A 72,089-nucleotide genomic window follows, 5' to 3' on the forward strand; every position below is an offset into this window, starting at 1 on the left:
CAGAGGTACTAGCTAGTATTATTTATCACCAATTGACAGAATTGCTTTCTAATTATTGATAGTTTTCAGCTGGTGTCATGACTTTCTGAGGTTTTTTGAACCTCCCCCTTTTTATGTGTTCAATGTTTTTTTTCTGTATCATTTCTCATTATTACACATAATTAATTTATGGAGACCTCTCATTAGATTTGCCAGTGTGGATTGAAAGGGTTGTTACTGACATCTGCAGAGAATTTGTTTAATTTGCTGTTGTCAATAGCACCTTAAGAAATGTATTTACTAAGAATGGAGTCACTATTCAATTTTAGAAAATTGGTTCAGTGTTCAACATACAGTATGAAATCACATTGTTAGTTAACCACATTTTTTCCTTTTTGTCATGTGTTCGTTTACATAAGGAAAATATTTCTATTATAGGTTAAGAAATGTCCTATTGTCAGCATTTTTTTTAGGATGCAATTAAAGTCCTCTCTTAGCAGTTGAAAAGTGGCCTTCCTACAGTTTAGTGTATTTAGTTTGCAATTCGTAGACAGTGCACATAAAGCTGCTGAATACACCAAGTATAGTTTAACCTTTTTAAATGATTGGAGAATTGAAAGAAACACGACCATAAGTCAAAATGCTGTATCCTTCAGATTTCACACAAGAGCTATATTGAACAATTTATATTTTCTAAGGTTCAACTAAATCTACAATCAAATGTACAGTTATTTCATTTGGGGAAAAAGTATGAAATTTATAGTGCTGATGGTGAAAGTGGAAAGACTTGGTAGAGAGACAGTATGATTGGACTCTACCACGGTTGGTCATCCTGTTAACTTGCATGAAGTGCTATATATAGAGAAGCTCTCAGTCCAAAGGTTAATTCCAAATAATGAAACAGAGATACAGACAGGAAAGTGTAACCCTAAGCTCATTAGTGAGTAACAAGCTGATGATGCATGACAGACATACGGCTACTACATAGAATTTCTCTTAATAACTGAAAAAGTTGTATAAAAGCCAAAAGTAAATTATTTCTTTTTAAAAACCGTGAAATGAGACCTCATAAAAAGATAACTGCAGGGTCTATGTCTTCCAAAGCACAATGATCTTCCAGTCATTAGATTTGATTGGACTCATTGATCTAGTAGGACTGGCCAATCCAATAAAAAAGTATAAGATTAAGTAGAAATTAAAGGTCCAAGAACCCACCAGGAAACTCAGTCACTAACTTTAGTCTTCACATTTCTATATCTAAGCATCTGAGGAAGTGAAACCAGGCAGGGTAAAATATGACCTTTCAGATTTCTGAATGAAAGAATGGATGTCTGAATTAGGGAAAGGTCAACTGTAGGAAAATGAGAAAGTAGCTCGATTTTGGAGAAAGGAAATCATTACATTTGCTTCATAAACTGCACATATCCAGGAAATATTCTCCGGTCTCTTTCTAAGAAAACTTTACTTGAGTATGCATAAGATTTTTTAGTGGTATAGCTATAGAGTGAGATATAGCACCAGGTGACTAACTCCAGCACAATAATGATGTGATAGATGTTTGATGATCTTGACCATTTATCCTAAGGTTAAGCCTTAACAAGAACCAAAGAAATTATAGAGGAGGGTAAAGTTGGGGGATGTAAGTTAGAAATTGTGTTTGGGAATAGTGAAACCAATTGTAAAAACCAATTTGTAGTCTCAGTAATTATAGAAATAATGAAGAAATGGAACATGGCCACCACTACTGTCATCACGTAGGTGGCATACTTACTATTCCTATAATTTGGTCTTTCTGGGTGGAAAGATGAAAGGTACCTTCAGCTTACCTGCAGAAATCCTTAAAGTATGTAAATAGAGACGAAGCTTTAAAGTTCAAATGGAACGTGTCATCGAATTAACCTACTAGTTTCCTCACGTAGGGCATGATATTTACTTTTATGGGCAATAATAGCTGCCTACCTTATGAGTATTTAAAGTATGAGATAAAAAAGATCTGCAGCTTGCCAATCACCAACATATTCCTCTCCCATCGGGGAAAGGGGTTTCAGTTCAGTGTCCAACATTCAGAGCCCAGGTGCTCATATTCACCATGGACCATGAGCAGATAATGAGTACAAAGCAAGAGTTGTTCACAGCACTTATTGTTTCTTCATAAAAACATTACACAGGTGAATGGTAGCAATACCTACGCATTTTGGGTGCAGCAGACTTAAGCATGCTCTGTCACAAAATTGAACAAAATTTTGTCCTCGAGCAAATTTAAGTCTGATACCAGGACACATAAAATCTAGTGGCAAAACAAGGGTTTTTTTGAATGTGGGTCTTTTAGGTGCAGTACTTGTTCATTTCTAGTGAAGAAAAATAATTTCTCTCCTGTTCAATTTAGTAAAATATATTCTATCAAGCAGTTAATAAACTGTGATACTACCTGCATTGTCTATATAGTTGAATGTAATACATGCAATATCAAATATGTGGGTTGTACCATATAAAAACTAAAAACAAGGACCACTTTAGGGATTGTGGAAAAACGCTGACACTAATGTCGGGTGCATCTAGGCACTTTTCGAAATGTCATGGAGGAGATAACCCTAGTTTCTCCTTCTATGGCAGGGGTCAGGAACCTTTTTGGCTGAGAGAGCCATGAACGCCACATATTTTAAAATGTTATTCCGTAAGAGCCGTACCATATGCACATGCCCCCCCCAGTAGATAGGTTGTCCCAGTGTCACGTGTGCCCCTGCGATCTACGTCTCAGATGGCAGGCACACCCGTGCCCCTCTCTGTGGCGGGGCCCCTTTCCGAGCTCACTCAACTCACCACTTTCCGGCTTGCGCCGGGACTAGCAGATTTAAAGGGTCAGTGCACCGCTGATTGGTGCTGCCCACTTTCCGGGTTCCTATAAAGACCGTCAGCTCCCAGCATTCCCCGTCGGATCTTGGTGCTTCATGTCTATGAGGAAGCTTTCCAAAGTGTTTCCTTCCTAAGTGTTGACCTCCCGTTGTGACCCCGGACCTGTTCCTGATTCTCCTCCTTCGCTGCCAGCCCTGATCTATCCCCGACCTCGTATCATTGCCGCCTGCCTTGACCATCTGCCTATTCCTGACCACCAGACTGCCTAGTGATCCTGTACCTCGACCTTGGCTGCCACCGTGGACAAGTCGAGCCTGTGGAACGACCTGGTGGTACCACACTGCTGCAAGACCATCCTGCTTTGCGGCGGGCTCTGGTGAAGACCGGGTGCCACTTAGATTCCGGTCCCAGGTGTCTGCTTAAATCATTGTCCGCAGTGGTCACGGGGGTTCACTACTCCAAATCCTGACATCCACCATATGCCTCCCAGTAGATAGGTAGTCCCAGCACATACCCCCACTAGATGGGTAGCCACAGCACATACTCCCAGTAGAAAGGTAGCCACAGCACATGCCCCAAGTAGATAGGTAGCCATAGCACATGTCCCCCAGTATATAGGTAGCCACAGAACATGCCTCCCAGTATATAGGTAGCCACAACACATGCCTCCCAGTAGATAGGTAGCCACAGAACATGCCTCCCAGTGGCAGGGATGGCACCTGGGTCGTACAAAGGACGTAGACAGCGGTAAAATCGCTGCCTGTGTCCAGTGATCAGTCTAAGAGACACACAGCAGCCATCACTATTTATTACAGATCTGTCTGAGAGCCAGATGCAGCCAACAAAAGAGCCACATCTGGCTCCCGAGCCATAGGTTCCCTACCCCTGTTCTATGGCATAGAACACATCACGGGAGAAGATTGGCAAATATTACTATTATAACAAGAGGCATTTTAGATATTCCAGCTGGGAACTCGTAGCCAAGCAGGATTAAACCAAAAAATTCGATTTTTTGTGATTATTCCACGTTCCTCGGTTTACATTATTTAGTTTACAGCTTAGGTCTTATGAACTAGTACTTACCCATTGATACGTTACCCTATATGGAAATTTATTTGCCCTCTTGGAAATAATCAGGGCTGGCTGCTGGGGGGGGGCACATAAGGCTGTATAAAAGGAATCCATGGGGATGAGAGGGGCTGTATCCAATAATTCCATAGGGAGTAAGGGGGGCTTTGTATAAAATAACCCTGTTTGGTATAATCTATGGAATACTTTAAAGAACAAGAGATGACCCTAGAAATAATGATCCATGTGGTGCAGATTAGGATTTAAAGAAACAGTTGAGCATTTCAGCATATTGGAGTTTGATACGTTTATTCCTCTCAGACACTGCGGGGTTAAACATGAGATATCCATGGCAGTATTTTATTGGTGGGTTCCTGTATTAAATATTTTAGATGTTATTTTTTTTTGTATGCCAAGAGCTGTTGCGCCCGAAACGCGTAGGTATTGCTACCACTCGCCTGTGCAAATGCTTTTAAGAAGAAACAATAAAGGATTGTGTTTTCAACAAGAGTGTGGAGAACAACCTTAGCTTTGTATAAAATTATGCACAAGTGGAAGACATTTAAACAATTGATTATCTTTCCAGGAGTTAAATATTTGGCAAATTTACCAAGTTGGAGAAAAAAAACAAATACTTAATAAACTTCAATTAGCATGTGAAACATTCAGGCTTATGATGGTACCATGTAAAATGTTCAGCATGAAAGCAGCGTTCTGACTCAAATGACTGCATTCCATTGTTATTGGAGGTAATGGGGCAGATTTACTTACCCTGTCCTGTCGCGATCCCGCGGTGCGTTGTCCGACGTTGAATTCGGGTCTGGCACGATTCATTAAGCCCGTGCGCCTGAGTTCCTGTGTCCGTCGCTTCTGCGCTAAGGTCCGACGGAGTTCACCTGCTTCTTCCTGGTGTATGTGAGTGCATGTCTTGTGACACAATTCCGTTTTTAAATTCCACGGTTTGTCCCAATCCGTCGGGTTGTCCGACGGCCATGCCCCCCAATTTCTGTTGCGTGCAAGGCGGTGCCAATGCGCCACAATCCGATTGCATGCCCCAAAAGCCCAGGGCAATTCGGCGCACAATGGAAATATGCGGGAAACCCGACAGAATTGCGGCCCCGCGGACCCTTAGTAAATGAGCCCTATTAACTGTGAGTTTGGGATCTGCAACATAAGAACGAGGAGACAGAGAAAGTTGAGTGCACATTATTATTTTTTTTTTTAACTCCCTCCATTCCTCCAGGGGACATCTGGTGAAACCGATTGATCTTTTTAATACAGGTACTGTATGTATTTTATATACATAGAAGTAGATAGTGTTTACATACTGGCCCATTGAACATTCTACATTGACTGTTATTTGAAAGCAGTTGGTTAAATGAATTTAGAATTTTTTAAAATCCGTATTCTTAAAATACTTCGACCAAGTGAAAAACATGAAAATTCATACAAACCATTAAGCTAAAAATATAGCAAAATCCAATAGATACTAAGCAAATCTATGTCCTTTGATGTATTTTTTTACTACCTATGCAAAAGATTTGTGAAAGAGACGCTAATGACATGGGAGGACTCAGTGTCACGGCACTTTAATATTACTCAGGAACATTTAACTCATAAGCCCTGTGTCTATGAGCGGATCATATGCTAGAGTATCCTTTCATACAAAAAATTACAATAAACATCCTCTTAATTGAATTTAGAAACGTGTGCACTACAGATTAAAGAAATGCTACAATTTCAAAAAAAAATCAATTTGCCAGATAAAAACTACTGAGCAGCAGTGAAATGACTGCAGGTCCATGGAAATTACACGTGTAATACATGAAATAATCTTGCAGAGATGAGAGCTACAAAATAATTGCTACGGTATATCATAGACAAAAAAAAAAATTCCAGTTATTAGAAGACACAACACTTTATATGTGGACTACTGCCACCTCCTGGTAAAATGGAATATTGCTCCACAATGCTTAAATTTGTCATAGTTATCAATACAGGAAGTCCCCGGGTTACGTACAAGATAGGGTCCGGAGGTTTGTTCTTAAGTTGAATTTGTATGTAAGTCGAAACTGTATATTTTATAATTGTAGATCCAGACAAAAAAAATTTGGCCCCAGTCACAATTGGAGTTTAAACATTTTTTGCTGTAATGGGACCAAGGATGATCTATAAAGCTTCATTACAGACACCTTATAGAGGTCAGAGGGGTCTGTCTGTAACTATGGGTTGTCTGTAAGTCGGGTGTCCTTAAGTAGGGGACTGCCTGTATACTGTGCAGTGTAATTGAGAATGCATAATTTTTACAAACAAATTCTGTAAAGAGGAATCTAGTGTTTAATATGATTTCTTTAAGATTTAAGTACAGATCCACAACTTTGGGCCAAATATTAATTTACAGCATTAGGGAAACTACTTTTATAACTGCACACTAACTCCTTACTGTCTAAGGTGGCGCGCATGCTGCACATACTGAATATAAATATTGTACATATATAGAACAACTGTGGGATCCCCATTACCATTCTGCTCTATGGGGCACATTTACTAAGAACAGTGCAGTGTATACTATGTGCAGTTTGCCTTGTAGTGTGCAGAGGGTGCCAGATTGTGGACTTCTGGCGCACGTTCTTCATGAATCTAGCGCTACCTGCACTGCCCTGACAGAGTGCACCACTATTTTTTGGTGCACCTTTAACATGGGGCATGCAACACAGTTCTGTTGGAAAATGTGGTACACGGTCCAACTGAGCACCGAAACGCCACCTTCAGTGCAGAAATGTGTTACGTGAAGCATAGTGTAGCTGCGAAACAAAATGGTAGCGGTCGACACAAATGTGACACAGACACTTCTTAAATACTCCTTAATGTGCAAAGTCTGGCCGAAAACTGGCGCACGGCCCTTAGTAAGTGTGCCCCTATATCCTAAAAAGCTGCTCCAACACACAACTTTATCTCTGTTATCTGGTTAGTGACTGCTTCTTGTAAAAATGATGCAGTTACTATTTCAAAACTAGCATTCACTTTACTGAAATTGAGGCATACATAGTGACTAGCCCCTGTCCGCCCAATGACTAAAAGGGGTGGATTAAGACTGCCATGGGCCCTGGTTTGTATGAATATTACAGCCCCTTCAAGTCTGGAAGTCTCTTCCTACATATGCTACTAAAATCAAGCCTTCTGGGAAATGGAGGATGAATCCTTTCTGCTGCTTTAGGAGGACCTTCAAAGGTCTTGAAATTGCTCTTGTGTACACGTGTATTGAACTCAAGAACAGATGTAAAAGGATTCCATGGGCTGCAGGTCTTTCTCAGTATAAAAATTTGGTGGGTGGTCTGAGTGGGCTGGTAACGCCCTACAAGGTTTGGGCCCCATTCTACTGCCCGAACAGCCTATGTTACAATCCACTACTGGTGGGAGCTGGTCCTGAGTCTGCAGTGACATCTCTCAATGTTGCTAAAGTTTCTCATGCTCCGATGTTAATCGTGGAAGCAGGTCCAGGTCTCCAGCTGTCAGACACTGCATAGCACTGAAGTAGGTCGATTCAGTGAATAGCAGAGCCGGCTCTATAGATGGTTATGAGATTGCCAGGTCCACAGGGATTAATCAGAGCTGCTTGGTTTGATTTGACCGAGTACAGTACAGATGAAGAAAAAGAAAAAAAACAAAATGTGGAAATATCCCTCAGGGGTCTTTTATTTAAGGGGTCTTATATTTGAGAATAAACATTAATATTTACCAATAAATTTTAAAAAAAAAGAAATTTTAAACTATAAAAAAACATTGCCATAGTCGCCAGACAGCATACACTTTATTATGCACAGTTTGCCTCATTAATATGCAGGGTGCTCTAAATTATTGAATACTGGCCTGTACTGCTCGGGAAGTATTTTTTAGTGCACCTTTAACAATTCTGTTGAGTTGCAGTAGTAAATGTGGCGCAATGTCCGTCTGTGCAGCGGAACGTTCCTTCAGGTGCAGAATTTTGTGCCGCGGGAGATACATTGCAGCCGCAACACAAAACTGGCACAGACACTTTATAAACACATGTGCAAGCAGTCTGCGCATTCTTTTCAGTGCAAATTCAGAAAGAAAACTGGTGCAAACTTTTTAATAAATGTGGGCCATTATATATCAAAATGATCGTCACACACCAGGCAATTATTTTATAATGGTAATTTTGTGTTAGTTTGAAAACAGAAAAAAATATATATACAAAAAAAAATATTCTGGGCTTTTATTACGGCTTTTGTAACGCTTTTAAAGTATTGCACAATAAAAAGAGGTTATAAGGTCTGGTCAGAAATGTGTTAAAGAAGTACTGTACTGTATTGGTTTCCGACATCACCAGGATATAGATGCATGTCACAGGTGCCCCTGTGACCCAAGTCTCAGGTTACAGGCACACTCATGTGCCTCCGTGTGCCCCTCTGCCTCACTTACCTCGCTGAGTTCCAGCGGCATCTCCTGCGGCTTGGCGCGGCTCTGTAACATTTAAAGGGCCAGCTTGCCGCTAATTGGCGCTGGCCAGCTGCCAATTCTGTTAAATAGCACAGAAACACAGTTATTTGTGGTGCACAGTTTTCCCCTTAGCTACTCACGGTATAAGACCGGTCCACACAGTGTTAGAAAAAGTCCACAGAAATAGAGAAAATTATTTCCCTATGACCGGAGCTCCCAATATTACTCTTCTTCCTCGTTATTCCATCTTTAACCACTGATGAACGTCACCAATACTCGGTTTCTCCTGCTGAAAGTATGTCACCATTCATACTAGCACCATCGCACTCTCATTATCCTCCTTTAATTATATTGTAGCTGGAAGAAAATATGCAGGCAGATGGTGTGGTACGTTCCAACAAAGTTAACATTTATTTAAGTTCATCATACTCACAAGAGTCAATTAAAAGTGCACATACTGTATCACAAGTCAAATTGCGGGACGCTAGCTTTCATGTCCGCCCGACCCAGGGTTTCTATATAGATAGATTTATCTATATCGCTTGACAAAGGCTTTTTTTGTATAATTTGTTTTCTGTGTGCTGCCATTTTGTTTATTTTTATACATTAAGGATCTATCAAATTCATCATGTGCACCCAGAGTTTCTGAGTGGTGCAGCTGAATATTTTCCTTCTTTCTATCATTCTTTAAATTATTTTTTAATGAACATTTTTCAGTTAATATTATCTTATTTCCTTATTCCTGTTCAAATCCTCTTCCTATAGTTAGGCCTCATGCATATAAGATTTATGGGGTCGGGATCTGACCACAAAATTTGTGACCAGATCATGGCCCCTATAGAGGTGTATGGCACCTAAAGTTATGCCCAAAAGTTTTGAGAATGATACAAATGTTTGTTTTTTTTTAAGTATTTTTTTAATTTATTTTAACAAAACAATAAAGTTACATACAGTAATTTGTGTTGCAACCTAACAACATACTTGAGTAAGTCTACTGCATCAGGTTTTATAATGGCAATTTGCATATACTCCAGAATGTTATAAAGAGTGATCAGCTTAACAGCAATTAAATGGAAAGTCAATATTTGCCTAGAAAATGAACTTTTTCCCCCAAAACACATTTCAACTTCATTGCAGGCCTGCCTTAAAAGGAGCAGCTAACATTGTTTCAGTGATTGCTCCTGTAACACAGGTATGGGTGTTGATGAGGACAGGGCTGGAGATCAATCTGTCATGATTAAGTAAGAATCACACCACTGGACACTTTAAAAAGAGGCTGGTGCTTGGCATCATTGTTTCTCTTCTGTTAACCATGGTTATCTCTAAAGAAACACGTGCAGTCATCATTGCACTGCACAAAACTGGCCTAACAGGGTATCGCAGCTAGAGATATTGCACCTCAGTCAACAACCTATCGCATCATAAAGGAATTCAAGGAGAGAGGTTCCATTGTTGCCCAAAAAGGCTCCAGGGTGCCCAAGAAGGACCAGCAAGCACCAGGATCTCTTAAAAGTGTTTCAGCTTCCGGTCTGGGCTACCAGCAGTGCAGAACTTGCTCAGGAATGGCAGCAGGCAGGTGTGAGTGCATCTGCACGCACTGTGAGGCGGAGACTCTTGGAGCAAGGCCTGGTGTCAAGGAGGAGAGCAAAGAAGCCACTTCTCTCCAGAAAAAAACATCAGGGACAGACTGATATTCTGCAAAAGGTACAGGGAGTGGACTGCTGAGGACTGGGGTAAAGTCATTTTCTCTGATAAATCCCCTTTCCGATTGTTTGGAACATCTGGAAAACAGCTTGTTTGGAGAAGACAAGGTGAGCGATACCACCAGTCTTGTCTCATGCCAACTGTAAAGCATCTTGCAACCATTCATGTGTGGGGTTGCTTCTCAGACAAGGGAATCGGCATTCTCACAGTCTTTCCTAAAAACAAATGCATGAATACGGAATGGTACCAGAATGTCATCCAAGAGCAACTTCTCCCAACCGTCCAAGAGCAGTTTGATGATCAACCATGCCTTTTCCAGCATGATGGAAATGGCTCAGGGAAAAAAACATAGAGATTTTGGATCCATGGCCTGGAAACTCCTCAGATCTTAATGCCATTGAGAACTTGTGGTCAATCATCAAGAGACGGGTGGACAAACAAAAACCAACAAATTGTGACAAAATGCAAGCATTGATGGACTGCTATCAGTCAGGATTTGGTCCAAAAGTTGATTGAGAGCTGCCAGGGAGAATTGCAGAGGTCCTGAAGAAGAGGGGACAACACTGCAAATATTGACTTGCTGCATTAACTCATTCTAACTGTCAATAAAAGCTTTTGTTACTTATAATATGATTGCACTTGTATTTCTGTATGCGATAAAAACATCTGACAAACACACATAAAAACCAGAGGGCAACAGATCATGTGAAAAAATAATATTTGTGTCATTCTCAAAACTTTTGGCCATGACTGTAGATGACAATCTCTTCCATCAGTAGGACCTTATTCCAGGTTCTTCAATCCATGATATATCAATGCTGAATTCACGCCCAGATGTCTTCAGAGCCGTGCAGCTCATCTCCACCCGGTGTCCCTAAAAATATCACAGTCACTTACAGAATAAAGTCACCTGGATAACAACACTGTGCTCCTAAATAATATATACCCTCAGAGCACAACTGCCCACACGCTCCCACACATATAAAAGATCCCTTCATTAAATACAGGTGGTCCCCTACTTAACATACGACCCCTAGTTAGAAACGGACCTCTGGATGTTGGTAATTTAATGTAATTTTGCCCTAGGCTACAATAAACAGCTATAACAGTTATCACAGGTCTCTGCAATGAAGCTTTATTGTTAATCCTGATTCTTATGACAATGACATTTTTAAAATCCAATTGTCAAAGAGACCAAAAAAATTTGTCTGGGGTTACAATTGTAAAATATACAGTTCCGACTTACATACAAATTTAAGAACAAACATACATAACCTATCTTGTACGTAACCCGGGGACTGCCTGTATGTGTATATATATATTTTAAACATACATATTCTACTGGAATTATAGCATGCAAAACACGCCAATCAATTATATATCCACACAACACACCTAATTTATTAATATAGACCCCCTATAGTAGACAAAGAATCAGGTGTGGAGCAGCACCGTGCAAGGGGTAAAGTTGGGTGCAAAAATCTTCCAAACGGGTTTAGACACAACCCACCACGGTAATGAAAACAGCGATGAAGCAGCACTCCATATAGTGAAAAAAATCTTGAGTTTTTATTCCACCATAGTGACCATGCAACGTTTCACCTTATCAATAAAGGCATTTTCAAGCATTCAGAGAAATTCACGGAAACTCTGTTTTTAAGGAAGTAATTATGATGTCACTTATGCACACATGTTGTGGTGATTAACTCACCCTCTATATAAACCACTCAGTTGTTCACTCTGAATGCTTGAAAATGCCTTTATTGATAAGGTGAAACGTTGCATGGTCACTATGGTGGAATAAAAACTCAAGACCCCCTATAGTATATACAGAATATGGCTACATATTGATATATACAGCCCCCCTCCCAGTATAAACAGGATCAAGACCCATAAAAATATCTGCAGTATCCAGCCCCATATAAATAAAATATAAATTAAATATATGCCCCCCCCCCAGTATAAACGGAATCCAGACCCATATAAATATATGCAGACCTCCCCCAGTGTATACAGTATCCAGCTCCATTGCAATATATATAGAAGTCCCCCCCCCCCCCAGTATCAAAGAATCCAGCCCTATATAAATGTATATAGACCCCCAACTGTAAAAAAAAAAAAAGAGAGACAGGTGCGATTTATCTGGTGGGCGATTCGGGCGTCAATGGGCGCCGACTCGTCCACATTACAGCGGCAAATTTCAATGCTCTTTAAAGGGCTCTGCCTTCTGCTGCCTGAGGCGAGATTTTCATCTTGCCTCATGGCAGATGCAGCCCTGAACAGTAGCTATAGGCAGTGAGTGTCTGTGGGCTAGCAGTAGCTATAGGCAGTGAGTGTCTGTGGGCTAGCAGTAGCTATAGGCAGTGTGGGTCCAGGTGTTCTTTACGGCATCTAGAAAATTGTGCATCTGGGTGTGTGTGTGTGTTCCTGGTGTGGGCTTCTTGTAAGCCATAATTACAAGTGGTGGCAGCTGTGACAAGGTGTGAACAGGTGACTTTATCGGGGTGCAGAGTGGCTCTGTGCATTAATGTTCCATAGGCACATAAGTGGTAGGGGGGTACATAGTGTGGTTGTGCATAGACTGTGCTGTGTGAGCTTGGGGTATAGTGTCTGGGATTCAGATGTGTTTGGTTTCCCTGATAATTGAGTTGACTGGGTGTGCTGTGTTCTAGAAGAGTAGGAATTAGCATCAGGACGCATCAGAAGTGCATCCCGTGTTTGGACTCCGGTGAGTGGGGTTTGTGACAGTCCTCTTTATTCTATAGCATATAGTACAGCAACCTTTCGGCTCTACATGAGTCTTTTTCAAGCCAAGTGATTAGGGTAGGAAGTGGACATATGTGTAATGTGTATATTGACAAAGAAATCAGTCATATCAGCCCTCATTAATATGTTATTTTGGTATTATACAAATATGATAATATATATGTAAAAAACATTTAATGCATAGTGCTAGTATACAGAAATATGCTGTGATAAAGTGCATCGTGTATCATCCATTTTCTAAGAACATTACAGATTATAATTCAATTAGTGTTCAAGACATAATATATATTTAAAAAGCTTGTGGATAGCTCACCATCCCTAACGCTTTGTTAAAGATTATGTACTTGCCAAATTCAGTTGGAAAGTTCGTCATTTTGCCAGATGGTTAAAACGGGTAAAATGTTATGGTCAGCCCTACAAAGGGTGAAGTGAAAAAATGTCAAAATGATGTGTGATGTAATGACGACTTTGGAGTAAAGAAGCTTATTCATAGTATCATATTTTATACGGTTGAAAAAAGACACTTGTCCATCAAGTTCAACCAAGGAAGGGAAGGGATTCCATGAGGAAGGGATTTAGGGGAAACAATTCTATATAACATAACCATCAATGTTATTTAGGTGTAAAAAAACATCCAGACCCTTCTTGAAGCTCTATGCCAGTGGTGGCGAACCTATGGCACGGGTGCCAGAGGCGGCACTCAGAGCCCTTTCTGTGGGCACCCGGGCCATCACCCCAGCGCACCAGACAGGACTCAAAAAATCTTCCTGCAGTTCCAAGCAACTTAAAAGATACTGCTTTCAGTCACATATTTAAGTGATACTTACTTTGCTACTTGGGTATGTAGAAAGAGGGGGAATGAGTAGACAGGGCTGAATTATCTTTTGGAAGACCTTCTGCTGGGCCCACAATTTTCTGTGTACAGAGCGACACTGGAAAGAAGCTAAAATTATGCAATTTTTCCATCTTGTCCTCAGGAGGCCAATATGATCGAACATTGTTGAAGAACAGGGAGCTTGAATTTTTGGTTGGCACCTTGCAATAAATAAGGGGGGTTTCGGGTTGCAATTTGGACACTTGGCCGCTAAAAGGTTCACCATCACTGCTCTATGCTGTCCCTGCTGTGACCAGCATCTGAGGCAGACTATTCCACAGATTGACAGTTCTCGCAGTAAACAAGCCCTGTCGCCTCTGGTGATTAAACCTTGATTTCTCCAAACGGAGACAGTGCCCCCCTCATATTTTGATCTGATTTAATCTGAAACAACTTACTACGATATTTAAATAAATTAATCATGTCCCCTCGTAGCCGTCTCTTTTCCAGACTAAATAAATCTAGTTGCTTTAATCTTTCCTCATAACTGAGACCCTCCATACCCCTTATCATTTTTGTGGCTCTTTGTTGTACCCTCTCCATCTCCAGGGCATCCTTTTTATGGAACGGTGCCCAAAACTGGACAGCATATTCCAGGTGAGGCCAAACCAATGTCTTGTACAGTGGTAATATTATATCCCTATCACGAGAGTCCATACCACTTTTGATACATGACAAGATCCTACTGGCCTTAGAGGCAGCTGATTGACATCACATGCTGTTATTCAATTTATGATCAACTAGTACCCTCAGGTCCTTCTCAACAAGGGACTCTCCCTGATTTACTCCCGCAAGGACATATTTTGCTTTGGATAATTAGCCCCCAGGTGCATCACCTTACATTTATCTACATTAAACCTAATTTGCCAAGTGGATGACCAAACATTCAGTTTGTCCAAGTCAACCTGCAGCCTATGAACATCTTCCACAGACACATATTACACTACACAGTTTGGTGTCATCTGCAAAAATAGACACAGTGCTATTAATTCCAACCTCTGTAACATTAATAAATATATTAAATAGTAGTGGACCAAGTAGTGGACTGGTGACCATTCCGAGTAGGAATCATTGACCACAACTCTCTTGATAAGATCCTTCAGCCAGTTCTCAATCCAATTGCAAATTATTTCTGCCAAACCAATAGCCCTAATTTTACCCATCAGGCGTCTATGAGGTACAGTGTCAAATGCCAATTCTCATGTATGCTGTGTATATGGTACATGCTGTAACTTGTATCAGCATCCTCAGAATGCCAACACAATTTACAGCTATGCCATTTGGAGCAGGACTATGCAACCCAGGGGAAATTCCTATAGCAATATCTTGTGTTATGTCAAATTAATCAAATTTTTTCTGACCCATATCTAATTCTTGCATAACTTTAGAGTAAACTAGAGAAAAGACTACCTCACTTACCTAACATTGAAACTGCTCAGCCTGAAGGCAATATCCATAACGCACCCCCCACTTACTGCACCATATGCTAATTATAATACCAACACCTATATACTGTATGTGGCAGAATACTGTTATGGCTCCTCAGGCATAAGAACCAGGGATTGACTGATCCCTCTGCACCTTGTATAGCCATCCCTAAAGTGTGAATTATGTACCAAGATTCTTTTCAGCTTCCAAAATAATAATAATTCCTTTCAGATCACTCCCAATTTAATCGGCCTCCTAGTATGTCCTTGGAGTGTGGGAGGAAACCGGAGGAAACCGGAGGAAACCCACACAAACACAGAGAGAACATACAAACTATTTGCAGATGTGGACCTGGATGGGACTTGTACCCAGGACCCCAGCACTGCAAGGCTGTAATGCTAACCACTGAGTCACCTCACTGCCCATAATGTAATCATGCAGGAACTTAGGGGGAGAGACTAGTTCACTAATCAGGCAGGGCCCATGTATTAATAGATCTGCCACCTCAGAGTTGGCTTCCATGTCTATATTTGCAGGTCTTTAAATTACTCAGACTCTTTTCACCTATTGCAATTTTGATAGGACTTAAACCCTTTTTGCAACTAATACCGGTGTATAGTTATATCCATCAGATCTCACTGTGCCTCAATACTATTAGAGCATTTCCATACACTATCATGCTTCTTTATATAACAGACACATTCTTTCTCTCCTCCCTAGGGTACAGCTCACACATTCTTCTAGTTCCCTTCATTTGTTACCAAAACCTTTGAAATCCCTTGCAGCTATTCCTATGAAGAAACGTTCTGGATTCCTAGCTGCCGTTCATTGTTTTCTATGGAATTATGTATTCTATTCTCTCTGTTGTGCTGCATTACTTGTCAGTCCAGAAATGTTTTGTGACACTGGAAATGTTTGATGTTTGGTTGATTAGAAGCAGGTAATGAGGACCGTAAATGAACCTCAGTTACTTATCACATCAGTGAATTTTTTCTTAGTTAATTAATTTAATTAATTTTAATGAATGAAGATTGTCTGGTTACTGATATTTACTGATTATCATTGCAAAGAATGTTGTAAGATTAAAAAAGAGGCACAGATTCAACAGAGTTCATGAATCTTTAAACAAAATCTATCATTCAAATCCATCTTGATAAACCAGGGAAAATTACTCATAGATCCCAGCACTGTGACTGTAGTATATTATATATATATATATATATATATATATATATATATATATATATATATATATATATATTCTTATATTTGTTATCCTTGGCCTCTTTCCTTCTAAAATCAACTTTTCAAATTATGCTAATAATTTTAAATAACTTAATTTATTTTAATAATTAAGTTCTGGGGTTTGGGTGCATCCATATTACTGGATGTGCAGTCAATACACCAAATTGACACCCCCTTGCTACTAGCCAGGTGCCCCCTGACCAACCACAGCTATGGCCGCCAATCCAGCAACATGCATAGGGCGCACCAGCAACTTCCCCACCCCTCCCTATATCCTTTCATGTGCATTTAGCAGGCAGGGAAGGGGATGGTGTGGAGGAGAGGAAGAATGCATGAGGAGATACAGGCACACAAAGGCTGCAGCCATCCCTCCCATCCCCAGGACTCACCACATGCTGCTGGCAGGGAGCCAGGTAATGTGAATTTAACTATTATAAACTACTGAAATTATTCAGAATGCTGACAAAGACATTTTTAAATCAGCACAATATTGACTATTGAAACTTGTCACCAGCTAAAAATGACATTTATTCTTAATATCTGCTCAAATAATGGAAAGTCAGATGGAAGATAGATATTAACGGACACGATTGCAAGTCCATTGATATCGACGGGGGGGGGGACGGACCCCAATGTTTATCTATTTTTCAACAAACTGCAAAATAGAAGCTGAAAATCAGATTGTTATTGTCCTTAACTTCTGTCTGGGCAGAACCATTCACGGTAAATTCTATGGATAACAACAGATACTCAGTGGTCAGTGACATGCCCCCAGATGACTAGTATCACTGGAAGAAGATTTTGCTAGCCAGTCAAATAATCCACCTGGGGTAAACAGTTCTCTTAGGTCACCAGACGAGAAGTATTGTTGAGGGGCTGATGCAGACTGGGACACTGCCCATTATAGTGGTGACCCAGGTTCCCCTACTTCCAGTCCCAGCAGCTGCTGAAGCCTATCATTGCGCCCCAGCAATCACATCTGCAAGGATCTAAGGACTCATAATTCATGGAAAACACATGTAAATCAGCACAAAATACAAAATTTTTATGCACAGTTTAAATGTAGATTTACATGTAGTTTTTAACTGTGGGTCTCTTATAGATTTTCGCAAGCCCATAGACTTAAATGTAAAAAGAAAAAAATGACCCAAAGCAAAGACAGAAAAATGAAATGATTAATTAGTTTATTTTCTGTGTCACACAACAATTTCTGCAAGTGTGTGGGAAATTCATTGTCTGCATTACTTTTCCTTTAAGACCTATTGAGAACATACTGTAAATGTTATAGAACCCCCTGTTGTATCCAACTTCAAGAAACATGTTACCTCTTTCCAAACAAAAAAAAAAAATTAGACCCATTGAGTTCTCCTGTGAGACACGGAATCCCTAACCACTATGTATTAGTATGCTATTCGATGACAGCATCTACATAGAACATTTGGAATAGATGGTTACAGACTCTTATCACGTTTGTTAATATTCCAGACTAATACGACTTAACTTAGAAGGCAAAAACGAAAAATTGTGGAGAATGATTGAAGTTTGAGTTTATTGCCAGTTCGCTGTTGCAGTTGTTGCCACTTGTCGAATAAGTAAAGGACTTGGAAGTTGAATTTGAAGTCTTGAACCACACTACTTCTTAGATTACTCTGAAAAAGAAATGGTTTCACATGTCTGCAGTTATTTTACAGGAGTTTAAATAATTTTTAAAAGAACTTTATGAAGGGAGCCTGTCAGGTACTGGAACTAATAAAAAAAAATCCTGTGTTCTCTTTTAGCTTTAGCAAAGAAAAAAAAAATTTAAATGCAAAAGATGCTGAAAGTGATGTCTGATAATTAGTAAAATATTAGAAAAATATTCTATGGGAAGATCCTGAATACAACGGGTCTGAACAGTTTCTTTAACAAATATCTTCCAAATTGTTTGTAAATTTTCTAATTGTAGCTGAAACCCTAGATCCAAAATCAGTGAAAGGCATTATGGTGGAGATGTATTATAAGTTTGAGTTAGAAAGGTTCTAGTTGCCCATGGAAACCAATCAGAGTTAATCTTTAGTTTTATGAACAGATATGGGAAAATGAAAGTTGAGCTCTTATTGGTTGCTTTGGGAAACTAGAACAGTTCTACTCTAAGAGACTTCTTATAAATCTCCAGGGTAGTTTGGAAGAAAAAAATACAATTCCCACCATTTTCTTAAACTGCCTGCATCTCCTGTAGCTCACCGAACCACAAACCTGATATGATGTGAAAAATGGGGGAAATAATACATTCTGAAAGAGTTTTTATCAAAACTTTGAGAGTCATCCCACATCAGTAATATCATCCCTCTTGGGCAGAACCAGTAGACCAAAGCTTAGATCCTCATTCTCTATAACTTGCTTCCTGCTGATAGGAGACCATGTACAATATGCTCAGCTGATCCTGCTCTATAATATTCTACCTTTCCGAGTAGGACACCATATATAATATGTGCACTGTAACACATTTCATGCAGACTGCTATGAACTTTCAGGCTGATAGGTTCCCTGTATGTGTAAAATTGAAAGAGTCAACTGGGATGTACTGTAAGAATTTAAAATAACCAATATAAAACAGATTAAAGATTAAACCACTTACATTTGTGTATTTTTTACAATCCAGTCTGTTAATTCTGTGACTTTAGTGTAAACTCCTGGCTTGTCAGGACGAGCGCAGCCCTCACCCCAGCTTGTAATTCCAGTTAAATACCACGTCTTGTCAACTATACAAGCCAGAGGACCGCCGGAATCTCCCTTAAGATACAAAAATATGTAAAAATAAGAGCAGTTTTTGAACGGTTTAAATGAAGCAAAGTGTAAGAACAGTTGTAGTGAAAATTAACTTGACATTTGGCTTGTAATTGCTTTTGTTGTGCAGCCCATCTCCATGTTCTTGTTAAAAACTAATAGATCTGTATTTGAGTATACACACTATACTCTACAAATATTATAGAGCATGTTTGTCAGTGGTAAATTCTATAGACTACCCTATAGAGGAGTCTGTCTAGTAGAGGTAAGAGGTAATGTAGTGCTATAGTGTCTATTAAGTGTCTGTTAGGTAGGTTGTATTCTAAAGTCTCAAAGCATAAATGCAACCTAAATGCTAGGCTTTTGGACCCCCACCACACTGGAGAACATTTGTTTTAACCTGAAAAGCCCTTCTATCCTTATAGCCGACATACCTTGCATGAATCAATCTGGCCATGTTTGTACCCTGCGCAAAGGACCTTATTGCTTATTGCCTCGGTAGAATAACTTTTTTGACATTCGGTAGTTGATTGTAGAGGTACCTCAGCTTTCTGAAGAACATCTGATGTAGTTCCTTGAATTACATGGAAACATATGGTCACATATAGGTTTCTGCTCAAAAGCTTGAGAAGGTAATAAAAAGAATTGGGTTTTTGATTACCTATTATATATTTCATACTCTGCACTATACTTTCTGGGTAAACCAGACCTTTTTGTCTAATACAGGTGGTCCCCTACTTAAGAAAACCAAACTCTACTTACGAATATGGAATTTTATGCAACAAACAAAAACTCCAATTCACAGGGTTAACAAAAAAAAACTACTACAGCTTCTTAACCAAGGAAGAACTATTCAAAGGGGGATATAAAACCTATACGGTATGCTGGGGGGGGGGGGGGGGGGTCCTACAAACTACATCATATGACACAGTGGGAACAAGACCTTAATTCGTCGTTTACTGAGGAGCAGTGGATGAAAGCGAACCAGATAGCCAACACACACCTAAGATGCGCAACTCACAGGGAAGCTATTGCAAAATCGCACATGTGCTGGTACTTTTCCCAAACAAGAATACACAAACTATATTCCGACATCCTACCCCATGTGTTGGAGGAATTAAGGCAATAGAGGAACACTCGTACACACACTATGGCTCTGCCCGGTGATAAAAACCCTATGGGAAAATACTTCAGCTGTATTAACAAACCTATCTGGTACACGCATATCCCTCCTGCCAGAGACAGCGATTCTACTTATAAACATGGATGTTCTCCCAGCCAAATTACAACCAAACTGGTAATTACCAGGCATTGGAAGGAGGCAATGTAGTAAAGAGGAGGTCTGTAGACAAATAAACACCAGATATGAAAAAGTGATAGCACACCAAGAATCTAAGATAGCAAACATTCCGGAAAGTATGGGACTCCTGGGTAAACAGTTCCCACTGCCAAGAATAACCCCCACCCACAGCAACAGCAATTCTTTCAGGTCAGTTCATGTTAAGGTGTTCATGTGTTTTTGTCAGGCATGTCATAGAGAACATACTGTTAACCATTGTCAATGCATGTACTACTAACAAAGATCAGTAATAATATCTAGCAACCCATGGACCGAGCAAAAGGGCAGTACTTCAATTCCCCTAGGAAACAAACTTATGGAAATATTCTCCATAGAAGCCCCAGATCCTGAGGCCGGAACCTTTCTACCATCAAACAGTAACTTTAGCCAACAAGAACTCTACCCACTTTACCCATGTGAATTAATAAAAAATTTGCCTGGGGTTACAATGATAAAGTATACAGTTTCGACTTATACAGAACCTATTTATATGTAACCCAGGGACTGCCTGTATAATCTATATTTTGGGTAAAAGGTGTAAATATTTCCTAAAAAAAAAAAAAAAAAAAAGAAGAAAAAAAACACCTTAAATAATGCCATCTTGGAGTAGCTCAAAGAGAAAAAAAAAAAAAAGAAACAAAAATCATATCATTAGGAATGGTCTAAAAAAAAAAAGTTTAGCCAAGACGCCGGTAGATGTTATAGACGCCAAGGACAATAAGGGGATCATGTAAGTAAGAATTTTTTTAAAAAAAAGTTGTCCATCCATAAATTACGGTAATACATTTGTTTAATACATTACTCATTGGTATATTCTACGATTATATTTAACTTTTATCAAGATTTTGATGAATTGAAAAAATGTGCAAATATGCATTATAGTACCGTACTCTATATCCTAATACCATCGAAAGTGATGCCTTATTTTTAGTTAGGGCTGTTAGACACATTCAGTCTTTATTACCAGGACTTATGGTCAGCTTGAGACTTTCCTGTGTGTGCTGATGCCACCACTGCTCGATCACAAGGGTTAAAAAGCTGACACTAATTTCCAATAGTGTGTGATGTCTCCAAATCCCATCTACGTTCTTGTTGACAACTACGGATTGCCATGTGAAAGGGTCAAAATGGGTCTACATGAAAGAACTGCTATATTCATTTACCAGCTTCACCAGTATATCCCCATCCTGTTATCCAGCATGTACGAGGGAGTACAAAAGAATCTTCATTTGGTGGTAAGCAGATGGCTTGTTGGTTATCTGGAATAAACCAATAATAGAAACAGTGACAGGATAATAAGACTGCTTTTATGTGATGATGACTATCGCAAGTGGTTGTCATTAGCTTAAAAGGACATCTACCACCAGGATGAAGATTGTAAATGTGCTTGGAGTACATACTGATGTGTGCCCCCTCTGGCAGGATCTGCTCTTCTAGCTTTTTGTGCCCCGTTTTTTTTTTTTTCTTACAATAAGAATTTTTAAATTATGCAAATGAGTCTGAGGGGCTCTGGACTCCATGGGTGTTAATGAAGCCCAGAGCCCCTTATGCCCTTGTTTGAAGAAAAGGCCTTTCTTTCCAGAGAGGGCACAAACCATTATGTTCTTGGTTTACATCCTGGTGGTCCTTTAAAGCTGAAAATTTAGTAACATTTTTTTTTCTACAATCTCATATTGGAAATGTTGACCTACCACAAGTTGCCCAAATACAATTTTATTTTTGGGTCACAAAGACCTTGGGAAAACTCCTTTAACAAAAAAAAAAAAAAAACCTTACCATTATATGTGATGGGTGTTTTTAGTTTCAGTAAAGCAATGTCCATGCCACCTTCTGCTCCAATATAATCAGGGTGAATTAGGATTTGTTCCACCTCTAATGTTGGTGTAGCTGCAGTTATTTCTGTCTGGTTCACAATGCCAACATAGATGCTCCAAAATCTTGGCAGGGACCATCTAGACAAAGTAAACATTCCATTAAATAGTACTTTATACTGTTAGAAGCCCAGTATTTTCCCTTTCTGAATAATAACATTCTTGTTCAATGCTGGTGAAAAGAAGCAAAGTTAGGTGGTATTGTTGAAAGACACCATTTAAAGAATGGGAAAACCCCTTTAAAGGGGTTGACAAGAAATTTTGATTGATGGTCCATCCTCAGTTTAGGCAATCTACAAATGGCTTTAATTTCCAATAGATGTTTTCCGGCCTGGCATAAACACAGAGCTTGGAGCCAAAAGCAATTGGCACAGGGATCTTTTTAGTGCCTGTAAATGTAGCTTCGAGCCAGTTCCAATCCTCATGAGAAGCCAAATGCGCAATTAATGCTTCTTGGCCTTAGCCCCTCAATGATCAGAGATCGGTATCAGATATCCTGGGAATCAGAATCAGTTGTAAATCTTGGACACCACTTCAAGTAAATATCTTCAAACATAATGTTACATAATAACCAGCAAAATAATTCTTATATAATATGTTGAAAAGATGCAACAACTGTACTCTTTTGCATTGCCTATAAAAATCCACAGACATAGGATACCAAATTTTTTAAAAATTAAAATATACCATGGAATCACTACAATAAAACAATATAATGCAGGTATACAATAATTAATGCATAAGGAATATTTCTATGTGAAAGCTAGCTGTGGAAAAAAGGGGGTTAAAAATTTTACGGTTCGTGATTAACCAAACTATTATTGGTTCATTGTTCTAGGAAGCTATATCTTTAGCTACAATGGCTTTGTAGATGGTTAAAGTTCATATACCATTAAGTTTTCTCTGAAGTTTTCCCTTTTTAAATGCTGACCCTATAGGAACTCTTAGAGTTTGGTTGAAATAAAAGCAATTGAAGTTTATATGGAGAAAAGTGCAAGATCAGGGCAAACCACATGAGATTAAATTATCTTCTGTGAATTTCTTTAAAAAGAAGTTGTTCATAGGTCAAAAATGTCCCCTGAAAATAAAGAACTAGGATGAACAGAGACTGTAGATTTTAGATCCATACCTCCGAGCGGAAATCAAAAGGTAACTAAAAAGGAGGAAACAAAGTGTAGAGACCAAAAGACACAGTACAGTGTAGAGACCTAAAAATAGACTAAAAATTAAGTTTTTGTGCCTTTTGTTCCCAAAATAAATGCTTTTCTAAAACAGTGAAAAGTAGGTATCAATTGCTAGCCACTCTCTAACCCATCATGACTACTGTAAGTAAAAAAGTTTAGCTCTATACAGTATATGAGTACATACTGAAATATGTATGAGTGACATTTTTGAAAACTCAAATGTTATTTTTAGGCTTAAAATTTCCAACATTTAAGTCAGTTTTAAAGTCTGTGTTCAGTTTTTGCTTTAAAAACCAGGGATTGCCCATATTTCCATGTATTGGATAAATTACAGGGCCAGGGATTCACAGCATCATATTTGATCCTGGTAGTCACTGCCTCCCTTTGGGACTACTGTCCCATATTGTAATCAATCTGTAGGGTGTGCCCTATAGAGGACAATTATGTCCCCTATTCTTACAACCCAGGAATCCATATTCAAGTTTAGAACACATTAATGCTTTGTAATCTACTTGTACTGCATTTCATCGCCATGCCTCAAGTCCATGCTTTAATACATCCATAAAAATACCAATGTCCAACAATCTCCAACGTGGCTTAAAAAAAAAAAAATCCTCCTTATTGTTTTCTAAAACTTCATGAATTACAGGCATAAAAGTTCTTCAGTGGAGTGCAAACAGATCGAAACATTTCAGCCACTTTTGGCTTTAGTCATGATCTAATGCTAGCATCCACATTGGAAGTCGGTGGACATTGGTGGTTTTTTTATGGATAGTTTCTCCTGAGATTCGGGAGCGTCCATGGGTGCTGCCTCGTGGAGGGGGGCAGTGGAAAGCTGTTTTTTTTTTTTGTATCATGCTTTAATACACAACCATATCCTGGTAGAAGTAGAAGAAACTGGCAATAATAAGATTTAGGTATAAAGCACAGTGTCACTGATATCCACAGGTAGTATACAGTCGAGTAATCAATGAACAGTGTTACAAGAACCAAGATATAGAAAAAAATAAAAACATCACAAACATCTTAGACAGCATAAAAGTTTTCATTATTCTTTTCCAGTTATAATGCAAACACACCTCAACTTTATCCCAGTGCATTAAAAAAAAATAATAATAAAAACAGTAAATAGAACCTCTGAATCTTAATGGGGAGTATAGTTACTAAAAGGTGCTAATTTCTAGGTGGTCATTGAACAACTTTCCACTGATGCCCTTATTTGTGTTTCTATTTTTTGCTCCCCTCCTTTAAACATCCATAGCTCTTTTTTCAGTACACACATTGTGCTTCCTAGTCATAGTATTTAATATTGTATGCCATTTACTGGGATGCTAGAAAATAAAACATTTCAAAATGCGACAAAATTGAAGAACAAAAACACTTTTGTTCCATTCTTTTTTTCTTTACAATTTTCATTGTGCATTCTTAATAGCTACTCTCAATTATTCTTAGTTTTTTTTATACAAACACCAAATATAAATTTGATTATGTTTTAGTACATTTTTAAAGATAAATATTTTGTAAAAAAAAAATAATTTCACCTTTTTGCCATATTCTGATCCCAACAACTTTTTCATACGTCTGTTTACAGACCTGTGTAAGTTTTCCATTTTTGATGGCAGAGCTGTTTTCACTGGGCTCAAGGGGAAGTTTTTATTAGTCTCCATGTGGCTGGAATGGAGTTCTCTGAGCTTTGCTAAAGGACACATGGCCTGCAGACAACAGCTTGCTGCTGCTGTCTTCTACCGGAGTGTAATTCAACCCCCATCAGGGCTGCTACATGATTCTAACGTCTACCTCCCTAATCTGGGCTGTGAGCTTCCTGACCAGACTGCATCCAACCAGCTACCTTGAACATTGGCAGATAAGACCACTAGTTAATGTTGCAGTGTTAAAGTTCCTTTATTCCAGAACTTTAAGTTGATGTTCTACATCTTGTCTCTATGTGTGATCCCTGGCTGCTGATAACATCACAGGCCTCCCCCTTCACCATCTTTGTGGGGGATCCCTAGTGCACACACAATGGGAGTGCTCCAGTGGGAAACCATCAAATTGCGGCCTGCCCCTCTTTTTGCAATCCACTCGCCTGACCTGCCCGGCATGAGTGAGGCCTCTTCCAACTTGTCCAAGCGAAAGGGACAAGTCAAGCGCTAGGCCATGTTAAAGCCAGCCACTCAGGTTCCAGGGTAATCCATCGGCCCACAGTTGTTCATCACCCCAAACCCCTTTGATGAAAACATGATGGTTGCACATTTAAAGTGTTACACCCCTTGCCATACTAGTACAATGGTATGTGGCGAGGGGTTCAACACAAAGGAACTTTGTTAACACCAGTTCATTCATTGATTACTCACCTGTATTCTACCTGCTGTCATCAGAGAGTCAACTTGGGAGTTGTACTTTTATCTACTTCAAGACCCCCTCAACAAACTTGGTCACTCAGTGTTACTCTCCCTAAGCCATCTAGAACTTTGTCAGAGAAAAACAAGCTTCAAATTCCATCAAAATGCATTAAGCATTGATGTTTGTATTAAACATATAAATATTGTTATAGTAGGGGAAATATATATTGGGATACTTACTGAAAAACACAGTGGGCAGCTGTAACAATCCATTGACTGCTGATAATGGATCCACCACATACATGTTTATTGGAGGATAATTTGAGATGCATGCTCACTTGCCATGGCCATTCACCAAGATAGCTGTCAGTGCCACCTACAATTCTACCTGCCTGATCAACAGGTTTTCCACATCCTGTAAAATAGGAGAAACATTTGTACCTCCATGTATTTTGATTATTTTGTACAGACTTATTGAGACATATGTGCACAAAAAAACAAATGTGTTAGATAAAACACGATTGCAATACTTTCATGTTGACGTTTCAATGCGGCCATGTGCTACCAAATGACAGATGCTTTTTGAGATGGTTCTACTCTTTCATTGGAGTCCAGCTACTGATTAAACTGATTGGACTTGATTAGGAAAGGAACACACCTGTCTATATAAGAGCTTGCAGCTCTCAGTGCATGGCAGAGCACATGAGAATCATGGGGTCTAAGTAACAGCCCAAGGAGCTCAAAGATAGACTTGTGGCAAGGCACAGATCTGGCCAAGGTTACAAAAGAATTTCTGCAGCACTTAAGATACCCAAGAGCACTGATGTCTCCATAATCATTGATACCCAAAACCAGGTGAGAACTTGCTGCATTATCCCGAAGTAGAATCATGGCTGTACTAGCTTAAAATCCGCTTCTACTCAATACTGAGCAAAGGGTCAATACTTATTAAACAAGAAAAACTGAAATAGCACATAGTCATAAGAAAAAAAATATCTCTTTTTTTCTGTCAAGAAGAGTTGGAGTATACATTAATAAGCAAAAAAATATAATAGTTACTTTTTTGATCTTACCGATTGGCTGCAATGAAGCAAAGTGAAAAATTTAAAAGGGATCTGAATACTGTATAATTTATACTCATGGAATATACTCACTTTACCTCCACTTGTTCTACTTTTACAGATTCTCAGAGAGAATCCTGAAGTTCCTCCTTTGCCATTTTCTATAGCTGTTGGAAGGCCATTCACTGACATCCTCAAATGGCATTTACACCTTGAGAAAAACAGATACATTGATATGATGGTTTCCATTCACAGATTTTTTTTAACTTAGGGTCCAATACAATCCTTAGATTACAGTACATAGTGATTGCCCTAAAACCTTACTTGTTTTTGTTACAATCATTTGGCCTATAGGTAAAAAACTGACATCGGATGTTATTTGTGCAAAGCTGTTGGCAATCCTTCTCTCCGTTGACTGCTCCAACCTGAAGATCGGTGCCGAGAAATACTGTATCATTAAGGATCGGCAATGGGCATACTACAAAGAGGAAATTAATTAATTAACAACTTCCACTAAAGTCATGGAAAGTTTGTATTTTTCTTATTTCTTTTACCTGAAATGGGTGTTCTACAAGACAGGAGGCTAAATCCTGATGCCACATTGTCTTTGTATAAAACAGTACTTGGTTTTGCACTTTGTGATGTCTTTAGATAACAGCGATTCCTGAAGTAAAAAATGCAGATATTATACACATATATTCATTAAATCATGTCCAATTCTATTAAATACAATAAGCAAACCTAAACCAAAGTATTCAAGTTGCATAATGACTAGAGATGAGCGAACACTAAAATGCTCGGGTACTCGTTATTCGAGACGAACTTTTCCCGATGCTCGAGTGCTCGTCTCGAATAACGAACCCCATTGAAGTCAATGGGAGACTCGAGCATTTTTCAAGGGGACCAAGGCTCTGCACAGGGAAGCTTGGCCAAACACCTGGGAACCTCAGAAAAGGATGGAAACACCACGGAAATGGACAGGAAACAGCAGGGGCAGCATGCATGGATGCCTCTGAGGCTGCATAATCGCACCATTATGCCAAAATTATGGGCAACAGCATGGCCATGACAGAGTGACAGAATGAAGCTAGATAGCATCTAAAACATCCAATAATTGACCCTGACACTATAGGGGACGGCATGCAGAGGCAGCGGAAGCAGGCTAGAGAGTGTCATGGCGACATACCCTAAATGGACTCAGGCTTCAAACCAATGGGTGGCAGAGAGGAACCAAAGGAGGTGAGCAAGAAGCGCTCAAATAATATCGGTACATGATAAAAGTTTGCCAGTATATTTTGTGGATTACACAGCAGGGTGGCGACAAAGTTAACATGGAAGCCATGAAAACAACCCAAAATTCTGCCTGACACAGCTCGTTTGATAAGGGGACCATGTATGGAGGCAGTGAACTAGTAGTAGATTAAAGGTGCTGCAGTTAAAACTATGTTAGTTGGATCTTGGCATGGAGCTGGCGCTCCGCTGCCAGGCGAGCTTTCGCCAATCCAAGCCCCTGTCTATAGGCTACTCCCCAAACAGCACTTCTAAGAACCTTTTGTATAAGATCAAGTGTAGTAGCGTTCTTATAAGTTTAGGATATGGCGGGTGAGGGGAATGTAAACAGATGCGCAAGAAGCGCTGAAATAATATCCCTAAATGGTAAAAGTTTGCAAGTATATTTTGGGGATTACACAGCAGGGTGGCGACAAAGTTAACAACTTTGATGTGGAATGCCCTGTAATAGCTCTTGGGCGGTGTGCCTTTTATCGCCTAGGCTCAGCAGTTTCAGCACCGCCTGCTGTTGCTTAGCGACGGCACTGCTGCTGTGCCTAGAGCTACCGACTGATGGCGCCATGCCCACGGATGGTAATTCGGAGGAGGAGGAGGTGGAGGAGGGGTGGGAGGAGGTATAGTAGGCCTTTGAGACCTGGACCGAGGTAGGCCCCGCAATTCTCTGCGTCGGCAGTATATGACCAGCCCCAGGGTCAGACTCGGTCCCAGCCTGCACCAAGTTAAGTGTAGTAGCGTTCTTATAAGTTTGGGATATGGCGGGTGAGGGGAATGTAAACAGATGCGCAAGAAGCGCATGATGCGCATGGAGCTGGCGTTCCGCTGCCAGGCGAGCTTTCGCCAATCCAAGCCCCTGTCTCTAGGCTACTCCCCAAACAGCACTTCTAAGAACCTTTTGTATAAGATCAAGTGTAGTAGCGTTCTTATAAGTTTAGGATATGCCGGGTGAGGGGAATGTAAACAGATGCGCAAGAAGCGCTGAAATAATATCCCTAAATGGTAAAAGTTTGCCAGTATATTTTGTGGATAACACAGCAGGGTGGCGACAAAGTTAACAACTTTGATGTGGAATCCATGAAAACAACCCAAATTTCTGCCTGACACACCTCGTTTGATAAAGGGACGATGTATGGAGGCAGCTATATGGACGACTTTTGGAGGTAGCAATGGAGACAACGTGTGGAGGCTGCTATGGAGACAATTTAATTTGGATAGTGCCTGTATGTGGCAGTCCCAAACATTTTTCAAACCAGAGGAGCAGGTAGGTGGCCCTCCAGTAAAATGGGATAGATTGAGTGCCTGTATGTGGCAGTCCCAAAAATGTTTCAAACCAGAGGAGCAGGTAGGTGGCCCTCCAGTAAAATGGAATAGATTGAGTGCCTGTATGTGGCAGTCCCAAAAATTGTTCAAACCAGAGGAGCAGGTAGGTGGCCCTGCAGTAAAATGGAATAGATTGAGTGCCTGTATGTGGCAGTCCCAAAAATTGTTCAAACCAGAGGAGCAGGTAGGTGGCCCTGCAGTAAAATGGAATAGATTGAGTGCCTGTATGTGGCAGTCCCAAAAATGTTTCAAACCAGAGGAGCAGGTAGGTGGCCCTCCAGTAAAATGGAATAGATTGAGTGCCTGTATGTGGCAGTCCCAAAAATTGTTCAAACCAGAGGAGCAGGTAGGTGGCCCTGCAGTAAAATGGAATAGATTGAGTGCCTGTATGTGGCAGTCCCAAAAATTTTTTAAAACAGAGGACCGGGTAGGTGGCCCTCCAGAAAAATGGAATAGATTGAGTGCCTGTATGTGGCACTCACAAAAATTGTTTCAAACAGAGGACCGGGTAGGTGGCCCTCCAGAAAAATTAAATGCATGAAGTACTATAGCAAGAGCCAGTGGGCCCTGTCAAAAAATAGCCATTTTCCTCTGCTTTACTGTACAAAGAGGAGGAGAAGGAGGAAAATGAGGAGGAGGAGGAGGAGTGGATCAATTATTCAGGTTGAGCTTCCTTCACCTGGTGGAGATTGGAAATTCTGAGAAATCCAGCCTTTATTCATTTTAATAAGCGTCAGCCTGTCAGCGCTGTCAGTCGACAGGCGTGTACGCTTATCGGTGATGATGCCACCAGCTGCACTGAAAACCCGCTCGGACAAGACGCTAGCGGCAGGGCAGGCAAGAACCTCCAAGGCGTACAGCGCCAGTTCGTGCCACATGTCCAGCTTTGAAACCCAGTAGTTGTAGGGAGCTGTGTGATCATTTAGGACGATGGTATGGTCAGCTACGTACTCCCTCACCATCTTTCTGTAAAGATCAGCCCTACTCTGCCGAGACTGGGGACAGGTGACAGTGTCTTGCTGGGGTGACATAAAGCTGGCAAAAGCCTTGTAAAGCGTACCCTTGCCAGTGCTGGACAAGCTGCCTGCTCGCCTACTCTCCCTCGCTACTTGTCCCGCAGAACTACGCACTCTGCCGCTAGCGCTGTCAGAAGGGAAATACTGTTTCAGCTTGTGCACCAGGGCCTGCTGGTATTCATGCATTCTCACACTCCTTTCCTCTCCAGGGATGAGAGTGGGAAGATTTTGCTTGTACCGTGGGTCCAGGAGAGTGAACACCCAGTAATCGGTGCTGGAATAAATTCTTTGAACGCGAGGGTCACGGGATAGGCAGCCTAGCATGAAATCTGCCATATGCGCCAGAGTACCAACGCGTAAGAATTCACTCCCCTCACTGGCCTGACTGTCCATTTCCTCCTCCTCCAACTCCTCCAACTCCTCTTCTTCTGCCCATACACGCTGAACAGTGAAGGACTCAACAATGGTCCCCTCTTGTGTCTCGCCAACATTCTCCTCCTCTTCCTCCTCATCCTCCTCCACCTCCACCTCCTCCGATATGCGCTGAGAAACAGACCTCAGGGTGCTTTGGCTATCAACAAGGGAATATTCTTCCCCCGTCTCTTGTGACGAGCGCAAAGCTTCCGACTTCATGCTGACCAGAGAGTTTTTCAACAGGCCAAGCAGCGGGATGGTGAGGCTGATGATGGCGGCATCGCCACTGACCATCTGTGTTGACTCCTCAAAGTTACTCAGCACCTGACAGATATCAGACATCCACGTCCACTCCTCATTGTAGACTTGAGGAAGCTGACTGACCTGACTATCAGTTCTGGTGGAAGTTGACATCTGGCAGTCTACAATCGCTCTGCGCTGCTGGTAAACTCTGGATAACATGGTCAGTGTTGAATTCCACCTCGTGGGCACGTCGCACAACAGTCGGTGAGCGGGCAGTTGGAGGCGGCGCTGCGCTGCCCTGAGAGTGGCAGCATCTGGGCTGGACTTCCTGAAATGCGCACAGATGCGGCGCACCTTCGTGAGCAAATCAGACAGATTGGGGTATGTCTTGAGGAAACGCTGCACTATCAGATTTAACACATGGGCCAGGCATGGCACATGTGTCAGTCTGCCGAGTTGCAGAGCCGCCACCAGGTTACGGCCGTTGTCACACACAACCATTCCCGGCTTGAGGTTCAGCGGTGCCAGCCACAGATCAGTCTGCGCCGTGATGCCCTGTAATAGCTCTTGGGCGGTGTGCCTTTTGTCGCCTAGGCTCAGCAGTTTGAGCACCGCCTGCTGTCGCTTAGCGACGGCACTGCTGCTGTGCCTAGACCTACCGACTGATGGCGCCGTGCCCACGGATGGTAGTTCGGAGGAGGAGGTGGAGGAGGGGTGGGAGGAGGAGGAGGCATAGTAGGCCTGAAACACCTGGACCGAGGTAGGCCCCGCAATCCTCGGCGTCGGCAGTATATGAGCAGCCCCAGGGTCAGACTCGGTCCCAGCCTCCACCAAGTTAACCCAATGTGCCGTCAGCGATATATAGTGGCCCTGCCCGGCAGCACTCGTCCACGTGTCCGTGGTCAGGTGGACCTTGTCAGAAACGGCGTTGGTCAGGGCACGGATGATGTTGTCTGACACGTGCTGGTGCAGGGCTGGGACGGCACATCGGGAAAAGTAGTGGCGGCTGGGGACCGAATACCGAGGGGCGGCCGCCGCCATGAGGTTGCGAAAGGCCTCGGTCTCTACTAGCCTATAGGGCAGCATCTCCAGGCTAAGCAATCTGGAGATGTGCACATTAAGGGCTTGGGCGTGCGGGTGGGTTGCACTATATTTGCGTTTCCGCTCCAGCGTCTGGGGTATGGAGAGCTGAACGCTGGTGGATGCTGTGGAGGATCGTGGAGGCGACGATGGGGTTTTTGTGCCAGGGTCCTGGGCAGGGGGCTGACTAGCAGCTGACACAGGGGAAGGAGCAGTGGTGTGCACGGCCGGAGGTGAACGGGCTTGTTGCCACTGAGTGGGGTGCTTAGCATTCATATGCCTGCGCATACTGGTGGTAGTTAAGCTAGTAGTGGTGGAACCCCTGCTGAGCCTGGTTTGGCAAATGTTGCACACCACAGTCCGTCGGTCATCCGGTGTTTCCTTAAAGAACCTCCACACTTCTGAAGATCTAGCCCTCGCCGCAAGAGCCCTCACCACGGGAGCTTCACTAGTTGACAGTGGCGCTGATGCACCAGCTCTGGCCCTGCCTCTCCGTCTGGCCCCACCACTGCCTCTTCCAACCTGTTCAGGTCGAGGACTCTCCTCCGTCTCAGAAGCACTGTGTTCACCCGGCCTCTCAACCCAGCTTGGGTCTGTCACCTCATCATCCTCCGATCCCTCAGTCTGCTCCCCCCTCGGACTTCCTGCCCTGACAACAACTTCCCCACTGTCTGACAACCGTGTCTCCTCATCGTCGGACACCTCTTTACACACTTCCACTACGTCAAGAAGGTCATCATCACCCACAGACTGTGACTGGTGGAAAACCTGGGCATCGGAAAATTGCTCATCAGCAACCGGACAAGTGGTTTGTGACTGTGGGAAGGGTCCAGAAAACAGTTCCTCAGAGTATGCCGGTTCAAATGGCAAATTTTGCTGGGAGGGGGCAGACTGGGGGGGAGGAGGCTGAGGTGCAGGAGCTGGAGGAGTGCCGATTTCGGTGACATGGGTGGACTGCGTGGAAGACTGACTGGTGGACAAATTGCTCGAAGCATTGTCGGCAATCCACGACATCACCTGTTCGCACTGTTCTGGCCTCAACAGTGCTCTACCACGAGTCCCAGTAACTTCAGACATGAACCTAGGGAGTGTAGCTCTGCGGCGTTCCCCTGCTCCCTCATCAGCAGGTGGTGTCTCACCCCGCCCAGGACCACGGCCTCTGACCCCTGCAGTAGTTGGACGCCCACGTCCCCGCCCTCGTCCTCTACCCCTAGCCCTCGGGTTAAACATTTTTAAAATGAGAGTTATAACTTTTTTTTTTTTTTTACTTCTTTTTGTTTTTTTTGGTGTTTTTTCGTGTTTTTTTTTTTTTGTGTTTTTTGTTTTTTTTTGAGTTTTTAAAACCAAACAATCCTATCCTATTGCTATGGCTATTTTCTAGCCAAGTATCAAAGGAAGCACACTACTATGCCAGATGAGATGACACTGAGTTATTGCCTAATAGAAATCCAACCCCTACTGAATTTTGCCACTTCGGCCTTTGCTATGGATATGTGCGCCACTAAGCGCAGAACACAGCGGTCGCAAGTCTCACTACAAATTGCTCAGAATTGGCAAGTACATGCACTGCAGAAACTACAGCCACCAGCAGATCAACCAGAAATCAAATATATAGAACGCTACTGTAGGCTTCAAGAAGCTGTTTGTATTCTCCTCTGGCTATTTTCTAGCCAAGTATCAAAGGAAGCACACTACTATGCCAGATGAGATGACACTGAGTTATTGCCTAATAGAAATCCAACCCCTACTGAATTTTGCCACTTCGGCCTTTGCTATGGATATGTGCGCCACTAAGCGCAGAACACAGCGGTCGCAAGTCTCACTACAAATTGCTCAGAATTGGCAAGTACATGCACTGCAGAAACTACAGCCACCAGCAGATCAACCAGAAATCAAATATATAGAACGCTACTGTAGGCTTCAAGAAGCTGTTTGTATTCTCCTATGGCTATTTTCTAGCCAAGTATCAAAGGAAGCACACTACTATGCCAGATGAGATGACACTGAGTTATTGCCTAATAGAAATCCAACCCCTACTGAATTTTGCCACTTCGGCCTTTGCTATGGATATGTGCGCCACTAAGCGCAGAACACAGCGGTCGCAAGTCTCACTACAAATTGCTCAGAATTGGCAAGTACATGCACTGCAGAAACTACAGCCACCAGCAGATCAACCAGAAATCAAATATATAGAACGCTACTGTAGGCTTCAAGAAGCTGTTTGTATTCTCCTCTGGCTATTTTCTAGCCAAGTATCAAAGGAAGCACACTACTATGCCAGATGAGATGACACTGAGTTATTGCCTAATAGAAATCCAACCCCTACTGAATTTTGCCACTTCGGCCTTTGCTATGGATATGTGCGCCACTAAGCGCAGAACACAGCGGTCGCAAGTCTCACTACAAATTGCTCAGAATTGGCAAGTACATGCACTGCAGAAACTACAGCCACCAGCAGATCAACCAGAAATCAAATATATAGAACGCTACTGTAGGCTTCAAGAAGCTGTTTGTATTCTCCTATGGCTATTTTCTAGTCAAGTATCAAAGGAAGCACACTACTATGCCAGATGAGATGACACTGAGTTATTGCCTAATAGAAATCCAACCCCTACTGAATTTTGCCACTTCGGCCTTTGCTATGGATATGTGCGCCACTAAGCGCAGAACACAGCGGTCGCAAGTCTCACTACAAATTGCTCAGAATTGGCAAGTACATGCACTGCAGAAACTACAGCCACCAGCAGATCAACCAGAAATCAAATATATAGAACGCTACTGTAGGCTTCAAGAAGCTGTTTGTATTCTCCTATGGCTATTTTCTAGCCAAGTATCAAAGGAAGCACACTACTATGCCAGATGAGATGACACTGAGTTATTGCCTAATAGAAATCCAACCCCTACTGAATTTTGCCACTTCGGCCTTTGCTATGGATATGTGCGCCACTAAGCGCAGAACACAGCGGTCGCAAGTCTCACTACAAATTGCTCAGAATTGGCAAGTACATGCACTGCAGAAACTACAGCCACCAGCAGATCAACCAGAAATCAAATATATAGAACGCTACTGTAGGCTTCAAGAAGCTGTTTGTATTCTCCTATGGCTATTTTCTAGCCAAGTATCAAAGGAAGCACACTACTATGCCAGATGAGATGACACTGAGTTATTGCCTAATAGAAATCCAACCCCTACTGAATTTTGCCACTTCGGCCTTTGCTATGGATATGTGCGCCACTAAGCGCAGAACACAGCGGTCGCAAGTCTCACTACAAATTGCTCAGAATTGGCAAGTACATGCACTGCAGAAACTACAGCCACCAGCAGATCAACCAGAAATCAAATATATAGAACGCTACTGTAGGCTTCAAGAAGCTGTTTGTATTCTCCTATGGCTATTTTCTAGCCAAGTATCAAAGGAAGCACACTACTATGCCAGATGAGATGACACTGAGTTATTGCCTAATAGAAATCCAACCCCTACTGAATTTTTCCACTTCGGTCTTTGCTATGGATATGTGTGCCACTAAGAGCTAAACACAACGGTAGCAAGTCCCCCTGCTAATTCCTCACAAAATGGTAAAAGATGCAAATTAAAATAAAAAAAGTAGAACGTTATTGTAGCCCTAAGAAGGGCTGTTGGGTTCTTTGAGAATCACTCCTGCCTAACAGTAAGCTAATAGAACACCCTAACGCTTTCCCTGACCAGCAGCAGCTCTCTCCCTAGCGGCATCCAGAGACAGAATGATCCGAGCAGCGCGGCCAGCGGCTAGTCTATCCCAGGGTCACCTGATCTGGCCAGCCAACCACTGCTATCGACGTGTAAGGGTACCACGTCATGCTGGGTGGAGTGCAGAGTCTCCTGGCTTGTGATTGGCTCTGTTTCTGGCCGCCAAAAAGCAAAACGGCGGGAGCTGCCATTTTCTCGAGCGGGCGAAGTATTCGTCCGAGTAACGAGCAGTTTCGAGTACCCTAATGCTCGACCGAGCATCAAGCTCGGACGAGCATGTTCGCTCATCTCTAATAATGACCAATAACAATGATATTCTGCACATTATTGCACAAATCAGTAGTCTAGTGTATGTATATTTCTAGAATGGTTTAAGTCTTTGTTTGACCATGGTTTAAGGCTTTGTTTGACTACGCAAAACATTCAGAGTTGTCCACTCCTGTATTGTCTTGACGAATGCTTTGTGTCATTGAAGGTGAATCTTCAGCCCAAACTTTAGACCACAGCACTATGGATCTGGATCTGCTGGAGTGCTTCAGTGATGATCAACCTTCAGGAAATGTCTCCAATCTGCTCACAAGATCTTGGATTCAATCCCAACTCTTATCAAAGCTTGTTTACCCTCATAGTGGAAGTTTTCGGAAGACACCTGATTCTTCAAATCTCTTCAGTTTAGGAAATAGAGGCCTATGTGCCATCAGGAATTTTTACTGCAGGCACAATATAGCTGGATCTGTACTTCCTCACATACATGTGTCTGAACTGTACATACTAGATTTTCATTCCCATGCTTTGATATGCATTGTCAGCTGTGAGACCTCATATAGACAATGGGGCAGATTTACTTACCCGGTCCGTTCGCGATCCAGGGGCGCATTCTCTGCGCTGGATTCGGGTCCGGCCGGGATTCATCAAAGCAGTTCCTCCGCCGTCCACCAGGTGCGCTGAAGTCCACTGGAATGCCTCGAAATACACCGGCCTATCCAGGATGAAGGTGAGTGAAATTTTCGCGACACAATTTTTTTTTTAAATGCGGCGGTTTTTCCGAATACGTCGGGTTTTTGTTCGGCCGCGCCCCCCGATTTCTGTTGCGCACAATTCGATCGCGTGCACCAAAAACCTGGGGCAATTCAGGTACAATCGGCGCAAATCGGAAATATTCGGGTAACACGTCAGGAAAACGCGAATCGGGCCCTTAGTAAATGACCCCCAATGTTTTAGATTTCCAAAACCTGTTCAATGAACTGTATTAAATCGAGAAACGGTAAATGTTGTGAATACTAACGTGCATATAATTCAATGCTTTATTCTTACATGCTAAAATATCAGAACATACAGGAACAAAGTTGGAGTTCCGGGCAGTGTCTCTTCTGCCAAACCAACAGCAGCAGCACACCACCAGTTCACCACGCACCGGCACCCCTACTGTAGTACATGTATACATCTCTAATTAATCTGTGTTAATTTGTTACTGTGACTGGTACTGTGACTGGTACCGCAATTGCTTCCCCATATGTAATGTGTTCATATAATCTGTATTGCAATGTCCTGTAACTATGTTTGTTTGCAACCAACAAACGTATCGTTGCACCTGTCTGACTGTGTAATAATAGGCTGAACACTATGTACAAAATAATTTCTCCCAGAGGATCAATAAAGTTGTACAGGCAGTTCTCGGGTTACGTACAAGATAGGTTCTGTAGGTTTGTTCTTAAGTTGAATTTGTATGCAAGTCAGAACTGTATAATTGTAACCCCAGTCAGAATTTTTTTGCCTCTGACAATTGGAATTAAAAAATGTTGGATTGTCACAAGAACCAGGAGTAACAATAAAGCTTTATTTCTGACACATTTGATAACTGTTATAGCCCAAGGGTTAAAGAGGGTATTCCCATTTCAACAAATTAATGTTATTGTTTGCATTACAAAAAACCTTACACCAATTTTCCAATATACTTTCTGTATCAATTCCTCACCAATTTCTAGATCTCTGCCTGCAGTGATTCTATAGAAAGCTTCTAAGTTAACTTCCAGTGGACAGAAATCTGACCATGGTCACACAGTTGTGTGACTCATTATAACAGAGAGTATATCAGAGCTGTCTGATATAATGAGCCGCATGGTCATCCACTGGAAGTAGACATAGAAGCATTCTATAGAATGACAGCAAGCAGAGATCTAGAAAACATTGAGGAATTGATACAGAAAATATATTAATAAATTGTATATCTTTAAATCATAAAAACATTAAACAATTTGTTGAAATGGGAATACCCCTTTAAGTACAGTAAATTCCCAAGATTCAGATAGTCGTTTGTAACTAGGGGTTGTCTGTAAGTTGGATGTCCTTAAGTAGAGGGACCGCCTGTATTATATTGTATTGTAAAGCTGAAACAAGTACATTTTTTGGCTGTACTGTAAGTTATAGTGAGCAAGAAAACATAGACTATTTATATTATCTAAAAAAAAAGTGTTGGATGATTTGCAGTTTATCGCTACAAAATGTTGTATAAATTTTGCTCTCGCATTCTCATTATTAGATCCTGAGTGCAGATTGATAGGAAAGTTATACATGAAATGAGAAAAAAGGGAAGTGGTCGGAAGACTTCATATGCATTGTACATATGCTGGTATATATAAATAGTGCCGAATTTTGAAACAAAAATTTTGATATGTTGGCTATTAAATTTGCCACTAACCTTTGATTTGGTTCTGAAGAGTCCTTTGTTACGTAGGTAAAAAATAAGCAGTTTGGGTAAAATGCACAAATCTTCTGACACATCTGCACATTAGGTGCAATCACACTTGCAAGATTTCCCCCAGAAAATTCCATGTCCTGAAAGATATCTCTTTGGCAGTCTACGAGAAGAGAGATGCAGCATGAATGACTAGCTTTTGAACACCCCCCCCCCAAATATTTTTCTTTATAACATTGATTAAGTAGACCCCACCTGTAAAGCAATTTCATTGCAGTTTTTCAATTTGCACTTACATAGAAATAATGGTAAATTAATTCATATATTAATTAATATAGTTAATCAAATATCCTTTCCCCATGCAATTTTACAGCATGGTCTGACTTTACATCAAGTTGGATGTTTAAGCAATTAAACTGTGCGGATATTCAACTGAGGTTTCTGTGTATCATTAATGCTAGAAGCGCTCAATAAAGGATGAATCTCAAGTGCTATAGAGAATTTCAGGGTTATTTTAGAAAACTCTTGAGGTGAGCCTCTTCCCATGCTATATATTATAAACAATGAAGCTCTCTTTCAAAGTTCCCATCACATGAGGTCTTGTAGGGAATGAGAAAAGTACAACCGAATGGCCGAATTTAATAAAATAATTGCTCCTTGCATACCTCAGTCTGAGAACCTACAGTCTATTTTAAGATTAAAAACCCTTTTAAAATGTGTGTGTTCTGCAAAACAATAAACCTAATTAAAGATTATTTTGCTCTAAATGTTTCTTTCAGTAGACCAGAAAAACAGAATGTTCTAACAATATTCAAATATTGTTTCCTAGATCGTAAAAAAAATTTAGAAGGCTACTCCCTTAACCCTTAGGCGCACCAGGACATTATAGTAGGTCCCTGCGGGTAGATTCTTCCCGAACAGGGACGTGCTATAATGTCCTGCTTCTGGCACCGGCTCACGAATGGAGCAGCACCAGAGCAGCATGCGCCAACACCAGCTGACGCCGCGCGCCAACACCGGCAATCGGTGCCGAATGATCACGAGTGTTCACCCTTTACATGCCGCAGTCAAGCATGACCGCGGCGTGTAAGGGTGTTCCCCCTATGGATCCACTTCTGGGCAGCCCCGACGTCTGCCGAGTGCCCTGGGGCTGCCCGATGTTCCTGACGGACCCCTTCTGGGTCTGACTGTAAACTGTGTGCGCATGCGTCTGCATGCTCAGACAGTTTACACTGCTCTACAATGAATTAGTATTGGACTTGAACCAGCGATCAGAGCATTGCTGGTCCAAGTATGGAAAAGTGAAAAATGTAAAAACATTAAAGTTTACACCTTTGAATAAATACAAAATACATAAAAATATAAGCCCTTAAAATATCCCTTTCCCATAAAAACACTTAATAAAGTATAAAAACCCCACATATTTGGTATTGCCGCGTCCATAAGAATCTGTATAATAAAACAGAATTATTACTGGACCCGCATTGTAAATGCTGGAGAAAAAAAAGATAATTTTTTATTTATAACTCTAAAAAGTGATTAAAAAAAAAAAAGTTCCACACTCTAAAATAAGCCCACTAAAAAGAACAACTTCTTGAAAAAAAAGAAGCCCTTAAACAGATTTGTGAGGCAAAAAATAAAAAATGTATGCATATGAAAGACGGTGATGCTAAAGTTAACATTTTCGCCAAATTACTTTTTATTCAGTAAAAATGGAAAACATAAATAAAAAATCTATATAAATGAGGTATTTTCGTAACCGTGTCGACGCATAGAATAAAAATAATATACTATGACCAATTTGACATGCTTTGTGCAGCGCTGCGTAATCTGTGTGCGTTATATAAATAAAGAATTATTATTATTACTATTTTTATGGTATGGTAAACAGCCAAAAAAAAAAAATAAGATAAATAACCTCCCTAAAAATTAATGATTTTAATTTCCTCCAATTAACTATAGATGCCCCAAAATTACGTACCAGAAAATTGCTAAAGAAATAAGCCCCTATAGGTCCACATTAAAAAAAGAAAAAAAAATTATAGCCCGTACAATTTGACAATGCACCGCCGTGCGCCCGTACAGCAGGTTACCGCCACATATAGGGTATTTTCATTTAATCCATTGCAAATGTTTAATTTTCCACCCAAAATAAGTGCATTGTTAAAAAATATTACAATTTGTAGACTGCAAGGGGTTTTTCATATGTTGAGGGGTGTAGTTTCCATAATGGAGTAATTTACGAGTCTCGCTATTATTTAGGCCTCTCACAGTCAATTAGAAGTTGAGCAGGTCCATCTAAATACGGGTTTTGGAGATTTTCCAAAAAATTGGAAAAATGGTACCTAAATTCTGAGCCTTATAACATTCTAGTAAAATATGTGGAATCTTAAAAATCCATACCAACATAAAGCAGTCATTTGGGAATTGTAAGTTATGAATTTATTTGGGTGCTATGACTATCTGCATCAAAAGTAGAGAATTTAGAACGTTGGAAATAAAGAATTTTTCCAAATTTAATTTTTTTCATAACTAAACACAAAAGATATCATCCATATTTTTTTAAACTAATTTGAAGTACAATGTGTCACGGGAAAAGATTCTCAAAAATCCCCTGGATATCTCATAGCGTTCCAAAGCTATAACCACTTATAGTGACACAGCACAGATTTGAAAAATGGGGACGCATCCTAAAGGCCAAAATAGGCCGAGTCTCGTAGGGGTTAAGATATCACCAAAACCTGTAGTTGTGTCGACATGGTGCTGTTTTTTATATACAAGTAACATCCATGCTCGTGTCTTCTGTTTGCAGAAAGCCACTTAAGAGGCGTCAAGATTCCCCTGTGTTTTTGTGTCTGAACTGTGCCTCATGTTTCTAGTTAAGTTACGCAGGCTCTCTGCAGCTCTGCTCTGGTTCAGAAGGAGTTAACTGCTGCGATTGACAGAGCTCTGCAGCTCAGGTTCTCCCAGTGCATATTTATGCAGCATTCACACCAGGTTATTCTAACTTAGATTTGTGTTTTTTTGTGCAATCGTTCTACTGGTGTCCATTCAGGTTTTCTGGTCTTGGGTATTGTAGCTTAGTCCATCCCTTTTGGACTCAGATTTCATACTGTATATGCCATCTTCGTTGTGACACGGACCTTTGACCTTGCTTTTTCTGGTATTTATTTGTGAGTCTTGTTTTCTATCTGCAATGAGGCATAGGGTGGGACTGTCTTTGTGGTTGTCCCTTTATCACCTTAGGATACATGAGGCAAATAGGCAGGAGACAGACTTAGGGGGGCTCAGTTTGGGTCTCACTGTCCTGTCTGTCCTACCTGTGGCCCCAACCACAATTATAAAAAGTTTTTTCTCCTGCTTGGCATGGACTAAAGATCTGTTACAGGAAGCCATGTGTAAAGATTATAGTTCAACTGTATAGTTCGGAAAATACAAGGAGGAAGAAAGAGCACATGACAGGAAGTCAAAGACATTTTGGAAAGATTCAGTGGAGCACGTCTGGCAACCGGAAGGGAATAGATTGCTGTCATGTAGGTCTCTGAATATTACTTGTAGCACTGGTAGAACTGCATGTTTGCAGCAAGAGTTGTGATTTCCTCCCTGTCAGTGCACAAAGAGCCATATATACATAGAATTATTCCTGCTGAAATTTCTAAGGTAGGTACTGCACTGTAACCTTTGCCAAAAACCTGATGCAGCTTACAGAAATAAGTCAGGCTATCTGCACCCTGAACCATTCCATGCCACCTTGTCATACCCACTTGGCATAAGGGTGGCATAGGGGGGAAAAATAATTCACATTTCCTGGCATGTGCCAGGAATTGCTACAAGCTCCATGCTTTGTACACCACAAAACAGGCATACAAGAAATGATAAATGACCCCCCCCCCCCCATGACTATGTCAGGCCACACTATTGCAGCATGTTCATTAGTAAGGTCTCAGTAAACAAAGTTCTAACATACACACAAAGCTGATATATTCTACATTAATGTTTGAATGATTCAATGTTAACAATGACACCATATTATTGGTTAGGGGTGCTCAACTCTCATTTTGCTGCTCCAATCCATAATGGAAATTTGACATTTATATTGCTTTATGCTATGCATGCATATTACTTTTTGTAATACATAAGTAACCAAGGACATGCATCTTTGAAAGAAACATATTGCTTACAGCCAATGAGTCATTTCCTTCTCCCTCAGCAACTCCAACAGTTCAATTCCTTTAATCCTCCGACTAAAACATATTTTATTAAATTTCTAAATAATTGCCTCCCCTCCCACATTTCATACATTACATACAAGTTAATTAATTTTACTTAATGTCAAATAGTTACCCAATGACGACTTTCCACAAGCCTTTAAAGAAAATCCGCACATTACGTTGGGTAGTTGCTTAATTTTTGTTGGCATCCCTCGAAGAGAATACTTGAAGTAACACATGTTCCTGGAAATATAATGCATCAGAAATTACAAAAGAATCTATTCAGACATTATAATCACATTAATATTAATCATTGTAAAATATTAAAAGGTAAAAAGTCATTATTACCATTTGAGTTGTAACAGTATGTACAAACTCAAAGTTTTTGGAGCAAAGATCAAGGTATTTTTTGAGGTATTCAAAATATGCTCCAAAAGCAAATTCTGAGCCTTGGACTTCAGCCACAGACTAATGATTACTAAAAATAAGTGTTGGTCCCAAACATACTTTAAGGCATGAATTCTTCTTGGAAAATCTAAGTCGAATACAAACTCAAATACGAGTCAAAGTCCACTGTCTAGTTTTCTCATGCAGAATTTTACAAAATACCCCAGATTACAAGCAGGGTCCAAAGAGCTTTCTGCAGCTTTTTCTCACAAGTTGACCATAAGGCTCATTGATAAGAGACACAATGCTCTTCTATTTATTACTATAGGGCAACTCTCGGAAGAAAATCCATGGCATAAAATCTAAACTGAAAGTCGTATTTTGTTTTCAAGGATTCATTTAACAGGGCACTTTAAAATATGCAAATATAACTGTGCCACTTACCGGAGTTGAGCATTGTGGAATTTATCGGTGACATAAGTAAAAAACTGGCAATGTTCATTATTGGTGCAGCTCTCCTGGCACTCCTCTACACTGGCAACTTTGGAAATGTTATATGTTGTTCCAGCCATGTCAAGATCAAAAAATACCTTATCCCTGCAGGCTAGAACAATAATACAGCCATCATTAAAATTCAAACAAATATAAAGATTTTTTTGAAAATTAGAACTCAGAATTGACATAATAGAAATAAACAAAACTGACCCAGAAATGAAGCCTAAGGGCGCTGTCCCACGTTGCGTTCGCAAACGCAGGCGCAGACAAAACCGCGCCCACCGGGGCAGTCCGCGGTCCGATCGCATCGGCGTTTCTATGGAAACGCCTGAGATCGGGTACGAGCCGCCGGTGTTTTGCGTTAAATCAATGCAAAATACCGGTGGCTCGTTCCCGATCGTAGGCGAACGCCGATGCGATCGGACCGCAGACCGCCCCGGTGGGCGCGGTTTTGTCTGCGTCTGCGTTTGCGAACGCAATGTGGGACAGCTCCCTTAAGGAGTAAAGTTAATGGCCCAGTTTTACATTTCCCTCTCTGTCAGTTTTCTGGTGGAATGTGCACATATCAAGCAACATTTCTGCCACTTTTTAAACTTCTCCGCCGTCACCAAAGTGGGCCAAATAAAAGTTGTTCTGATGAAAATTCTATGTAAAGACCAAGTCTAAACCCCAATTATTTATAAAATTCACATCCTATCAACAAGCATGTGATCAACAATTTGTTAGCCTATTTTTTTTTTTTTGATCTATAGATTACAAGCACTGTTGGGAAAAGGATAGCTACAGTATAAAAACATTGGGTCACAGGGGCAGGTAGACAGTGCCAAAGTAGACCAGATGGGCTTAAACTGTTCCAGCTAACTTTTGCTGGAATACAAATCTGCTGCAGAGAGACACAAGAGGCTTTTCCCACAAGAGACGTTGGTCCGAGAAGCTCATTATACGGACCGAACCTGAAACCACTGCGGTGAACTCAGCAGGGGAAATATATTAAAGAAACACTCCAGTCACAGACAATTTATTGAATTATACCTTGTGCAGGGCCTGAAGGTAGAAGCATGACTCTAGGTTCTAGAACCTCCCCTCTGGCCTTGCACCATGCATTATTCAATTAATTAGCTTTTTCTAGAGTATTCTTTAAGAGTGGTACTTATGAATTTAGGTCCAAGACAATTGTAACACATATTACAGGCAGCTAATGGCCTTTGCACGCAAAATTGAAATACGTTTCTAATGCTGATGTTAATTCTCAGCCAGATGCCAATAATGTGATGAAGTAGGTGATGACTAGTGAACTCTAAAGTAAAATATTGATCACTTATCATTTAACCATGGTATGACTAAACCCACTGATCCTTTCCATGTTTGCCAAAGAATTTTTGTAATTATTAACCCTGCTCTACAAACAAATCATAGATGTGTATGTAAGGGTAAGATAACACTTCCATCTAGAATTGCAATCTTTAGCCCAGTTTATTGAAATCTAAAATTTAAAGTGCATCCGTGAGTTACATATTTGAACAAGAGTCCAGCTTATGAAACCTTATGGTGTATTCAAATTGGCCCTTATGTACATTGCATGTCCGTTGAGGTTTTTTCTGTTTTGCCTCAGCGTTTTTGTCCCTATTACGCCTTTGTGTCTTTTTTATTATTTTGATTGTGTCTTATTTTTACACATCCACAAAAATAAAAAATTAAAAAAAAAAAACACTGAAGGCTGTAACACTGGTGAAAAACATAATATCTGGTTTTCCACCCTCAACAGGTTTAAAACCATTTTCATCAGGCAACAAATCAGTGCATAAAAAAGCCAATGTGAATACACATTGAATGTGAATGTGCTTTGAAGTAATGTAGACCATGTGTTTTGTCAGATTGGATGAAACTTTTTATATTGAGAGTTGCTTCAAAGCACAAAACACATTAGTATATCTGCCCAGCTAAATATTACCATTAAGATACATAGTATGTATAGTATACATTCTTACCATATATTCTTGTTGTACAGTGTTTTAAGGAATATCCTGAAATACTTCCTGGCACCAAATCCTTTTGTAATGTTAATGTTGCACTTTCCTTCAGAAAACATGCAAACCTGGCAAATAAAGTTATCCAAAAAATATTAAGTCTTTGTAATAACATTTGTACAGTATGTGCATCAGTGCCCGACTACTGCTTCCCTAAACCAATTAGATTTCTGATATCAGAACATGCTGAGAGTTGTAGGCTAAAAGGGTTGTCCGAGGCTATAAAAAAAAAACCTTGGGTGGCCGGCCACCTCGGTCAGCTGGAAGGAGTAGTCGGTCTTACTGTACATAAATTTACTGCATAGTAATGTTTTTTTCAATTTTTACCTTCCATTTTCATTAGGCCAGACTGATGTTATATAAGAAAACATCACACAACGTGGGTTGAAGGTGCAGAACATTTGACAGTATTCAACGTCTGGAGTAAAAACAGTAACTAGGTCTCCTCCTTGGAAGAGCACATCCTTTTCCAGTTCTTGCACACAGTCTATGAACAGGGAATAAACATTATCATTGTACAGATATGGCAAAAAGTGACTGATATTGACTAAGAATGAAGCTACCCTCTTCTGCCAGTATAGTGTTAACTAGAGCGGTTCCTCAATTCCATGTATGCTAAAATAATGTTTTACCCTTAAATCCACCGATTATAGTATCAACATTTAAGCCAGTGGTTCACTACCATGCTCAATCCATGAAAACCAGACCATTGTGCTAGTTGGATTATATGGATAGAGAACAGTTCTGGAGACAGAAGTCCTTCCATCACTGAAATACAATGCAAGGAGTCCCTGCTTAAAAGTGAAACAGCAGCCCCCAACCTTTAAATCAGACCAGCATGTGGCCCAATTTTGACATAATGGGGCTCATTTACTTACCCAGTCCTGTCGCGATCCAGCGGCGCGTTCTCCGACGAGGATCCGGGTCTGAGCCGAGGTCTGCCGAGGTCCGCCGGAGTTCACCATCCTATACCTGGTGCATGTAAATGTGTGTCAAGCGACACTTTTTTTTAAAATAGCGCGATTTTTCCAAATTCATTGGATTTTCCGATGGCCACGCCCCCCAGTTTTTCGTCGCATGGAAGTCGGCGCCGATGCGACACAATCTGATCGTGTGCACCAAAAACCAGGGGCAATTTGGCGCAAAATGCTAAAATTAGAAAAAAAAACAGCGGAAAACCGCGATTCAGACCCTTAGTAAATGTGCCCCACTGAGTACAGTTGAAAAAAAATGGAGCAAAATTCGGGTCATAATTCATGTAGAATCATACAGGATTGTGATGTACTGCAAATTTCAGACCAAAATGTACTGGCAAATATAGTATGCACGGAATTATCCACACCCACATGCAGGAATCCTCCTTGGGAAGCTCCACACAATTTCTTACTCTGTTAGAAATTTCTGTCCGGAAAACCCACTGAGTATAACAATAGCGACTTAATTCCCAGGCACCCCAAGTGACCTCAGCCATAAAGGGGCACATTCATTAAACAAGAACTGCATGAAAATACTGATAATAATGATTAAAGCACAATAAAGCCAAATTCATCATACAGTTAATTAACAAAACAAAAGCTGTGATAATTATATTAGTCAATATCATTCATTAGTTCACAGTAATGTTACTTACCTCCACGAGACGAGTCAAACAGAAGGAATAAAGTCACCACAATGCAATAAAATGTCATCCTGTAATAAAACATAATATTTTCATAAACTCTTGACAGACATCGGCTTACACTAGATTGCAGATTCGGTCACACATGATGAATTAGATACCTTCCTTCTTCCAGAAACTGAATCCATAAAGTAACTGATTTGTGCAGATTTTTGAGACCGAGGCAAGTTGCTGGATTCCCAAGATTTGCACTTCCACAAAGGGGCATGTTTACATTGTGTTACAACATTGTGTGTGTGACCAATGTTTAACTAAGATCAGCGCTTGGTTTTGCAATAGGAATAGTTACTGAAGAATCATTCACAAGATTTGAGAAGTAACACTAAGATAACGGCCCATATAAATCTCTCTCTGACCTTTTAATTAAAATTGTAAGCATGAAATTATGGCATGGGAACAGGCATAGATGCTCTCATAGCACGGCAGAATAGATTGCAAGCTCTTGTGAGTAGGACACCCATTTCTATTGTTCCATCTAATGTAATTGATCTGTAATGCCTTATTTTGATCATATATACATCCAATGCATATTGTGGCCTTGTCAGAGAACAAGCAATACATATATAGAGCATAAGAACATTTATTATTATTATTATTGTTATGGACCAAAACCCTTAGGGTGCGTTCACACGTTGCGTTTTGGTCGCATTATCATTGCATTTGAAACGCATATACAACAGCTGATGAGAGGTGATTTGCCTAATTACATTACCGTTTATGTTTGTAAACGCAATGTTAACGCATGCGCACGCGATGCATTTTGTAAACGGAAATGTTAACAGTTAGGCAAATCACCCCTCCTCAGCTGTTGTATATGTGTTTCAAACGGCCCTTAGGCCGGCGGCACACGTTGCCTTTTGAACCCGTTTTTTTGGGCCTTTTTTAACCAGTCCTTTAAGATAATTGGTAAAACTGGTCAAAAACGCATGCGTTTTTAAACAGACTGCTTAAAACGAACCAAACTGACCTTAGGGTGGTGGCACACGTGGCGTTTTGAACCAGCTTTTAGGCTGTTTTTAGGGTGCTGTCCCACATTGCGTTTTGGCTGAGTTTGCAAATGCAAACGCAGACCAAACCACACCTACCGGGTTGTGCCACGGCCCAAACACATACAGCTTTTCTATGGTAACGCCTGCGATCAGGAATATAAATAATAATAAAAATTATGTTTTTATAACTACTCTATAGTGGCACACCGCTTTGCTTTTTGGTTTTATGAGCCCACTCCAGTGGGGGCGGCAAACGCAGGCAAAACGGCACGTGTGTCACCACCCTTAGGGTGAAGACACACGTGGTGTTTTTAGGCCGTTTTTGGGCCGTTTTTAGTTAGTGCGTTTTCACATCGTTAAAAACGCATCAGTTTTTCAGAAATTGCGCAATAAAAAACGGACAAAAACGCATGCGTTTTCAAAAAAACTCTGACGCGTTTTTAACAATGTGAAAACGTACTAACTAAAAATTGCCCAAAAACGGCCTAAAAACGCCACGTGTGTCTTCACCCTTAGGCAGCTTGATAAATTCCTCCCAAGGAGCATGTCTAATGATAAATCTCCCCTATTGAGTTAACATTGCATTTCCTGCATGTTTACTAAATGCAATGTTATCTCAATGTGGTGGCTGTCATGCATGGGGGCTGTAATGCACCTGTTTTGAAATGGTACAGAACAAGTATGAAAGGGGCCTGTGGCTCGTGCCACACGTAGCGCTTTGTCTGCGCTTGCAAACGCAAACTGTTGCATTCTACTGTGCAATGCTTTCTAGTGAAATGCATGTGATTGGTAACCTGAACCACCTGATCCACATTTATTAACCCCTTCCTGACATTGGATGTAGTAGTACGTCACAGGAGGCACACAATTTTGTTTTAACCCCTGTCAAACAATTAAAGGGTTAACAAACATCATAAAAGTTGTTTTGCATACGTTGAGGAGTGTCATTTCTATAATGGGGTAATTTATGGGGTTTTACTATTATTTAGGGTGATGTCACACATGGCGTTTTGAACCCATTTTTGGTCCTTTTTTAATCAGTCCATCCAAAAACGCACGCAGTTTTAATTAATATAATTTGTAAAACTTGTCAAAAATGCATGTGTTTTTTAACGGACTGCTTAAAAACGGGCCAAAAACGGGTTCAAAACGCCATGTGTGGCATCACCCTGCGGACACGTCCACATGTTCCGCTAGCATCGTGTTCATAACGTGACGCTAGCGCACAGGGAGCGGGGCTCGGGCCGATTCCCGGGAAATGCATGCGATCAATAACACTATTGCATGTGTTTCTCTGAAAAATTCTCAGAAAAATTGATAATACATTAAAAATTCAAATCACCTCTCCCTAGAACTGATATAAAACATAATAAACAGTAAAAATCACAAACACAATAGGTATCGCTGCATCCCAAAATGCCCGATCTATTAAAGTATGAAAACAGTTATTGCTGACGGTGACCTTCAAAACAGGAAATGGCGCCCAAACGTTCGAAATGCAAGTTTTACACCTTTTTACATTACATAAAAAATGTAATAAAAAGTGATCAAAATGTTGCACAAAATGTCGCAAAAAATTACCCCTTCCCCAGCTCCGTACACCAAAGTATGAAAAAGTTATTAATGTCAGATGATGGCAAAATTTTTTTTCTATTTCGTACACATTCATTTCATTTTTGAAAATGTGTTAAAACACAAGGAAACCTGTATAAATTTGGTATGATCGTACCGAACCAAAGAATAAATTAGAGCTGTTATGTGAAGCGCAAAGTGAAAGTTGTAAATACTGAGCCCACAAGAACGTGACGCACAAGCTTTTTTTTTTTCAATTTTTCCACATTTGGAATTTTTTCCTGCTTCCCAGTACACGGCATGTTATAATAAATAACATCAAGGGAAAGTAGAATTTGTTATGCACAAAATAAGCCCACACACAGGTCTATACACAGAAAAATGAGAAAGTTATGGATTTTTGAAGGTGGACAGCAGGAAATGAGCAAAAAACCCTGCGTCCTTGAGGGGTTAAAAGCATGATTTAGCCCCATAACATCTTACAACGCATGTGTTCTTTTAGAGAAACGCATGCGATAGGGTTATTTCTTGAGAAAAGCATGTGTGATTGCGCTGAGGCCCACCCCCTTTGCGCTAGCATCGCCTTATGAACGCAACACTTCTAGAACGTGTTACCGTGCCCTTTGGTTGCATTTGAAATATATTACAATAGCTAAGGAGTGGTGATTATTGTTAACATTTGCTTTTACAAAACCCAGTGTAAATGTGTTAACACTTGCGTTAACAATGCATTTACGTTTGCACTTTGTAAACACATTAAGACATGCATTAACATCATGCACTCCCAGTGCACCAATCAAGTGCCTCGCTTGAGAAATACTGTAGCGTGCGACACTGTACGCAGAAATCAGAGAGGTCTCCCTAAGTGGCTGCTTGGGCACAAAATTAAAAGGCCCGATAGAAGGGCACTATGCAGTGACTCTATTGTGTGTTAAAGGGGTATTCCCATCTGGGCATATAAATTAAATTAAATTCATTTGCCATCTGTAAACATTTCTACAATTGGATGTTATTTAAAAAAATGTTCCTGTGTGAAGATAATTTCTCATAAATGTAGTCATGTTGTCCCTCGGCTTCCTCGGTTACGACCACCTCACATTTTGGAAGCTGTGGCCAGACATGCGCTATTGAGCCTGCCGGACCACCTGGATTCAGCGATCATTACAAGAGAACGGCTGTGGGACCTGCAGTAACTCCTCGGAAATTCAATATTCAGAAACTTTTTGTTTCTTCGTGCAATCACTCCAGCAGAGGTGGCCGTATCCAGGGACATGGTCTTGTTTCGAAGGGACCATATCACTACATTTATGAGAAATTATCTTCACATAGAAACATTTTTTTTAATGACATCTAATTGAAGAAATGTTTATATATGGCAGATTAATTAATCTGGAATGCCCAGACGAGAATACCCCTTTAAGTATAAGAACAAGAGAGAGGTCCATGTATTAACATACAACACATGGGAACATCAGATCCCTTGCCCCTGTAGGAGGTACCAGTACAGGAACCCCCAAGTTTTACTGCATACTGGATTATAACAAGTACATGAGAGGGGTTTACATGTCGGACAAGGTGCTTCAGCCATACAATGCCATGCGGAAATTGAGGGTGTGTTACAAGAAGCTGGCCATGCACTTCATGCAGATAGCACCATATAATTCTTACGTGTTACATGGGTATGCTGGCCAAAGAGGAACTTTCCTGGAATTTCAAGAGGTGGTTATTAAGTATGTTTTTCCTTTTGGAGACCAGGAAGGGGGGAGTGCCAGCACTTCTGGAAGCGCGGCCATAATAATTATTGTACCAGGGCATTAATTTCCAGGAGAAGTTCCCCGAACTGCCAAGAAGGGAAGGACACAAAAAAGGTGCATAGTGTGCTCCAAAAAAGGCATTCGGAAGGACACAGTTTTCCATTTTGAAAAACCAAGACTATGTATGAAAGATTGCTTCCGAATTTATCACACATCCATGGACCTTTAGATGTACATTTTACCTTGATGTACTATCCACAGCTTATACATCATGACACATGTTGCAACTTCCCTGCTAAGCCCTGTTGTGTTCCCAGTCTGACAATTATTGCCTCTTATGGGGTACTGCCGTATTTGGGAGAACACACATCCTGATTTTTGGGATGTTTGTCTTCCATGGCAGACAAAATAGCAAGTTTCCAGCACCACCCTGTGACCAAATTGATAAATTCCCCACATTTATTTATTTACTAAGGGTCCGTTTTGTCAGATTTCCCATGCTGTCCGGATTTGCGCCGCTGTGACAGGTATTTAACTGGGGATTGTATTGCATGCGATTGGATTGTGGCAATGCTGGGCAGGGCGTGCCGTCAGACGATTCAACTGATTCGGACTAAGCGTGGAATTTAACTTTCAAATTGTGTCGCAAGATCAAGCACTTACATGTACCAGGAAGAAGAAAAAGGTTTAAAAAATCTTTTTAGAGTCAGTTTACGTATAAATTGATTGAGGTCCGAAAATAAATTACATTCGTCCATCTTTTTAGAGGGACAAAAATTAAGACCTTTTTTAAGGACTGCTATTTCATCTGTTGTAAATACTTTTTTAGATAAATTAAATATTTTTATTGTATTTATTGTTTTGTTTTTTGTTTTTTTTTTTGCTTTTTTTTTGTGTTTTTTGTGTTTTTTGGGGAATTTGTCTGTTTCTGTGTCGGATTCCCCCCCTAACTCCTCTATCCTTTCTTTTCTTTTTCTTGGAGTTGGGGTGTGTAATGGTATGAAGAACTTCATTATCTGATTCTGTGGATTCTTCTTTTTCAACTTTGTTTCGCTCAATGTTATCGTGAAGTTCGTTGGTGATTGATAGCTGCTTGGGTCTGTGATTTTTATGTAAACGGGTTTGTGGACGTGTGGGACCTATTTCTAAAAAAGATTCATTGTGAGATAGGTTGATTGAGATGGCTGAGGGAGGGGATTCGAGTATGGTGGCTTTAATATCCGAACTGCAGGAGGGGACAATCACATTTTTTGGTGTATCAGTATCATGCATAGTGAGTATTGTATCGTTTAGATCGATCAAATCAGTATTTTTTGTTAGTGTGGAAATATTCCTATCCTTGTTTATATTTTCCCATTGTGTAATCTTTCTATTCAAAGAAGGTAAAAAGGGGTTAGCTGGTATATTATTCTTGACAGTTGTATCTTCCTCTCGTGGCAGATTAGAGTTTCTATAGGTACTTTTTGGATTGTTCCTTGGCTCTGTTCTCGTTTCTATTTTGGGGTGTATTGTGTTCATTGTTTGGTTCCCCATTGTATTTTTGTTGAAATATGTGTTATTCTTATATTTGAAATATGACTACTCTTTTGTGTTATGTGTTTCCAAGTGCTGTCTGTTTTTCCATATGTTTATAATGAGGTTTTTGTTTGAAACTGATGTGTTATTTGTTGCACTGTTTTCTATTTGTAACTTTTTGGATTTTTTTATCACCATTTCTTTTTCTAAGTTCAATAGTCCTTTTTGCAGGTTATGATTTATAGTGTTATAATCTGTATGTGATACAAGCTGATCTAATTTTCACCTACTGCTATCACTTTAAGTGATAGCAGTAGGTGAAAAATCACTAGGTGCAGAACTAAAGCAGTAGGTGAAAATCACTGTCTTGTCCCAGGACTTGTTTCTATTCATTGACATGTATGTGTGCTGCAGTATTGTAACTCATCCCCTCTCCCTCATGTTAGCAGCCATCTTTGTCAGCAAAAGCATATATCTGAATGTCACTGCTACCCTGGCAAATTATAATAATTCACACTGTTGTAACCAGCATTTCTTCAAGATTTCTGCACCAAATACAGCTAGAATCTTCCTACATACCTCTACAATGGAGTTGACGCTATCTGACAATAAATGATCTTGGTGTGAGTACTGGTTAAAGAAAAGATATACGACTATAAACACCTGCTTACAGTCAGGTTATTAAGTCAGAATAGTGAAAAGGATCATAGACTGCCAGTCCCAGCCATGGGGGCAGAAACTCAGCTACAGCTACAGTCATAGCAGCCATCCCTCCTCAGTGTAATCCATCCTGTGTGTATTGCATCATCATGGCTGAGGGATACTCCATTCTGCAGTCTAGATAAGGACAAATGCTCTGTTAAGCCTACATGGAAGGTTAGAGAGAACCTTAAAAGCCTGTAGCATGAACTTTCATAAGATATTATGAATCTGTGGAAAAATTTACAGGCACATGTATTCACCATTTCCTTGCCTGAACATAATGTATTGCCTCTAGAGGGAGCCCTAGAGAAGCTGTCCACTATACATGAGCATTACACACAAGTGTCAAGAATATGAAAGCATTCTGAAAAGAATCAATACACAAGATAGCAATAAAACACAGTTGTTTGTGGTGCACAGTTTTGCCCCTTAAGGAGCTACTCACGGTATAAGACCGGTCCACACAGTCTTTGAAAAAGTCCACAAAATAGAGAAAAATATTTTCACTATGACCGGAGCTCCAAGATTTCTAAAACTTCGATGAACAGCACCAATCTTCAATTTCTCCTGCTGAAAGTATGTCACCATTCAGACTAGCACCATCACGTTCTCATTCTCCTCCTTTATTATATTGTAACTGGAAGAAAATATTCAGGCAGATGGTGTGGTACGTTCCAACAAGGTTAAAATTTATTCCAGTTCATTATACTCACAAAAATCCAATAAAAATGCGCATATCACAAATTCACATAACGGGACGCTAGCTTTCTCTCCGCCCGACCCAGGGTTTCGCCGGCAAGGCTTCTTCCGGGGCGTTGCTAGCGTCTCAAACATTCGTCCCTTCTTTTATACATATTCTTAAAAACTTTATTTTCAACAAACATTATTCTGTATACATTCCAAACCCCTATAAAATCAGTTTACACATAAGGTTAATAATATAAAATGATTAGTATTCCATTAGGCTTCTCATCAGCAATGTTTTTAAATTTCCCATATAATTTCATATTACATATCAGATAATTCCATATTAGATATCAGATACAATGATACTACAATCGTTACGATCCTCTGAACAAATGTTACAATGTTGCGATCGTATAAATTATGCATACAGTTTACAAGTAGGGACGATCAAAATTTCCACCACCAGGTGTCGCTCTAACACTAGGATTCCTACTCCGTCAATTAATCTCTCCTGACTTCTCAGTGACACACCCCCTTTCTTCTCCGTCTCTACCCGAGGCCATCATTTAACCCTACTGCTTCCACTATAGTCTCCAAATGGATCTGTATACATCGTGCTAGTCTAGTGTGAACAGCTACCTCATTCCAGAGCTTCCTCAATAGGTGAGAACTCGGTGTTACATATGACTGAAAGCATAGTATAATGTATGCATATGATAAATTCCTATATTTTAATTAGATTCCATAATTGTCTAAGTGTTCAATGTCCTATATATTGTGATGTTTTATAAAAATGCCCATAATAGCCTATCTTCTAACTAAATTATTAAAGTGCCTCGTGCATTCCAATTTTATGCCATATGTGTTTTTTTACATCTTAAGAGTGCTTCTTTAATATTTGTATAAATTGTGGGTATTCTCAAATCTTTTTTGTGTCTATTGTTATTCATCCTATTATGATAAATTTAATGTGGTTCAATGTGTTTAAAATAAATTTGTTTTAGTGTCATCTATTTGTGAAATGTCCAATTATATATCCCTTTTCAATATAATATCTTTTTCTTTATTAGTGGCCCGACAGTGTGCATATAACTAAACTTAGTAATCTTTTAAAAAGCATTTTAATTCAAAATCAATATTTAGACCCCTCGGGGCCAAGGTGTCCAGTTTGTGGATCCAAAATCCTTCTCTTCTGCTCAACTTGGTGCCCATATTTTCCCCTCGCCAGTGTGATTTTATTTTTTCAATACCACAAAAAGTTAATCCTTTCGGATCCGAATTATGGAATCTCTTGAAGTGGGCTGAGACACTGTGACTCGATAGTCCCTTTTTTATATTTCTACAGTGCTCCCCAATCCTAGTTTTAATTTTGCGGCCAGTTCTTCCTATATATCCCATATTACAAGGACAAATTATTAGGTAAACTACATTACTTGTATTGCAGTTCATGTCACAATTGGCTGTAATTTTCTGACCATTAATTTCTATATTAGTCAAGGAAGATTTAGTTTCTTTACATGCTTTGCATTTTTTGCAATATGTGAATTTACCTTTTTTGTCTCTATTGTCCACTTCTCCTTTCGTATTTATGTAGCTCCTTGTGAGTAAATCTCTCAAGGAGGGAGCTTTGCGAAAAATAGTTGTTGGTTTGTTTGTTAGTTTGGCCCCTATTACAGGGTCTCCTCTCAATATATGCCAGTATCTATGAATGATTGATTTCACTTTCAGTGCTTCCTTGGAAAACGTGGTTATAAACAAAGGATTAATGGCTTCATTATCGATGTGTTGTTTTGCTGTTACCTGTTTCTCTAAAAAGAGTTCCTCCGGATACCCCCTTTCCCTAAATCTACTCTTAATAATTTCTGTCTGATTCACTACATCCTGTTCGTTTGTACAATTCCTTTCGATTCTTTTTATTTGGCCTCTAGGGATATTATTAATCCATGGTTTATGATGACAGCTATCAAATTCGATGAAACTATTAACATCTACTTGTTTAAAATGATTCCTACTCTTAATAATGTTCCCTTCACGAAATAATTCCAGATCCAAAAATTGGATCATATCACGACTACTTTCATATGTAAACTTTAGATTAAATTCATTAATATTAATATACTCCATGAATTTTTCTAGTTCATTCTTCGTTCCTTTCCAAATAATGATACAGTCATCGATGAAACGTTTAAAGAGTACAATGTTTCCTCGAAATTTGTTCATATCTCCAAAGACATATTGTTCTTCCCATTTTTCCATGTACAGGTTGGCGAACGACGGGGCAAATTTCGCTCCCATCGCCGTTCCGCCAACCTGTACATAGAATTTGTCATCAAACCAAAAGTAGTTTGATTCTAAACAAAATTTAATTGCCTCCAGCAAAAAATATCTCTTCTGCCAGCTAATTGTCCCTATTGTTTCCAGTTTTTCTTTTATAGCCTTAACCCCCAATTTTTGGGGTATCGATGTATATAATGTTGATACATCACATGAACAGAGTAGAAGATCACTCCCCTGTTCTAGTTGTATATCTTTTAGAATTTCTAACAAATGTTGGGAATCTCTAAGGAAAGTTTTCATCTTTTTTATTGCTGGTTGTAAGTGTAAATCTATGTACTCCCCCAGGCGGCAGGTGATCGAATTTATGCCCGAGACAATAGGTCTCCCTGGGGGGTTCCACCTATCCTTATGTACCTTAGGTAGGTAATATATCACTGGAATTTTCGGGGTATGGATATTCAGATATATAAACTCCTTTTCATTAATAACATTAAATTCTTTACCCCATTCTAAAAGTTTAGTAAGTTCTTTCTTGTAATGAGTAGTGGGGTCTCCTCTTAGCTGAAGATAGGTATTAGTGTCTTTTAGTTGCCGGTACATTTCCTTATCATAATCAGTTTTATCTAGCAAGATAGTCTAGAAGATAGTCTAGAAGAATTGCAAAACTTTCAACATCTTAATGCTGAACGAGACGGCTTAATAAAGGAAACTTTGTCAAAAAATAAGGGCAAGAATTGTGCGACTTCAAGAAACAACATCTTGTACTTCTGAGTCCACAAGACGTTCTAAACGCAATTCTAGGTCGCGATCTTCGAAATATTCCACACTCAGTGAGCAGCTTATAAAGGAGCGTGCAGAAGCCGAGGCGACTAAGGTTCAGGCCACCTTTGCTGAAATGGAAGCAGATGCAGCAAGAAGAAAGGCAGAAATAGAAGCTCTTCAGAAACAATGTGAGCATGCTACTGCCATGGCAAGGGTGAAGGTTCTGGAAGAAGCAGCCAGTGTGAGTGAAAGAGACAGTGTTGCCTTGAGCGGAATGGATGCAGGGGATCCTCTCAAGCGTACTAGAGACTATGGGGCACATTTACTTACCCGGTCCAGTCGCGATCCAGCGGCGGGTTCTCCGACGCTGATTCGGGTTCTGCCGGGATTCACTACGGTCCGTGCGCCGATATTCACCAGGTGTCGCTGCTGCGCCGAGGTCCGCCGAAGTTCACCTGCTTTTTCCTGGTGTATGTGAGTGCTTGATCTTGCGACACAAATGGCTTTTTAAATTCTGCGGTTTTTCCGAATCCTTCGGGTTGTCCGGTGGCCACGCCCCCCGATTTCTGTCGCGCGAAAGTCGGCGCGATTGCGCCAAAAATGGATCGCGTGCGCCACAATCCCGTGAAATACAGTGCAAAGCGGAAATATTCGGGAAAAACCCGACGGATTCGCGGCTGCGGACCCTTAGTAAATGTGCCCCTATGTGTTAAGCCAAAGCAGTGAACCCCAGATTGCTACTACCGTTCCTGACAGAGCAGATATGTCTAACAATGGCCTAGCATTATACCAAGCCACAACCAAGCCTATGGATAGTAAGCCACCTCCTGGGTTCTGCCTATGCAGCCTCATTTACACCTGTGTTTCTTAGCCAAAACGCCGAGAACAATGTGACCAGCGTTACTCAGCCAGCATTTCCTTGTCCAAGCTCAGAACGAACAGACATGTCAGAGTTTGAAAGATACATGTTACACAGTAAACTTACTAAGACCGGACTCACAAGGTTTGATGACCAGCCTGAGAACTACAGTCTGGAAATGTGCCTTCAGAACTGCAATTAGTGACCTCGGCATCATTGCTGCTGAAGAGCTAGATCTGTTTATCCGATGGCTGGGCCCACAGTCCACAGAATGTATTAAGAGACTCAGGTCTGTCCACATTGGTAATCCTGCAGTAGGTCTTACAGCTGCCTGGGAGAGACTAGAGCGAACCTATGGCAGTCCTGAAGCAATTGAGAGTTCTCTCTTCAAACGGTTGCAAGGTTTCCCAAGGATATCTGGCAAGGACAACCAAAAATTTCAAGAGCTTAGTGACCTACTTTCAGAGCTCCAACTAGCCAAGACAGACACTCACCTACCTGGTCTCAGCTACCTGGATATTTCTCGTGGGGTAACCCAAATAGTTGCCAAACTGCCATATGGCATTCAAGAAAAATGGGCTACAGTTGGGTCAAGATACAAAAGAGAGAATCAAGTCTGTTTTTCTCCATTTGACTACTTCTGGGAGTTTGTCAGCAACAAAGAATGACCCAGGCTTTTCCTACGGTGAGTCCAGCGGCCTCAGTTCACCACCTTCTAAATATGACAGCCCACGCTCCGAGTACAGAAAACACAGAGTTCCAGTGTCAGTAAAAAAGACTGATGTTCTTTCCACTACCTCATCAGCTTCTGAGGAGCTCAGCTGTAAGATCAACCAAGGTGAAAAGATTGAGAACCCCAATCGCCTATGCCCTATTCATAAGAAGCCGCATCCTCTCAAGAAGTGTATTGGCTTCAGAAAGAAACCACTTCAAGAGCACAAGGAGCTGCTAAAGAAGTTTGGAATATGTTTCCGATGTTGTGCTTCCATTGAACATGTTGCTAAGGACTGTAAATCTACTATAAAATGCATAGAATATGACAGTGAGAACCACGTACAAGATCTTCACCCCTCTCAGTACAGTACTCTGTTTGACCTAAAGGGAGATGCTTACCCATATACCTTGGGCACTTGTAGTGGCATTACAAAGGTTTCAGGGAGAAGGGCTAGTGGACTTGTGGTAGCTTCTCTAACGGGAAATCTAGAGTACCTTTGCCTACACCAGAAGCTGCTCTCCATCATCCTCATCTAAGGACCATAGCCAGTAAAATACCAGCTCAGGATAAGAATGCAGAGATCCTGCTTTAACTGGGAAGGGACATTCTCAGGGTGCACACGATGCACCATTTGCCCAGCGCCTTGACTTAGGCTGGGTTATTATAGGCAATATTGCCAAATGGTCGCAGCACTTATTTTCAGCCATGCCCATGTCATTACCAGGTGAAAGAAAAGATGACATGACATTTGCGTTTCCATGGGATGATAGCCTTGAATCTACAGTGTTCAACACCACAAGTGATGACAACAAGTTGGCACTTGCTAGAGAAGATAAAGAATTTCTCAAAGTAATGGATAAGTTGAGAGGAAGACAGCAACAGCAGCAAATGGCAAACCTACCAGAAGACCGTCTAAGTACTGATCCGCCTTTTACTTATGTTGGGGTCGATGTCTTTGGTCCGTGGCCAGTAGTTACTCGTAGAACCCATGGTGGAGCTGAAAATAGCAAACAATGGGCAGTACTGTTTACTTGTCTCAGCATTCGAGCAGTACACATTGAAGTAATTGAATGCATGGATGCCTCCTGCTTCATCAATGCCCTTAGAAGGTTCTTCTCCATTCGTGGACCTGTCAAACAGTTTAGGTCCGACTGCGGTTCCAACTTTGTGGGAGCTTTCAAGGAACTACAATTGGAAAACTTCTTGACCAACAATAGATGTACTTGGGTGTTTAACCCTCCACATTCATCCCATATGGGAGGATCCTGGGAACACATGATTGGAATTGCACGCAGGATACTAGAGATGAGCGAGCACTAAAATGCTCGGGTGCTCGTTATTCGAGATGAACTTTTCCCGATGCTCGAGTGCTCGTCTCGAATAACGAGCCCCATTGAAGTCAATGGGAGACCCGAGCATTTTTCAAAGGGACCATGGTTCAGGAATAAAATGTGTTATTTAATTGAAAAAGAATGTCTTCTGATAAGTTAGCAGATGTATGCAAACATCTGCAATCTATTCTTCACTGTTCTGTGCGTATATTATCTCCCGACAAGTTAGCAGATGTGAAGAACAGTGAAGAATAGAATAAAAACAGTGAACACAGTGAACACAGGATCATTTAAGTGAAAAACGCAGTGAAAAACACAGTGAAGAATAGATTGCAGATGTTCGGCACATCTGCTTACTTGTCGGGAGATACGCTGTCCCGGGATCCGCTCCTCTTCTTCCACTGAAGTCTCCCCGATCTCTCTGCCCTTCCCGATGTCTCTGTGCCCGCCGCTGCCCCGGTGTCTCCGTGCCTGCCGCTCCCCCGCTGTCTCCGTGCCTGCCGCTGCCCCGGTGTCTCCATGCTTGCCGCTCCCCCGCTGTCTCCGTGCCTGCCGCTGCCCCGGTGTCTCCATGTCTGCCGCTGCCCCGGTGTCTCCCTGCCTGCCGCTGCCCCGGTGTCTCTCTGCCTGCCGCTGCCCCGGTGTCTCCGTGCCTGCCGCTGCCCCGCTGTCTCCGTGCCTGCCTCTGCCCCGCTGTCTCCGTGCCTGCCACTGCCCCGCTGTCTCCGTGCCTGCCGCTGCCTGTGCTGCTCGCCGGTGTCTCTGTGCTGCTCCCTGGTGTCTCTGTCCTGCTCACCGTGTTCTTCAATGTGTTCTTCACATACTATTTTGTTCGCACCATTCCGCGCGTATCTTCTGACAAGTAAGCAGATGTGCCGAACATCTGTAATCTATTCTTCACTGTGTTTTTCACTGTGTTTTTCACTTAAATGATCCTGTGTTCACTGTTTTTATTCTATTCTTCATTGTTCTTCACTGTTTTTGTTTAATTAAATGCTCGATCTCGAGCAGGGGAAATACTCGTCCGTGCAACGAGCCGTTTCAAGTACCTTAATACGCGAACGAGCATCAAGCTCGGATGAGTATACTTGCTCATCTCTACAGGATACTTGAATCAATGCTAATGGACAACAAGTCTTCCTTGCTTACTCATGAGACATTAGCCACTTTCCTTGTCGAAGTATCTGCCATAGTCAATGCAAGGCCTTTAGTTCCAGTTTCCTTAGACCCTGATTCTCCAATCATTCTTACTCCTGCAACACTTCTTACACAGAAGATCGGAACTGCTGATATTCCTCCAGGCACCTTTGACCACAGTGACATCTACAGATGCCAGTGGAAACAGGTATCACCTGTGGATTACAGTGTGGATTGGTGGAAGTTTTGCATCAGGATTACAAATCTTCAACTTCAAGATTTGGACTTATTGTTCTTGTTTGCGTGTTGATTTTTCTCTTGTTTACAGGTTTCAAGAACAACCTTTGGACTCCTACTACATTTCAATGTTGGTATATTATGAAATCTAAAGATTTCAGAGGGGGAGTGTCATGTCCAAGGACTTGTTTCTATTCATTGACATGTATATGTGTTATACTGCTTTGCCTTTTGACCCTCCTGTCTTTCTGTCCCCTAGCTGCAGTATTGCAACTCCTCCCCTCTCCCTCATGTTAGCAGCCATCTTTGTCAGCAAAAGCATATATCTGAATGTCTCTGCTACCCTGGCAAATTATATCCTTTTCACATCCTTTTCTGCACCAAATAAAGCTAAAATCTTCCTACATGCCTCTACAATGGAGTTGACGCTTTCTGACAATAAGTGATCTTGGTGTGAGTACTGGTTAAATATAAGATATAAGACCATCTATAAACACCTGCTTACAGCCAGGTTATTGAGTCAGAATAATCACTGCTATCACTTTAAGTGATAGCAGTGGGTGAAAAATTAGATGAGTTCGTATCGCATACAGATTACAACCACTTTGTGAGGTCATCTATTCTATCTAATATAGTGAAGTTTTCTAGAATGCCACCAGATCTTTCAGTTTGGTTGACCTACCAGGCCTCTATGTTATGTAACATGACCTTCAGAAAATGCAGCAAACTGTGGCTTCCTTAGGAGTCAACCAAAACTAAGCAATTATGGTACAAGAGCCTTGGTGAGAAAGGTAAAGAAGGACCCTAGACCATCATGCCTGGGCACCAGAGATACATTAGGGAGATGGGAGAAAGTTCCTCATTGTCATTGCAACCGTCCACCAGTCAGGACTTTATGGCAGATTGTGCCGACGGAAGCCTATCCTCAGTGCAAGACATATGAAAGGCTTCATACAGCATGCAAAACAATAAATAAAAGACTCCCAGACAATGAGAAATAAGATTCTCTGGTCTGATGAGATGAATATTGAACTTTTTGATGTTAATTCTAAGCAGTTTGTGTGGAGAAAACCAGGCACTACTCATCACCTGCCAAATACAATCCCAACAGTGTCACATGGTGGTAGCAGCATCGTGCTATGAGGGTGTGTTCCAGCTGCAAGGACAGGACGACTGGTTGTAATTGTATGAAAGATAAATATGACCAAGTACAGAGATATTATCGATGAAAAACTGTCCCTGAGTTCTCTGAACCTCAGACTCAGCCAATGGTTCACCTTCCAACAACATAATGATCCTAAGCACACAGCTAAAATATCAAAGCAGTGGCTTCAGATCAACTCAGTGACCAGTATAGACTGACCATGCCAGAGCCCTAACCTAATGCGAAAAGGGATCAGTCTGTGAGTCTTAATGACATTTCACCATACTGTTGCGGTACATTAAAGAGTTAAAAATATCCAGGCAAATTTTTCTAAAAGTATATTCATAACAAGATTATTTTCCATGTAGTTTTTCATGCTCCCTAGATCATATATTGTTGTTTCTCTGCCCATATATCTTACTTAGCTGTGTCTTTCCTCGTAGATCATCCTTGGTTCTATCACTTCCCATACATCATACATTGCTGTAGCTTTTGATGTTAAGGATACAATGTCAGGGATGTTTTATGGCGAGCCACTGAATGTATACTCTTTAGTACAAATTGATGGCAACATATTTTACTATGTATGTATGCAATGTATTAATTCAAGGCTTAAAAATTCAATTTATTCAACTGTTTACATTTGTAAGGAGCAAGGAAATTCCGCAGTACAGAGAATGCATTATCAAATCCCGCTTGGTCATGCATTCTTTGATGTTTTCGAAATTAAATATACATAATTCCGACACTCCTTCTGGGAAGCAAAATCCACATTTTATTGGATTTTAAAAATTTACTCTACTTGAATTTATGTACTTTGAAGTAACTATACAGCAGAACAGTGAGATTAATCCATTAATATAACGCTGATCGGTCACAACTGACGCCCTGAAAAGCTGGATTTACACACAACCCACCACAAGTTAACAGCCTGTGAACCAATAAGTTGTATTATAGTCATAAAAATCCTCCTCAATGAAGTAGTAGATGAAGTACTTAGCTTTGATTATAAATTACTCTTATTGACTCTTAGAAGGGGATAAGGGGCTTTTCACATTTAATTTTTTTTTTTAATGATTAAATACCATTTTTATAATATGTTTCACTCATGATTTCCACTCTTGACTAGTGATGAACAAACTAGTGGGTTCAGGTACACAAATCCCGACCCAGACTTCAGCTAGAAGTCCAGGTACGGATTCGGTATTCAGTCGCACACAGAAATTTACACAAATCCCGACCCAGACTGCAGCTAGAAGTCCAGGTACGGATTCGGTATTCAGTCACACACAGAAATTTACACAAATCCCGACCCAGACTGCAGCTAGAAGTCCAGGTACGGATTCGGTGTTCAGTCACACACAGAAAACCTAGGGGATGGGCTGATGATCATCCAAAATACTCATATTTTAGCCCCTAGCATCTACGGCTATGCTCAGTACTGGCATGGATGTGATTGGCCAGATGGGACATATGATCCTGGGGTATAAGGTGTTGGTGCTATTACTGGCAAGACAGAGTTAGGGAGAGGATGCTGCAGGAGATAGGGTCAGTCAGACAAGCAGGGACTCAGAAATAATTAATAATTTTCAGGGCAGTTATGTAGGAAGAGAGGGCTGCTATAGTGAGGGGCATTAGAGAGTTTAAATAATTGCCTTATTTAAGACAGTCTGAAGAACTGCATGTATTTACTTATACACTGCCATTGAAGGCTCTGTGAATGCACTCATTTCATCTATATAAATACAGTCAGGACAGAGCTAAGGGGAGGATACTGCTCCAAATCAGTCAGAGAGGCAGGGACTGGGAACAAGTTATAAATTCCCTTTTACAGGGCAGTCTGAAGAACTACATGTGTAAATTGTCAGTGCTGATTTTACCTATATTCTCATATGGTACCATATTGCAGTGCCAGTAATTTAATCTATATACTCATCCGGAAATATATGATCATATACGATCATAACAGGATGCTGCTATAGGCAGCCCTGTGGTGCGATCCTCATGTCGATGAACTTCAGACGCGGCGGTCACTATGACCATGGCGTCTATAGGCTTACTGCGGTATCCCGGCTTACACTGCTGGGATCCCACGGAGATCGCATGAGCTCAGCTTCTGAGCCCAGCCGATCGCCATCACGTAATTCTACGTTGAGGTGCGGGAACTACCTGTATCCTATGAAATAGAATTACGTCAGGGTGCGGGAAGGGGTTAAATGCCAATTGGAAATTCACTAGAATCATTCAAATGGTTGTTGTCGCACACATGTTGGCACTGCGATTCGCTCAAGTGTGAGCCCTGAACTTCCCAGAACCTCTGTGCTTGCTTTCTGTCTGGCCCTACACCTCAGAGGACAACTAGGCGATAGTCTCCAGCATGGATAAGTGTACGGTACATACAGAAAAACAATAAGAAACAATAAAACACAAGACAAGATGTCTAAGGCAGCAAGGTAAAAATTTGTGAGGCAGAAGGTTCAAAATCCAAGTTCAGGCAAAATGTCAGAACCAAGTGCTGGTGGATCATGTTTAATGCTGGCGCCAAATTAACTAAGAGGCTCCAGTACAGTCTGAATTACCTTATTAAAAATGGACTGGGCCAGGGCAAGAAAAGGGCGGAAGGAGTCAATTCAGAGAATTGTGACAGAACTTAATGCAAAATGATAAAATATGCTTAAAAAAGAATGAATCTAGAGCAGTTCTCAGTTGACGTGACTTTAATTGAGAAGCTTTTTCTGATTTAAAGTAAAAGTCAGCTGTGAACAAAAACTCAATTGAAATACAATTAAGCAATCAAATTTTAGAGTCACTGGTATCTTGTCTTTAGTGTTTTTAATCATTTTGGTTTCAAAATCACATCTAATGGAATGTGTGGGCTGTTATATGCAGCTTTAATACATAAGTCATACAAACAATAGACTTAAAGAAGGTCTATCACCATACTGTCAGCATTAATCAGAGTCACTGGGGCGTCTAAATTAGCTCCCATGATACCTGCACAAATCAGAGCTTTCACAATGCTGGATTTATAGCGTTAACATATTTTTACTCTGTAAGACACATTAAAGGTTTCAGATGTGGTATGTAAACCATAGCTATTATTAAATGTTTGATATATTTAGCCTACCATTTACAAATATTATTAGTTTCATATGATGATTACTGATGAGCGGATCCATCAAAGTTTGTGTAAGACAATTTCAGACAAAAATTTTGGTTCAGGAACAGTACTTAACACAAACCCTATTGAAATCAATGGGTAACCCGAATTTTGTGACCCGAAAATGGCTGTTAAATGGGGGTAGTAAGGGGTATAGTAAACAAACAAGCCTTGATCAAGGATTCATGAAAAACTGTGTCTTTCCAGATAAAACGTCAGCACGTTTCAAGAGGTATTACCACCCTCAATCATGACTGAGGTAGTGTGATGCATCCGATCTTATATTGCTCCAAACAGTGCAAAAACACACCCACCAACTCAGGTTTTTTGATCATAATCAACAAAATAGAAAGGCTTTTCACAAAGAATTTGTTTCAAACAATCAAATATTTTCCTAAAAACAGACGGCTGATGGGCACATATGAGGGGAGGAGATAACGAGGAGAACCATGGTCAGCTGAGAGTCCGATCACATGATATATAACCCTTTCATTGGTAAAGACCTTACTTGATACCAAGTAGCATCCTGGGGTCGTTTAAGGGGCGTTCCCAAGCCTCCAACTTCACTTTGCATTTTTATAAGTAAGGGGTACTGGGCTGCAAAATTAAAGTAATAATAGGGAAACTGCCTTGCCATAAATGGTCTATGGAAAATACTTGACCCAAAACTTATTTAGATCAATGGGTAAACCAAATTTTGTGATCCAATAATGGCTGTTAAATGTGGAGTAATATGCTGTAATTTGCGCCAGTTTTTTGTCTGACTTTGTTCTGAAAACGGCTTGCACATGTATTTATAAAGTGTGTGCGGCAGTTTTATGTTTAGGCTGCATTATGTCTGACAAGACTGAAAAAATGTGGGTATACGCCAGCGTATGATAAATGTCCCCAATTCTGCAGTAAAAGAAGCAATATGTAGATTCAGCTATCAATCCACTGCACACTATGAAAAAATGGATGCAGTAATCACTTCTCTTCTTGTCCCCCACAACTATCTTTCCCTACCTTTCTATCTGCCCTCAAAAGGGCCATTGCTAAATTACTATACCTAAACTCTTCACCTCACTGTCGATATCTCTTCAGCTTTTCCCTCTATGTCTCTTTTTTGTAATGGCACTCCAACATGTGACCTTGCCTCTTGCATAGCAGGGTCACATTTTCTGCTTGGTCAATCACAGACATGTCATAGTATCATAGTTTATACGGTTGAAAAAAGACACTGGTCCATCAAGTTCAACCAAGGAAGGGAAAGGATTAGATGAAGAAGGGATTTAGAGGAAACAATTCTATATAACATAACTATCAATATTATTTAGGTGTAAAAAGGCAAATCGGCCCTTCTAGAAGCTCTCTGCTGTCCCTGCTGTGACCAGAACCTGAGGCAGGCTATTCCACAGATGTCCATGGTGGTTGTTAAGAACTAAACACAGGTTGGCCACTCAGCTGCCCTTCCACCAGCGTTTCCGAGTGTGGTCAACATTGAACCCAAACCTGAATTTCTTGCTCATTAAAGGGGACCCAGACCAATGATCAGAATAGAAGGGTTTTGGTCTGCTCAACCTTAACCCCTAACCGAAGTGTGATGTACTAGTATGTCACACGTCGGTTGTGGGTGATTGGAGAGGACTCATGGGCTGAGCCCTCTCCATTGAAGGCAAGTGTTTGCTGCATATTGCAGCAAACACTTACCGGTAACACCGACGATCCCCATCCATCGCCACCAGCAAAGCTACCATCTTGGCTAGGATTGTCGGATGTGATCAGGTAGTGACGGTACGTTGCTATGACAGCCTCAGGTCATACAAAGACCCTATACTGTCTTGTTTTAGGATATCTATTGAAATGTGTGATTTTCACAAAGCAATGGATGTTGTGTAGTATGGCAGTATATGGTAGGATCAATCAGAGTACCCTAAGGAGTCTGAAAAATAGTAAAAAATAAAATAAAAAAAAGTTTGAAAAAAAATTGTGCTATCCTAATGATTGTACCGACCCAAGAAATAAAGTAGACATGTCATTTGGAACACTCAGTGAAAGCCGTAATATCCAAGCTCACACGAAACCAGCGTATGACTTTGTGTTATTTCATTTTTTTTGTTTAATAGATTAGGAAAAATATCTACTTTTCTGGGGGGGTGTTCTGTCGAGATGGGGTGGAGGGTATACATTAAATAGCAAAACAAAGATTTTTTTATCTTACTAATTGGCTGCAATAAAACAAAGAGTAAAAAATTTTATGGGGTCTGAATACTCTCTGTATCCACTGTATATGGTATTTGAAATAAAGTATGTGAAACGTTATCTGGCTCCCAGCCAGATGCTTCAACCAAGTCCTAGAGAGGAACATTTCAAATTACAACTTCTGTAATATATTCACTGCTCTCCTCATCCTGGCTCCTCCCACATCATCTCTCTCATCTTCTCCTTGCAAACGGAGAAGGAGGGCAGTGAGCTGACACTTCATCAGGGAGGGGCAAGAGTCAAGAATGACCAGGAGAGCACTGAATATATTATAGAGCAGAAAGAAGTTTCCTTTTAAAAGATTTCCTCTCTGGGACTCAGCTGCAGCATCTGGCAGAAAGTAAGCTAATGTTTCATATACCGTATATACTCGTGTATAACCCGAGTTTTTCAGCACAGAAAATGTGCTGAAAAAGTCCCCTCGGCTTATACACGAGTCAATACTTAATATGTATACTTAAAAAATATTTTAAAAATAATAAACTTATATACTCACCCTCCGGTGGCCCCGACGTGCAGTGCTGCTCCCCCGATGTCCGCGCGGGTCCTCTTCTGGCTTCTGCGCGCCTCTTCTTGCTTCTCTAACTTCGTGCCGGGCGCCACCATGTTTTTCTTCCAGGCGGCACCTAGTATGACGTCAGCAGCGGCGCGTCATACTAGACGCCGTCCGTGGGAGAGCAATGGCGGCGCCCGGCACGAAGTTAGAGAAGCAAGAAGACGGGCGCGGAAGCCAGAAGAGGACAAGCGCGGACATAGGGGAAGCTGGGCAAGCTGTATACTACTGGGGGCAGCGCTGTATACTACTGGGGGAAGACTGGGCAATGCTGTATACTACTGGGGGCAGTGCTGTATACTACTGGGGGCAGTGCTGTATACTACTGGGGGCTGTGCTGTATACTACTGGGGGCTGTGCTGTATACAACTGGGGGCTGTGCTGTATACTACTGGGGGCTGTGCTGTATACTACAGGGTGCAGGCTGGCTACATACTGGGGGGGTCTGTGACCAATGAATTTCCCTACCTCGGCTTATACTCGAGTCAATAGGTTTTCCCAGTTTTTGATGGTAAAATAGGGGTCTCGGCTTATACTCGGGTCGGCTTATACTCAAGTATATACAGTACTCTATTTCAAACAGAATATAACAAAGACATTTTTAAAAAACATATTTAGTCTTATACAGTATTTCGTATATAGCAACCTGTCCACTGATAAAAAAAATAGCACTCTCGTGACAGATTCCCTTTAGGAACAAACCTAAAGAACCTATCTTGTATGTAACCCGGAGTCTGCTTTTACTAGATAAAGCTATCTAGCCATGGTGCGCCTTAACACAATGGAGGAGCTTTGAATTTATCAGGTTCCCTTACATACAAGTCATAACAGATCTATCATGACTTCTACATTTATCCAGAGCAGCAAAAGCTAAGATTATATAACAATATTCATGTGTAGAATAGGAAGCTTTTGACTGATTAATTACCGTATATGCCGGCGTATAAGACGACCTGGTGTATAAGACGACCCCCCTACTTTCCTGTTTAAAATATAGAGTTTAAGATATATTCGCCGTATAAGACTACCCCTTTTCCAACGCATACAGTAGTATACAGCACAGCCCCCAGTAGTATACAGCACAGCCCCCAGTAGTATACAGCACAGCCCCCAGTAGTATACAGCACAGCCCCCAGTAGTATACAGCACTGCCCCCAGTAGTATACAGCACAGCCCCCAGTAGTATACAGCACAGCCCCCAGTAGTATACAGCCCAGCATTTAAAAAAAAAATAATCATATACTCACCCCGATGCTCCCCCGATGTCCGCGCCGTCTTCTTTCTTCTGCCGGGCGCCGCCATTGATCTTCCCCGGCAGGCGCCTAGTATGACGCGCCGCTGCTGACGTCATACTAGGCGCCGACCCGGGGAAAAACATGGCGGCGCCTAGCAGAAGAAAGAAGACGGCGCGGTGAGTATGTCCCATGCGCATCTTTTTGAGGCTGCCGGCAGCTTTGCCGGCAGCCATCGCTGTGAAAACACCCGCGATCGGTGCTAGCACCGATCGCGGGTGTTACCGGTAAGCCTTTGCTGCAATATGCAGCAAAGACTTACCGGCTATGGAGAGGGCTCAGCCCGTGAGCCCTCTCCATGCAGCGCGATCCGACCGCGATCGTCTTATACGCCGTCATTACCGGCGTATAAGACGATTACCGGCGTATAAGACGACCCCAGAGAAGACAGAAGATTTTTCTGTCTTCAAAAGTCGTCTTATACGCCGGTATATACGGTATATAAAACATATACAACACAGAACTGTTCTATTTCCTAAAGGCAATTGAGTGAATAAATATGCACTATATGTAAACTCAATAAAAGAAAACTCATTGTGAAACATTTATAGCCAGACATCCCGATATGTTATGGGAAAGTGTATGGGCACAACATTTTGTTAAGTTAACACACAGATTTTCCCAGGGAATGCCAAATGTTATTTTATACGGAATACAAGAATTTATTATAAAATGTGCATAGTGTTAAAGCATAGTTTAGAATTTCTAATGATTTTACCAAATAATTATATGTGATTCCCCCTTTGAAAATAAACAGAACGATGCCTACTTTGTGCTGCTTACCCTTTCCTTTCCAAAGTTATGTTAATGTCTGTTGTCTGTGCCCTCAAGCTGAGGCCAGTTAGCTTTCCCACAGGTTCTATGATGCATTGTGTTCTCTCTCAAAGCATTTTAGCATTAAATCCATTTGGTTTCCCACAAGTAAATCCACTGAAAATTGCACAGTGGACATACAGGATGTATATGGTGAAGGCCTGTCAGCTTACATCACATGGAGGAAACATGTAATAAGTGTAAGACATCATAAGTACACAAAGTCTATAGCCTTTGCTGTGTGAACACTATGGGTTACTAGCTTATCTGCACAAAGCTGATACTTCCAATGACACGGTGGGGGAAAGGCTGAAGCATGAGGTGCAGAGTGAGACAGAGAAAGTTACGTAGAACCACAGACTGGAATGGAGGAACTAATAGGGAGCAGGGGAGAACTTGTACCACACTATTCTGTGCAGGAGACATCGGTATCCACTGTTCTGAACACATCCAGCCCTGCTACATACACAGAGAGCTCTGTCACATGACCTCCTCCTCTGTGAGCAGGGAGCGGCTGTCCCTCCCCTCCCATGTCACTGACACAGAAAAACTGACAGATAAACAAACTGTGAACTCACAGGGCTTATCAGCACAGGGAGAGACAGCAGCTATTGCAGCCCTGAGGTAATCTGAGGGATATACCAAAGAAACTACTGCATATAGGTAACAAAGATAATATGAAAAGTTTTTTTTACATCCCAAGAGCTATTTGTTTGTGGATACAAAACATTTACAGTTACTCTTTAACTAACTTGTCAAAAGAATACCTCAAATATGAAAGCATCAACTTCTTTCCTGATATCCTTGTAAGATATCATATTCCCAGA

The 72,089-nt window shown here is 41.0% G+C and overlaps 1 protein-coding gene across 2 annotated transcripts; it reads right to left on the reverse strand.

Annotated features, from left to right (window-relative positions):
- Positions 1-17,548: 17,548 nt before the first annotated feature.
- On the reverse strand, positions 17,549-47,725 carry LOC140076081 (plasma kallikrein-like). 2 transcript variants are annotated; one of them, XM_072122594.1, is made up of 16 exons: positions 47,624-47,725; positions 47,475-47,533; positions 46,172-46,331; positions 45,806-45,912; positions 43,767-43,926; positions 43,069-43,178; positions 38,728-38,887; positions 27,496-27,605; positions 27,266-27,419; positions 27,040-27,152; positions 26,121-26,295; positions 22,260-22,435; positions 21,647-21,742; positions 19,579-19,718; positions 18,996-19,150; positions 17,549-18,027 (listed from the first exon to the last, which is right to left on the reverse strand). In XM_072122594.1, exons 2-16 carry the CDS (start codon positions 47,530-47,532, stop codon positions 18,018-18,020), a joined length of 1,884 nt encoding a protein of 627 aa, XP_071978695.1. In that variant the 5' UTR covers position 47,533; positions 47,624-47,725; the 3' UTR covers positions 17,549-18,017. The 2 variants fall into 2 exon arrangements, with proteins under 2 accessions (XP_071978695.1, XP_071978700.1); XM_072122599.1 differs by lacking the exon at positions 17,549-18,027 and having other exon boundaries at positions 18,992-19,150.
- Between the last annotated feature and the right edge of the window lie 24,364 nt (positions 47,726-72,089).

The sequence above is a fragment of the Engystomops pustulosus genome, chromosome 1 (assembly GCF_040894005.1).
Source record: "Engystomops pustulosus chromosome 1, aEngPut4.maternal, whole genome shotgun sequence".
NCBI lineage: Eukaryota > Metazoa > Chordata > Amphibia > Anura > Leptodactylidae > Engystomops > Engystomops pustulosus.

Bases quoted from the DNA above. Each gene is read 5' to 3' on its own strand.
- LOC140076081 (XM_072122594.1), bottom strand. From the start codon at position 47,532: ATGACATTTTATTGCATTGTGGTGACTTTATTCCTTCTGTTTGACTCG. The intron at 27,420-27,495 runs GTAAAAGAAATA...TCCTCTTTGTAG, and splicing joins TTGTAGAACACCCATTTCAG to TATGCCCATTGCCGATCCTT. The intron at 21,743-22,259 runs GTAAGGTTTTTT...GGTTTATTCCAG, and splicing joins AACACCCATCACATATAATG to ATAACCAACAAGCCATCTGC.